At 43.5% G+C, this 71109-nt stretch overlaps 2 protein-coding genes across 3 annotated transcripts in view; one reads left to right on the top strand and one right to left on the bottom strand.

The window, feature by feature from the left end:
* B3GNT9 (UDP-GlcNAc:betaGal beta-1,3-N-acetylglucosaminyltransferase 9) overlaps window positions 1-5417 on the top strand; it is an 8349-nt gene extending 2932 nt beyond the window's left edge. Inside the window, exons 1-2 of one of the 2 annotated variants that reach the window (XM_081920386.1) lie at window positions 569-689; window positions 1204-5417. In XM_081920386.1, coding sequence (XP_081776512.1) covers window positions 1276-2511 — 1236 coding nt within the window. In that variant the 5' untranslated portion in view covers window positions 569-689; window positions 1204-1275 and the 3' untranslated portion in view covers window positions 2512-5417. Of the gene's footprint in view, window positions 1-568; window positions 690-1203 lie in introns of those variants that run through there. The other variant, XM_081920385.1, reaches the window with a different exon arrangement.
* A 1280-nt stretch (window positions 5418-6697) lies between these two features.
* Window positions 6698-53453, bottom strand: PHAF1 (phagophore assembly factor 1). Its single transcript, XM_081920335.1, has 17 exons — window positions 53325-53453; window positions 50734-50861; window positions 41414-41496; window positions 35666-35749; window positions 28210-28253; window positions 26820-26899; window positions 24291-24385; window positions 21096-21193; window positions 19374-19486; window positions 16133-16266; window positions 15335-15418; window positions 14685-14767; window positions 13239-13282; window positions 10924-10967; window positions 10085-10143; window positions 9501-9573; window positions 6698-9054 (listed from the first exon to the last, which is right to left on the bottom strand). The coding sequence occupies exons 2-17, from the start codon at window positions 50795-50797 to the stop codon at window positions 8965-8967; spliced, it is 1272 nt and encodes a 423-aa protein (XP_081776461.1). The 5' UTR covers window positions 50798-50861; window positions 53325-53453; the 3' UTR covers window positions 6698-8964.
* Window positions 53454-71109: the final 17656 nt, after the last annotated feature.

Consider the following 71109-nt stretch of genomic DNA (forward strand, 5'->3'; position numbering starts at 1 on the left):
CAATCAGATTTTATTGACTTTCACAAATTAAGCTGATGGCTGGTCTAAATATTGGCAGGCTTGTATCTGTAAGTCATGGAAACAGCAGATTTCCATCTTGGACCAAGCTTATTCCAAGGCCTGAGCCCATGAAGCTAAACAGAGAAAAGCAGCCAGAAATTCTCTCTAAGGTTGCCATTAGCATGTCAGATCTGAAATAATACTGGGCCAAATTTGCATGAAAACAAGTCAGAACTTAATTGGAGACAGGAGTCAACATTGCTGGGTTCTGGAATCAGGGTCACAAAGTTGCATCATGTTCCAGAAAATGTTTGGATGTAATATCCCGGGCAGGAAAGATCTTTTTGAGCATATACTGAGTTCTTACCGTTCGCCATGATATAGTGTCAACCCCACACCCAATCTCCTCTGTCCCTATACTGACACAACCTATTAAGAGATTTTGTACTGCTACATCTTTTGGGACAAGGTCTAAACAGGAAAACCTGATTTCTTGACATACTGTTTTATTTATTATTTAAAGAATTTGTATTCCACTCTCCAGCTAAAAAAAGAGGCTCCCATAGCAGCTTACTGGTCACTTAAAAAAAGAAAAGTCAATAAAAAAGACACCAAACAAAAGGAAAATGGATTTCTAGGAAGGAGGAAATAAAGAAAACTTGAGAACAAGTTTGAAGCTTTACTAAAATGTATGTATGAAATTGTGAGGAAACTTAAAGTAGGAGCTCCCAGTCCAGACCCCTCATGCCAACTCTGGTTGAGACCACCAATAGCTGGAGGTAGTAAAACTGCACACCAGCAATGGTTTGGGCCTGACTGAGTCCTTTTATACCAGGGCAGACAGTGACACTTACTTTGGCTTTCCCTCCTCAGTGAACTTGTAAAAGAGGATCTTTGTGGTAGAGGGTCCCAATTAATGGGTGCCCTTCTTCCCGAGGTGCATGTGTTTCCCTCATTATTAACAACTGGGTATTTGATGATTCAAATTTTCTCAACAACCTTGAAATTATTCACTGTGCCTTTTTGAACGTTTCCAGAAGTTTTAAAATGTATTAAATGGTCTTAAACAACAACAAAAATCAGTGTTTTGATATTTTGTGGTTTAGCATCCTGGACTCCTTTGCAACAAAATGTAGAAGAGAAATTTAACTAACTAAATGTGCTACAGACTCTACCCTGACCTCCCGTTTCTTTTCTCTGCAGATGGATGTAGTCTATAGACAATTCCCCTAACACAATACTGCATATGTTTCTTAGTGGAGATTTCTGGGAACAATGAGAGTTCAATTCAAGGCTGATGCCATTTGCACACTCGTCCTCGTGGTTGTCCTTTTCACCATGCTCTATTCTCAACTGGGCCACACTTCCCTTAGAGAAGAAAAGGTGAAAGGTCAGAAGCCACCATTAATGGCGACACGTAGGGTCTTCCACGTTCCCATCGCCCTCCAGAAACAGACTGCAGTCGAGAAGGCTAAAATGATTTCTTCAATGAAACCTGGCAAGGGCGGAAGCCAAGATGCCATGGTCACTACTCTGCCCCCCTTGACGCAGCCTGCTTTTGATTTTAAGCGTTACCTGAGGAACAAAGACAACCGGAAGTTTGACCTTCTCATTAACCAGCCAAAGAAATGCAAGAGGAATCCAGGGGGCCCCTTCTTGCTCATCGCCATAAAGTCACTGGTAGAGGACTTTGACCGCCGGGAGATTGTACGGAAAACTTGGGGAAGAGAAGGGCCAGTCAATGGGGCACAGGTGCAAAGGGTTTTCCTCCTGGGGGTCCCAAAGAACAAAACGGCGCTGCCAGCATGGGAGAGTCTTGTTCACCAGGAGAGCCAGATGTATCGCGACATCTTGTTGTGGGACTTCCTTGACACTTTCTTCAATTTGACCTTGAAGGAGATACATTTCCTAAGCTGGGCTCATGAGTTTTGTTTCAGTACTAAGTTCATATTCAAAGGCGATGCCGACGTCTTCGTCAACGTGGAAAACATTGTCAACTTCCTGGAGAGGCGTGATCCATCCGATGACCTATTTGTTGGGGACATCATCTATAATGCGCACCCAATCCGAACCCGCAAGAGCAAATACTACATTCCGGAGACAATGTATGGGCTCAGCATGTATCCAGCCTATGCTGGGGGTGGCGGGTTCTTACTTTCCAGCAGCACCATGAAGAAACTCTCTCAGGCTTGTGGGGAGGTAGAACTCTTTCCTATTGATGATGTCTTCCTAGGCATGTGCTTACAAAGAATCAACCTCAAGCCCACCTTGCACGAAGGGTTCAAAACCTTTGGAATAACCAAGCCCTCTGCTGCTCCAAACTTGCAGACCTTTGATCCTTGTTTTTACAAAGATCTCATGGTAGTCCATAGCCTGAAGGGAGCTGAAATCTGGCTAATGTGGAACCTGCTGCACAACCCACGGCTCTCTTGCACCCAAAAGAAGCATGTAAAGAAGGCTTTCCGGTGGAAAATCAAAACTAAAGAGCCTACCAAAGATTATGCGACCTAAGGATTGATTGCATGAGTGAATGAACATCACACAGGCCTAGCACTGCTGATGCGACTTGCACATTATCCGACATTGCTTGAAACCTTCAGTGTTTTAGGCGGAGATATCAAGTGATGGAAATACTTGTTTAAGCCAACCCTAATTTCTACAGTTGTGTTAGTGGGGAAAGTATATGGAGTGGAATCCAATGTAGTTCCCTTTGCTCACAACGAGTTTGCAATCACAGAAGCAGCCCTTAGGAACATAGGGGCGAAGCAAGCTGCCTTCTACGAAGTCCGACCAGTGGTTCCTCTAGTTCAGTATTGTCTACACTTAACAAGCATAACTCCCAGAGATCCAAACATACGAAATACGCATTCTCAGAATATGCTCAAAGAAAGCCTGCAAAATTCATCCATGTGAATACGTATGTTTAGAAAGGTCTGCAAAAGTTGTAAAGAGTACAGACTTTGCTATACATGAAGTCCCAGATTTGATCCCTCAAGAACCTCAAAAAGGTCTGGGAAAGACCTGTCTGAACCCCTTGTGAGTTGCTGCCAGTCGGTATAGACAATACTGAGTGAGATGGAGCAGAGCTTTGGCTCTGAATGATGCCTGCTCATGCTGCCAGATTTATTTGTTAGGAATAATAGAGCATTGAGAGGAAGGTCCACTGTTGCAGGGCCATTCTGATGTAAATGCCTATAGAAAGAGCTTGTTTATACAGATACCCACTCAACTTTGTTCACATATACCTAAAGCTATAACAAGGACAATCTAAAACACTGCATTTGAATGTCCTATGTTGTGGTTTCACTACAACGCGCAAATCAAATTACTCTGACTCTGTCTTCATTTGTGTACTCTGTTGTTTGCAAAAAAAAGGAAACAAAAATCATTTTACCTCCTAGCTCATCAAAACCTCCATAAATTATGTTCATTCTCAAAGCAAAACACAGAAGGATAATCTTTAAAAGTGCCAAATTTAAAATAGCAGTTTGGGAGATAAAAGACAGTGTGCGTAGACTTTTTGGTGTAATCAAGGTGGATCCAACCCCATTCCAAAATTGTCTGTTGCTTAATTTATTGGACTTTCAAATGTATGTGTTCCCTTCACAGTGTTTACCATTTAAAAGCAGACACAACCAACACAGGACAATATAATCCACAACGAATGCGGCTTCTCTCAGATGAAACATCAGATGGGAGCCTCAGCTTGCAGCGAGTGTCAAAAGATAATGGTGTATTAGATCCTGGATCCTGCACATCACACATGTTCTAAAAACCGATCTTGGCCAGGTTCAGCATATGCATTTCACAGTTGCACTTTCTTAGGGTTTGGGGCAAGAATCTTTCCCAGCCCTATCTGGCTCAGCGGCTTTCCAGGGTTTCAGGCAGGAGACAATTCCCAGTCCTAACTGGAGATGCCAGGTATTGAACCTGCATGAAAAGAAAGTTCTCTACCACCAATCTCTGGTCCTTCCCTGACACTGGGAAACACCCCGACACAGGAAGCTGCCTATTGGTCCAGCTCAGTATTCCCGACACTGACTGGCAGTGGCTCTCCAGGGTTTCAAACACTGAGTCTTCACCAGCCTTCTTTGGATATGCTGGGGATTCAACTCGCGACCTTCTGCATACAAAGCAGATGCCCAGCCTCTAAACTACAGCTTTTTAAAAGCTATGATTTATGGTTTATTGTGATTTGTGAATGAAGTCACTACTTTACTTACCTGTATATAAATATGGGGCAAAATGAAGAGAGATCTCTTGGATTGTACAATTAGTCGGATCCCTTTCTGGTCTTAAAAAGTCACTCAGGGCTAAGGCACAAACTGAGAAGTGTACTGGACTCTAGAAACACAAATCTCATTCGAAACAGCAGAAGGCATTTTCTTTGTCAGATCCGACACCAATGCAGTAGTTCAGGGGAGAGTGGGAACAGAAGAGAGTATCTTCAAAGAGGGTGTGGCTGGTTGGTTGGCACATTCTCTCTCTCTCTCTCTCTCTCTCTCTCTCTCTCTCTCTCTCTCTCTCTCTCTCTGCAGCATTTTGCTGCAGACCCATTTGATCTCTCTCTGGTTTCTATTTGAACTCAGTGAGGAATCCTAATATATTCATTGCCGTAAGCACTTAGCGAAAGAAAAAACCCGCAACCATCTTTCAAATCATTGTTTGAAAGTGATAAATCCCCACCGTGACCCTATCAATACTGAATATAGAACAAAGGTTTTATTCAGGAAGACAGGCTAGCACCAGCAATTGAAAATCTGATCACAGCTTGATTATTTCACTGCAGAGAAAAATCTGTTTCAAATTAGGGGGGGGAAATTGTTCCTGGAAGAAGCGATACTGAGCTAGGCTGATGGTAAGAGCAGGGCAGCAGGGAAGGAAAGAGAACAAACAAGACCAAGGGAACTCGAACAGCTTACCATACTACCCCACAGGACCAGACCAGCTGAAGGGGGGAAGGAAATGGCCTGCATGAGGAAGTAAATAGGATCTGTAGGGGCATCGCTTCTCTCTGCCATTCACGCCACATGCAGTTTTTGTTCATGAGCCTCTGATCCCATCCAACTTGCTAACACATTGAGTGACTGTGCTGAAAGCAACTAAGTTGCTGTTGACGTACACCATTGCACTGTTGCGTATGCATGTCAAAGGCACAGCTCCCTTTACTTTGAAAGATGACTACTTGAATTGTGGAAGACTCCATCCTAGAACATCTGCTTTGCATGCAGAAAGTGCCATTCAATCCTCTGCATCTCCAGGTAGGGTTGGGAATCTCCCCTGCCTGAGACCCTGGAGGGTTACTGCCAATCTCTGTAGACTATACTGAGCCAGGTGGACAGATGGCCTGAATTAGTATATGGCATATTCTCACATTGTTCCTATGTTATTAAAACACTATTATGAAGTATAAGAAAGTGACTGACAACTGCTCTTAACCAGGCTGGGGTTTGTTTTGCATTTTCATTCTTGACTATGTCCACGAGCAGACTTATACCCTTTCCCTGAGAATCTTGCATGTTCTCCATCCAAATATTTATCTTTCACTCCTGCTGAAGTGGCACACCTGAAGAGCCTGCCAAGCAATTGGTAGGGATTAAAAGATTATTACACTAGATTTCTTGAAGAGGTTAGCTTTGTCTGTAAGTAAGATGCTGTGGAAATACTTAAGGGACAATACTGACTGATTAGGGAACTCAGATTAGTTAGGGGGGAAGTCACAGATGAGTGGGAGAGCATCTGCTTTGCATGCAGAAGGTCCTAGGTTCAGTCCCCAGAATATCTAGGTAAAGCTGGGGGAGACCTCTGTCCAAAACCCTAGAGATCCACTGCCAGCCAGTGTATACAGTACTGAGTTAGATGGTCCAATAGTCTGACTCTGTATAAGGCAGATTTCTGTCGTTTACATTTATGGATTGCTATATACCTTTCATATATACAGCATTACACTTTAACCTTTAATCAAAAAATGGGGTTAGTATCCACACCAGGAGCACTTGTCACTGTAGAAATTACACAGAAGTTGACCTATAACCTCTCATCCTGCACAGTAGAAAGCCATGTCCCCATCTTTCAGTCAGATAATACAGTATCTTTCAGCCTTTCGGTGCAGTAATACCACCCCAGTTCACATTTTAGATTTTTTTTGGACAAAAGACCCCCATATTCCAGCCAAAGCCCTGTATTTGGTGTATTTATCTTTTTAACCTCAGCAAATGTAATGTGCTGGGGTAAGAAATGTTCCAATAAAACTGATTCAGGGGAAGATGGGGCTCACCAAAATGAACGCAGCCACCGATAAAATTTTCCAGCGAACACTGGTGGTTCATTGAGCCGCTGGTAGGCTCCATCCAGCAGACCTTTTATACTTTCTCCTTCCTTCAACATGCCCTACAAATATTAAGGTAGATGCCACTCTGCAATACTGCCAGCTCAATTGCAGTGCCCTGCGCCTCCTGGATGCTGTTTAGTGGGGTGTAGTGGTTGCAGTGTTATTTTACAACTGGAGAAACTCAGATTCAAACATCCCACTTATCCACAAAGGGCTTGCAGGGTGACCTTGGGCCTGTCACAATCTTTCAGCAGGCTATTCCAAGGATATATTAAAAAGGAGGAATCATGAGTTTCTTGGATGAGGACACAAAATTCAAATAATAAACATAAGATCAATGGTGGGAAACAAATCAAAGACTCATCATTAATTGCAAAATACAGACACTCAGCAACTGTATTTAAACAACACAGTAACTGAGACTCATTTTATTTGTCCTTTCAATGTACATGCTAGTTATTCATTTCATATAATTTACAAGAGGCTTATGAAAAACAGAATTCATGTTAGAAAGGAAAGAATTGGGGGATTTTCTCAGCAAGCAATGATCATGGGTGGGGAGAAACAGTACATTATGAAGAAGAGCAACATCTAGAAATAAAGGTAAAACAAAAATCTGTTTTCCTGTTATCCATTAAATTCTCAGTGGGGCTTCCTTTATTTCTTTTTAAGTAAAACAGTATAGAATGTCACAGTATACAGGAAGACTAAATGGCGAAAAGGAGATCACCCATACCCACAAATACACGCAACACGCACACACACACTTATCCCTGCTACTGGTCCAGGATCCAAAACGTTTAGTTAAACATCCTAAAATTCCCTATTTCCCATTCGTTGGTAAACTATACAGGATTACACTGTACATGGCGTTAAAATTACAAAAGGTTTCGTATTTACAAAATCTGTACACGCATTTGCAAAACCCACAAAAAATCGTCTATATATCACAAGTTGCTACACCAAAATATTAAAAATGGGATAAAATTATACATTTCTCTTTTCTCTCTCTTTCTCTCTAATTTTAAAAAGGGTCAGTATTTCAAAGATGACCGAGACAGACAGAGACTATCTACTTTCCCCACAATAAGACTGGTAAGCGAGGTGCAAACCCCAGATCCACTTGAGATAATGACTGCAGAGTCTCTAACTGGAAGCCGCTGATCTCCTGTCTGCTGGGGGTGGAGGGGCAGAGTGTGCAGAACTATGTATGTACAGAAATGCTGGATCAAGATTAAGGATCTCTTTGGCTAACATTTTGGCATTAAATTTAAAAAGAAGATGAGAGAGAGATGGGAGGGGTGGAAAGAGAGGCAATTCCTCCCCTCTCCAATGTGCTATGTACGTAATCACCCAGAGCGCAATCTGCCAGGATCGTGTCCCATGGAAGCCTCTTGGGAAACTTCTCTTGCATTAAGGCTGCACAACTTTAATTTCATTTTGATGAGACTTGGGTGGGAGCAGTTCTCAGTGCTGCACCCCAGTTCTTCTCCTACCCCTACTCTACAGGACTAGGAAGAGGAAGTAAGAAATCCTAAATTGATGCTTGTCACACAATTGCAAGACGAGACAACTGTGTTTACTCTTAAAGGACCAAATACCTTCCCTCCTGTTTTATACACAAGCAAAAATGGTATCAAAACCCTTAAGACAGACATAATTCAGAGGAATAATCTACTCGACTCCCCCCCCCCCTTCTGGACACGGTATATATAAAAAACACATTAGTTAACCAGGCATGGCAGAAAATAAGTCGCTTCAGCATGTCAAGTAAATATTAGTGCAGAAAAGGTGGGATTCTTCCCCACTGTATAAATAAGCTTTATGCGTGGCAAACAATTAAATAAACCATCGTACCCCACTCACACCCAGTACACAGATGCTCCTCAGTGAATATTAAAATGTATTATCAAGTAATTAAAGTGTATGTAGTGCAAAAATGTTACAACCAAGTCTTATGCACATGCTGCTTTGCACTTGTTTGAACATCAGACAAACATGTGATGCCTGAAATCATGGACACGTATATACATACTTGTCACATTTGGTACGATGTCTTAGCCACAGAAATACCCATGTACTTTATTTTATATATACACCTATATATAAGGGGTGTGTCTATGTGTGTGTATACACACACCCACACATACATTGTTGTCCTTTAAAAAACATGACTACCATTACAGTTAACACAAACACAGACCGGAAGAAAATATATCCAATACCTGCTTCCAGATGCTCCAAGGCTCAGAAAGTTTGTGCTTCTAAGTCGTGCAGTCATTTGTGTGCCCTCTCGTTTAAAGCTCATCCTTTTTCCAGCTCAGGAAAGAAAGATCAGTCTGTTTACATCCACACGGTAAAGGATGAGGGCAACCGAGAGGAGAAAAATCAACGGCGACAGGCACCTAATTGCTCATTTCCATGCCCTGTGATGAACAGTCAAGAGGATTTCCCATCCTGCTCCATGCACAGGTGGCAAAAGACAGTTTTTGAACACATACACACACACACACACACACACACACAGGCACAACACACACACGTCCATCATACCGTGCTTTTCCATATTATAAGTGGCAGCAAATCAAGGCACGCTGTACTAATTTTGTAGCATTTTGATTAGCTGATGTCGCTCACTGGGGAAGATCTGACATTTTCAACTGGCTGCTGGGTCTTGCTGGGCCATAGAGAGTAACAGAAGCTATGTGATTATTCTGCATCACCTGTACAAAGAAACAAAAAGGAATACTGTCAGACAGCCCTTACCCCCAGAAGGACTACAGAATTCAAATTCCCCCCAAAAGAAGCTGTTTTTATTGGGAAATCAATAAAAATAATTTTTAAAAAAGCAAAAAGAACCCCAAATAGGTTAGCAGTAATATGGAGAACTAACACTGCCCAGTGGACCAGAGACTTGATCTGTACGACCTGGACTCAAACCTCAGACTAGCCATGGATTCGAATAAAAGCCTATTCGAAACTGGTTTTAAACATGAACCCCCCACACAATGGACTTAAGTGTATCCCACACCACATCAGCCAAGAATGCAGAGTACTTCAACAGTACAACATGGGAGAAATGTCCACAGACTTGCAGAACCAGCCACTATTTCAAACCAACTAAATCCAGTGCTCCATCACGTCTTTTAGCTAAGTAAGCTTTCCTAACCTCAAAGATCATTCGCTGCAGTCCAAAGCAAAACGTTGACCCAAATGGATTTGTGTTGTTTGGAGAGGATGATCTAAAGAAAAGAAAATCAGGCTAAGGTAACCAAATAATACCAGTAAGATTAATATTCAATATTTTTGTAACACCCAATATCAGCATAAACAACAAAACCTATCTTTTTAGGGGATCAAATGAAATTTTTCATTACAAAGGTATAATGCTCAACCATGTTTTGCTTTCCTCCACTGCTAGTAAGCATTGCGAGTTTGAAGCAAAGTAGAATGGAACTATTGTGAAAGATTACACATTCAGCAAGGTAACTACAATGAAGGCAGATTCTTTGCTTTTCCAGTCCCTCAACTTGTAAGGTGACAAATGAATCTTTTTTATGTCTTACCAATGTCCCCTTCTAGGGACAGCACTCAGCTCTTCAAGCAAACAGGGGTTTCTAGTTTTATGATTCTATAATCATGGCACATTTAATTCAGTGAAGCTGTTGAGCATTAATTAGGCCTCTCTTTCTCGTAGTCACTTGAAATCCAATCGATTCCTATCCAAGTGACAGAATAAAATAAAATATTTACCTGTGAAGTACCACTGGCTTCTCTACAGGATGTCCAAGAAGGTCCTGAATATTGTCCCACTGTAAGCATATGAAAATTACTTGGAGAATGAAGCATGGATCCTAGTGGTAGAATGCAGCATGCCATGTATATCTATGTTTTTGCCACGTGCACTTAAGAAAAAGCAAACATCAGCTAAAATCCACTCACAGATGGATGGGACTAATACATATGACTTTATTTGCAAACTTTTAAACATTTTTTTTTGTAAAAACCTAAAGGGTCTAGTGTCAGCAGCTGTTGCAGATATACAGACAGCCTGATATATTGGACTTTAGTGGGAATGTTGCTTTGTTATACAGTATATACCAAGCCCAGGGACACCACGAGGTTTTTTTTTTTTTTGGGGGGGGGGGGTGTTTCTCTCATTTTGGTTTAATGTTGTATGTTTCTGTACTTACAATAAAATGCAATTAAAAAAATTAAGGTAGCAAAGGTTGGCTATGTGTATTTCGCCTCTAGAATTCAGGGGCTAACCTGTGGTTTGCTACAACAGTAAATTTAGATTTGAAACCATGGTATTTCAAGCATTGTCTTTTCTCATATCATCCTGCTTGCCCAATTTTATCTCCAGTATCCTGCTTTGAGCTCCATTCCACCTAGCTGGAAAATTAAATCTGCAAATGCCTGGAGTGGGTCCATTTCTGGGATGACTCCCAGCCACTGACCCCACTCACCTCCTGAAAGAGGCCACCTGAGCACAGTGCTCCAGCATACCCTTTCTTAGCCCTGTGCAAATAAGGTGCCACTGCTGAAGTTAAAGGGCTGCTCTAGCAAGCATGACTGGGGGTTCGATTTACCTTGCTATAGGTTGTGCAGGTTTCTGTCTGTGAATCGGTGCTATCTGTTTGGAGAAAGAATAGAGAAAATGACCTGTAAGGCTACATTTCAGCAGAAGATCCCACTCCTCCTCTTCCTAATGCCCTTCTGCACCAATAGCATGTTAGGTACTATTCAGTACATGGAAGCAACATGGATGTGACTCTGAAAGCTAATTCCAAGAGTCTTGGCATATTAGTATTTTCTAAACTTCTATTTCAACAAGACACATGTTTCACTCTTCTACAGCCCCCGCCCCCCACAACACTATTTACTTTTAGGGTTTCTAAGAATAAGAATTACTCATCCCCATTCTGAATGTTTGCATGAAAGAAATACTGGAGAATTCAAGCACACCCAACAGGGCAGAATTAATCACCCCAGCAAAGGAAAAGTTGAAGTGGGCAAGTGTGGCCCTCTTAAGGCCCTTCAGTTTTAAGACCTGATGCTGGAGATGTTACATTTTTATATAGACAAGAATATCAAGAGCTGTGTTGCAATTGGCTGTTCATACGCTTAGATTTCCCACCAACCTTGGGTGTGTGCTCACAGATGTTAACAGGTGACTAAGAGTACAGCTGTCAAAGGCTCCTTTCCTTGCAGTGCCAACTGTATCTGTGATCACCAGTTTCATATTATCCATATGAACACGTTTCCACAGCGTAAACAGACCAAATGCTACACTTAAAAGGTGCCAACTCCATGTTATTGCATCACTCCTGAGATAAATGTTCAGGTTTTTGCTTGGTACCAAAACAGGCTAAGGTTGGCATGCTGGCCACCTGCCAAGTCAGTGTCTACTGACATCTTAATCTTTGTCCGCAGTCAGATATTGTCAAAAGTCCCCCAAAGACATGGCGTTTGAAGAACTTGCCTTGTGTCTACACAGCCAAGTTGCTTCCAAAACCTGACATTTGCTTCTACTTCTTTTAACAGGTGCTGTTAGTTTGATTTAGGTCTTTATTTCCTTTGTTTAAGTGAAGTAACTGGGGGCTGACCTCAGCGCTCCAAAATAAAAGCCAAGGCAAATTGGGACAAGTAACTCATCTAAGGATGTCTCACATGCCAGCCTGATTCTGAACTTGAATGAGGAGATCAAAATGTTGCCAGCCATAGGCAAAACTCTCCCGGCCCTTGTTTCCCCAGAAACTACTGGTCACACATATACACAAATCATGACAAGCACCAAGTACAGAAAAACTGACTGAGATTTGTTATCTTGGAAAGCAACGACAAGGCTCCTCTGCATATCTCCAAGCAGGATTCCACATCAAAACCTGGAGGCAATTAGAGCTATTCTGTCCTCATGATCATGATATATTTAATAATTTCCATGAAAACTCCTTTGAAATAAGAAGCTGATTAATAAATATATCCATGATGAGATAGTTTGAAATAGCATTTGAGAATTTTAGGAAAGGAAAGTTATCAGGCATGAGATCAGCCAACTGTCTTTCCTTCCCAGTGCTAACTAAGGTTGCCTGGGAAATGTTTTGACAACAGGTTCATTTCTTTAAGTTAGGAGCCAAGAGTGAAATTATAGTATTCTAATTTTTATTTATATTTTATTATTATATAATAATCATTATTATTCTTGAAGGGGAAAAAGCCTTGCATTTGCTGGTTTGTGCCACTGATTGCCCCCATGAAAATAAATATGACATCTGTACAAAAGAGCTTCCTGAATCACCCTTACATCATTCTGGTTCCAAGTCCTTTGAATGTTTCCAGATTTTGAACTGAGATTTATTTCACCTACGATACAAATCCCAATTACATCCTGTTCTAAAAACCCCTACATGAATGAGGTTTCCTTCCTGTTCATACGCCCAACAACCTGTCAAGGTAGGTTATCACAAACTCTTGCATGTTAAAGAGCCTCAACAGGGAAAAACTGTGATGTGTCCAAAGCTCAGTCAGGAATCCAACCCAGACCTAGTATTCTTGTCCACTGAGTTGCACTGGCATCCTGTAAGTATGTCACATTAAGAACAGATAAATATTTTCTCTTGTATTACAATAACACTTTGGGGTGTGAACGCTGGGCAGTGCTGACATCTCTCGGAAGTGCTGCTGCTCAGTTTTCCTCTCCCTAAATTGTTTCTTTGTTAACACACCCGCAGTGTGGGAGAACCTGAATCTGCCGTCCTAATTATCTGACATTGTGCAACTTTGGTCCTGTGCTCACTCTGACTGCTTAGCATATTAATTTTTACCACTAGCGTGTGTTTAACACCTTCACCCACTCCTATTAAGTCTTTTAACTTTCAGGTTACTTCAGGCATCTCTTTCTTACCTCGTTTAATGGCTAGTGGAATCTTGAATTCACAACGATGGTAACTGAAATATTTAAATTGCAGAGTTATTGCGAGAAAGGACAAGCATAAATGAGGTTTACTATTTCAAAAGTAGCCCATTCTAAATTAAGCACAATATAATTGCATATAATAGAAGTTGGCAACCTGACCTGGTCACAGATATATTCTCCACTCTTCTACAGTCTAGTACTTGTTTGAATGTTTACCATAGCTTTCTGCCAGCCATACCAGTTTGGCATGAAATTATGCTGCCTAATTGGCGGCAACCAGAGTGATGCCAGATACCACAGCAAATATGCAGAACACTGAAAGCTTCCTGACACCAGGTCTTAACTATTTTTTAATCTATTCTAGTATTGTTTACTCTGACAGCAGCTTTTCAGGATCTTAGGCAGAGAGCCTTCCACATCACTTGTTGCTATGTGATATTTTTTTAAAAAACTGGAGGCACCGGGGACTGAAATCATGACGACCTGCATTCAAAGCATGTACGTTTTCTGAGTTATAGACAACCTCCCACCCAAATGTTAAGCACCCTACCCCAAACAAGTAATTGCTAGTGGTGCACATGACACAGAAGCACAGTTTGCTTCTACCACTAGGAGCCATGCATTCAGTATTGTGGGCCTACTTTTGCAGGACTCCCTCGCAGGTCAGATCAAACAGGTCCCCTCTCTGCGGAACTTCTTGGTGAAGACTTTTGATTTCAGGAGGCATTTTAAGTAAGCTTTTCTGATTCTATGGTTAATTTTAATTGACTTTATCCCTTGCACCTCTTTTGTAATCCCAATGTACACTGCTTAGAAAATACAGTGTTAACTGGCATATAATTTGAATAAATAAATAAATACAATAATATAATTGTTAATTAGGTTTTCACAGATTCCCATGCAGAAATCTTAAAAATCAGGCATGAATTATGGGTGGCTTTTTTTGGGGGGGGGGATGAGTTAAGTTTCCTCTTTGCGGGGCATAAGATGGGAAATCTAGTCTTATGAATGAGAAGAGTGTTACTTCCACACACTACCTTCACTGATCTCCTAAAAAACTGGGTTTTGACAAATTACAGCAACACATCTTGCACAGGGAAAAGAGGTTCTTGATACCCATTAGTTCCAGGCTCTGCAACAGTCAACTACTGTAGTCAAGAAGTGACAACACAGAAACCAAAGAGAAGAATCCAGTATATTGCAGGGAATTTAAAATACAGAGAAATTCACGTTTGTTTTAAAGAAGATTCTAACTAGAAAAAGTTGTGGAAATGTGAGTAACATCTGGTGAAGGCTTAGATACCAGAAAGAGCTTAGGCACTGCTGGTGGGGATTCAGCATGGTACCGTTTTCTTTGCCTTCTCCTTGATGCTCCCCTCCCTTTGCTTTCCAAATTACAACAGCGGTTTGGGCAATACAGCTCTTTCTACTCACATATTGAAGTTGTAATGACCAGGGTAGTTAGTATGTAGAACAAATTTCTTCACTTTGTGAGTATTTGCATCAAAAAGGATATCCTGTGGGTGAAATTGAGAAAGGAAAAACAATGAGCCACACAAAGTTGAAATGTTTAAACAGCTTCCCATAAATGAACAGAAAGTCCTGGGCTCAGAGAGCAATGATTTCAAGATGTCTTCTTATTTGCTAGCAAGAGGATATAATATGCAAAAATCACTGTGAAAGCTAAGACCTCCAAGTTCCCAGGACCTGCCCTTACTAATTGGAAAAAAAAATTCTCTGCCTTCTCCCATTTGTGTTTAAGATGGCAGGCAGTGGCACTGCCCTTTCTCCAGAACATTCTTTGAGTCTGAAGGATTATGTTTTGATTTTGCAAATGCTGAATATCAAATACATAGAATGGGCCCCATGAGATACTAATCGTGTTAATGTGTCACTAATCAAACTGACAAAGATAAGAAGATAATTTTCAAATTTCTCAGCAAAGGAGTTCTGAAGGATTTGGACAACATTGATTCCTGCATTAACTGATTAACATGGTACAGGCATTCTGAAAGTTGTGCACAGATGGAAGCAAAAAAGAAAAAGAAAAAAGAGATCCCTTGTTTTCAATGTTTGCAACTTACCACTCCAAGTGTGAAGTAGTTGAAGAAGTAGTCATTGCACTTTGAAGGAACCTGCTTGTGAGGCGAGGGTGAGTGAATTTTCATCTTTAAAAAACAAACAAAACAAATCTACACTTCAGCTTTTGGAAATAAGGAGACAAGTAGATCGTCTAGTTTCATCAATATGCTCCTCTGGTTTGAATGGACCATGTTACCTCTATGGCAGAAATGAGAAATTTGTTCTGGTGCAACAACCATTATTGCCACTTGATTACTGGGCATTTTGGGCACATTCAGTGAACACTAACTTGCATCACCTGAGTGCATTTGTGGAGATCCCTGTATTCTTTCCCTCCATTCTTATTTTTCCTGCACATTGGTACCTTGGGGAAATTGGATAGGGCCTCAACATGGCTCCTGCATACCAGAACATTGGGAGGGGGGGAAATCCCTGCACAAAAAAGTAGATTGTCAGGGAAACTGCTTCTACTCTAGCCTTTTCCTGACATACTAGTTTTCTGTAGGTGGGAATCTGTTATGATGGAACCTTCCATCATCCTGCATAATTTGAACAGTGCAGTCCAGACATCAATTTACCATCTAATCTACTAAATAAATAAATAAAATACTGTTAGTAAAAACTGGGGTTAGGCAGGATGAGAAGACAAGACTGTCCTAAAACTGAAGCCACAGGGCAGTTAGAAGGTTAACATTTATTAAAGAACTTCCAAGCCTGTAGGGATCTTGAAAAGTGTGAACAGTTAATTTTAGTAGCCTAACACAGAGATAATCTGTGTTAACTTGTTATTGTAGTCCAACCTTATCTTCTGACTTGTAGAAAACTTTGTGAGGAGACCCCAAAGTGCTCAGAACATCTTGGCACGAATCACCAAAATAAACACAGCGCTCAAATACCCGCATCTTGGCATCAGCTAATACACCAGGGCCGCAACCTGAAAAACAAGGGAAAGTGTTAATAGATGGGATACCAAACTTCCAAAATGTTGATATGGCCGGAGGCCTTCATTCAGCTCTCATCCAGCTAACCAAAAGGGTGAAACGAGAACAGAAATTGCACTGTGGCAGAATTTAGAAGTCTCTCAACAAATGAAAATAAAAATGAGCAACTTCAGAGAGGTGTAACCCAGGATGCAAGCGACATTAGCAGAATCCAATTAGAAAAAACTAAAACACTAAATAGAAATGTATAAAACACACTTGCCACATTGGAGCAACTCTCAGAAATAACCTGTGTAAAACAGATTATTCAAATTCATGCGCACTAGTCCTCCTCAATCTGGTGGCTTCCAGATGTCTTGGACTACAAATTCTGAGAGCACCACATTGGGGAAGGCTGGCGCAAATTAGCATGCAGCTGAAGCATCCATTTTGGCCTGTTCTGTTCGAGTCCTACTGAAATGAAGAGGACTTGCAAAAGAGCAGAAGTGCTCTTTCTGTGGGGCTGGGGTTGTGCTCTTTCTTCTTTAGAAATGGCCCAATGAAGTACAATACTATTCATTGCATGAAGTGTGGGTTAAAATTTTAAATAATTTGCAACCAAAGTTATGCACAAGCACCCGTCCATAAAAGATACTCTAGATTAATCCATATTTTATCAGGAATGATTGTTACATTTTTATCCCACCCTTGATCCAAGGGGCTACAGGCAACACACACATCCTTTCCCGTTTAACCTCACAATGAAACTATACTAGAGGGCAAGTTAGATTGAGAGTGCGTGTGGCCGTCTCAAGATCACTCAGTGAACTTTGTGGGTTTGAGTTTCCTGGTCCTAGTCCAATACTCCAGCCATCACAGCAGGTGTGGGTAACTGTGTGACACTCCAGATGCTTCGGGACTATTAACTCTCACCATGCCTGGCTGGAGATGATACGAGTTGGGAGCCCAACAGCAGCTGGAGGGCCAGACTGCCCACTCCTGTCATACGCTTTCATGAACCAGAGTCCATTTCAACAGATGCATTAAATGTAATCCTAAATTGGCACACGGGACTGTGTGGAATGGATAAATTAGGTCCAAGGGAAACAAAATGAAAGGAGGACACAATGAAAATTTGCTAAAATCAACACGGTGACACTTAATAAGGCCACACTGCTGATAACACCAGCACCCGGGCTTCAGTAAGCTTATTACCACACGAAGTGTAATAAAAATCCACAATCTCTTTTCAAGCCATAGGTGAAAGTATTTTAAATGATAGTATACATCTTACATAAATTTAACATGGATCAACATTTTTGTTAATTATGAATCCCCTTTCCATTGTCCTGCTCTCAGACTGGGAGTTCTTTAGATACACTGGCATCCAAATGAAGTACATTCACTTTGAAACTGAGTTTTGATATGCATGAGTTAACCCTTCAGTGCATAAAGCTAATAATGAGTAGCTAATACATCCAACATCTTTTTCTTTAAATTTCAGGCATGTATATATGTTATCTGGACTTCACACTCTACCTTGAAAAACCATTTACAGTTTCTGGATAATAGCTAACTCCTTCCTACTATTACCAGGATATATGATCCCTGTCCTAGGCAGCTCTCCTTTCGCCTCCTCTGTAAAAATAGAAGCAAATTCCACTTAAAATTGGCTACAGTTTTATTCATCTTGTAATCAAGACAACCAAAAATCCTTCATTTTGTGATGCTAATCTTCAAGTGAACAGAAGCAAGACTTGATGAACTTTTCATTCATTACAGTATCCACAAATAAACTAACACCAAACCTTCAACCAAAGGCTGGATTGAAATTGCACTCATTTTACCTATTTCTTAGGTGATTCTGCTGTTCCTCCAAGAAGCTCATGGCAGCCAGTGGCGTTGGGCCAGGATTGGTGTTATATGCTCAGTCTTGCCCTGGTGAGCAGCCTAGCTGCTAAATTCTGCACCAGCCAAAGTTTCCAAACCACCTTCAGAGACCACCCCATGTATAGTGCATTGCAGTGATCTAACTTAAAAGTTACCATAGCATAAAAGTGAGGCTATCCTTGTTCAGGTAGGGGCACAGCTGGGCCACCAACCCAAACTGATGTAAGGGACTCCACGCCACTAGGCCACCTGAGCCTCAAGCAACAGCAAAGGATCCAGGAATACCCCAACGCTGTGTATCCGCTCCTTCAAAAGGGAGTGTAACCCTATCAAGAACAAGCAACTTCCCATCCATACGGTCTAGGGAACCATCCACTAGTTGTGCCTCAGTCTTATCTGGATGGAGCTTCAATTTGTTGGCTCTCATCCAGTCCATTACCAAGGCAAGACAGTGGTCCAGCACTTCCGCTGCCACGCCTGCAGTTGTAAAGGAGAAGTAGAGTTGTGTGTCATCAGCATATTGTATTCCAAAACTCTGGATAACTCCACTCAGGCTTTTGTATTCATATGAGACTTATAAGCAGACTTGCATAGTTAGCCTCCTCCCCTAGAAACCCCAGATGTCTTCCCAAAACAGAATCCTTCAAGGGTGGAGCAACATCCCAAATCAGCTTCAAAATATGGTTTCATATCCTGGTTTGGTGGACTCTTGCAAATGATGGTCAGCCTGTATGGTGTTGGTGTGGCTACGACATGACTTCATAAACCATGGTTTGGGGGTCACATCTGAATTCTAATACACATCTGACTACTGGCTGACTGACTCTTGATCCAGTTTTAGGCTTCTATGTCTCTATGGTGGTAAAGAGCACCTCCTAGTTCCCTTTGCAACCCTGCTAAATCCCAGGGAATCTTTCCACATCTCCCAAAGTTTCTGATTGTGAATCTGGTTCATATATAGTTTTGCAGGAATTCTTGCTTGACAGACAGACTTACTTATTGCTCAAGGAGAACCCACCCCCCTACACGTAAGACAAAGTTTCATTATACCAAGAATGGTGTTGCAATGAACTTGGAATCAACTGAAGCAATATTTCCTGGAATGTACGAGTCATCTCCAACAGAGGAGGTGACAGAGTAATCAGAAGTAAGTACTTGAGAGATTCCGAGATATATAGGTTGCCCATATTCACATTTGTGCCTTTGAAAGGAAACCTCTGCTCACTAATACCTGCAGTGAGTAAGCGAAGCCGTAAACCTGAGGGCCCAGCTCCATCTCTCAGAACATCAACATTCTCTGCATACACATTTCCAAGGAAACAGCTGAGGGGCATCATAGGAGCCCTGAAACAGCAAGATCATGTACAATTAAACAATATGCAGATTAGTGCTAAGCAACACATTGTTTCCAGTTCACTTTTCTATACCAATAGCGAGTGCTATCTGACTAAACAGCCCTAACTCAATAGTGGTGTCGCAAACGAAGAAGCAAAAAGAGAAGAACTGCATTCTTTAAAGGAACCTTACCATTTACTAAATTTATGCTAAACAGCCAGCAACACAACAGAATGCCCATGTTAAAATTTAAATTAAACTACCACACAACAAAGTCCACACTATAAACATTTAAATAACTGGATTTCTAACTGGAAGTAACTCTAGTGAGCTTAAGCAAAAAAAATCCTTCCAGTAGCACCTTAAAGACCAACTAAGTTAGTTCTTGGTATGAGCTTTCGTGTGCATGCACACTTCTTCAGATACCTGAAGAAGTGTGCATGCACACGAAAGCTCATACCAAGAACTAACTTAGTTGGTCTTTAAGGTGCTACTGGAAGGATTTTTTTTTGCTTTGACTATGGCAGACCAACACTGCTACCTATCTGTATCTAGTGAGCTTGTTATGGCTGAATTTGAATTCTAAAGCATGGTTGAGAAAGATTAACTATGGCTAAATTGATATACTGCAAAGGTTGCAATTGACCAGCAAACAAGAATTAGAAACCATAGTTTGCAATAGGTTTGCAAACAATGCTTTGATGAGATGTCTGAATTGATAAACTGGTTATGAACATCATTCTGCCTTCAGAGGCTATTGCATCTTCAGAATAGAGCACTGACCAAATGGAAGCAAATAAACAGCTATAAACCATGGTTTTCGCCTGCCCTTTTGAAGATAAAACTATAGTTTGGGTTCAAAAATTGTCTTTACAGATCCTCATGGTTTGAGAAGATGCTTAAATTACCGTATTTTTCGCACCATAGAACGCACTTTCCCCCCTCCAAAAATGAAGGGGAAATGTGTGTGCGTCCTATGGTGCGAATGCAGGCTTTCGCTGAAGCCTGGAGAGTGAGAGGGGTCGGTGCACACCGACCTCTCACGCTCTCCAAGCTTCGCACACCTCTCCACAAGCAGCGGGAGCCCAGCGCTGGGCTCCCGCTGCTTGCGGAGAGTTGCCAGCATGCCAAAGCCTGCGCGCGCTGAGCTCAGCGCGCCCAGGCTTCGCGGACCTCTCCGCAAGCAGTGGGAGTGCTCCCACGGCTTGCAGAGAGCTGCCTGTTTGGGGTCTGGGGTCTGGGGAAGCTCGAGCTTCCCCCGCCCCAGCCCCGCGCCTGAGGGGAAAATAATTTTTTCCCCTTTATTTCCCCCCCAAAAAACTGGGTGCGCCCTATGGTCCGGTGCGCCCTATGGTGCGAAAAATACAGTAAGTTTGGCTCAATTAACTCTTGAACATGTTAACCAGCAGGGTTGGTTGGTATGTTTTTAAATACCAGAATACTGGTAAGTTATTGTGTGAAGAGGCTCTGTAAACACAAAATGATAGACTATGTAAATAGCCAAGTAAACTTGAGTACTGTAATAAAGCTAAATATAGCCAGCATACATAATTATATGCACATAAAATAACATGAGATTTGACTTGGAGATATTTTCCAAAATATAAGAGCTACTTACTTGGTATCTTGAAGACTGTTTCCACTATAGATGTACATACGTTTCACAGTTGCACCATGGGGAATTTGCAGGGAAGCTAGGCCATGGGCAAAGTTTGGCTGGAAAGGTTAAATTAAAATTATATTTGATTGCACAACACATAGTTTTAAGTCCAATAATACTAAATCTTGTACCACATACAACCAAGTGAGTCAGAATGATCTTCAAAAACCAGCAAAACTTTATCTCTCTACATAGCAAAACTAAGATTAAAACCCCCATGATGTTTCCTGCAGCAGTTAAAACCCCCATGAAAGAACTTGCAGAAGTCACTTGCATGTACATGTATACACACACAAAGTGGATCCCATGGCACACATACCCCACAAACCATTTCTTCTCAGTAGTCTATGAATGTAGCTGATTAACAGACATAGACAGCAGGACCCCCCCCCACTCATCATCCTTTCTACCCCCTCCTATTTTGGATGGGAGATTAATTTCAGCACCTCCTGCTAGGAGGCTAGTAGTTCATTAAACTTCTTCCAACTAGGAATATTACTGTTTTCTTGTCTTGAAGTGCAGTTTGAATTTTAAAAGAAACAATCCATGGTAAAGGATGGACACCAATCTATATTGCAGTGGTCCCAGAATGTTAGCCAATTGCAAGGTCCCTAATTTCAGAGGTGTCAGACACTGCAGTGTAGTTATTGTAAAACGGTAATTTCCATTAAAATTATTCGCAAATCTTGATTTGAAGATTTAGGGAGCCTATTGTAAATCCACATGTACTTTGTTCAATTACCGTATTTTTCTGTTTATTGGATGTCCCCATGTATAGGACGCCCCCTACTTTTGGGGACTCCAAATTAAGAAAATGGGGGGAAATTGCCCTGACTTGTTGAAATTAGGGGGCGGGGAGGATTGCCCAGAGGCTAACAGCCCCACGTGTCTAACAGGCAGCCTATCAGCTGTTCCCCCGCCGGCAATCGCTGAGCTGGACACAGGACTCCAAGTGTGGTCTGACCATGGTGGAATAAAGGTAAAGGGACCCCTGACCATTAGGTCGAGTCGCAGATGACTCTGGGGTTGCGGCGCTCATCTCACTTTACTGGCCAAGGGAGCTGGTGTACAGCTTCTGGGTCATGTGGCCAGCATGACTAAGCTGCTTCTGGTTTACCTTCCCGCCAGAGCGGTACCTATTTATCTACTTCCACTGGGCACTTTCGAACTGCTAGGTTGGCAGGAAGAGAGGGACTATTACTTTTCTTGACCAGGACACTATGCAGCCTAGAAAAAGTATTCACGCCTTTTTTTCCTGCTTTTGTTAACACCGCCAACAGTTTGAAGCAACTCTGATTCCAATCTCTGATTTGAGATTAAACTATGGTTAGTGGTTAACTATGATAATACCAGTTCAGATATCACAGTAAACCTATAGTTATCACTAAGCAGGAAAAGGCAGAGGGGGGAACAAGTGGCACGGAGAGAGGGAGTGTGTGTCAGCCTGCAGGATACTTTTATACAGTGGTGCCTCGCAAGACGAAATTAATTCGTTCCGCAAGTCTCTTCGTCTTGCGGTTTTTTCGTCTTGCGATGCACGGTTTCCCATAGGAATGCATTGAAAATCAATTAATGCGTTCCTAGGGAAACCGCCTTCAGACCAGGTCCGGGGACAGTCTGTCCCCCGACCTCTTCTGAAGGCTGGGGGGGGGGGGGACAAGGGCTTTTCTTCCCACTGCCAGCCTTCAGAAGGCTGTTCTGAAGGCTGGCGGTGGGAAGAAAAGCCCTTCTTCCCACCTCCCGCCCCGCAAGCTCCGGGGACAGGAGGGCTTTGCTGCCGACCGCCAGCATTTTAAAAGCCCCTGCTGTCCCGGGGCGATTTTAAAATGCTGGCGGGCGGGAGCGAAGTCTCCGCTGCCCCGAGGAGATTTTAAAATGCTGGGGGTCGGCAGCGAACGCTTCGCTCCCGCCCGCCAGCATTTTAAGATCGCCCGGGGCAGCGGAGAAGTCTCCGCTGTCCCGGGAAGGCAGGCGGGGGGAGCAAAGACTTTTGCCCCCGCCTGCCTTCAGAAGAGGTCCAGGACCTCGTTCCGATGCCCGGCGGCGGGGTGTGAGGTTCCCGCCCCCCCGCCCCGCTTCGGAGCAGCGTTCTGAAGCGGGGCGGCTGGGGCAGGTGTTCCCGCCCCCCCGCCCCGCTTCGGAGCAGCGTTCCGAAGCGGGGCGGCTGGGGCAGGTGTTCCCGCCCCCCGCCCCGCTTCGGAGCAGCGTTCCGAAGCGGGGCGGCGGGGGCAGGTGTTCCCGCCCCCCCGCCCCGCTTCGGAGCAGCGTTCCGAAGCGGGGCGGCGGGGGCAGGTGTTCCCGCCCCCCCGCCCCGCTTCGGAGCAGCGTTCCGAAGCCGGGCGGTGGGGGCAGGTGTTCCCTCCCCCCCGCCCGGCTTCGGAGCACCGGGAGAAGCGATCTCCCCGCAGCCCCTTGCTTCAAAAGAGGTCCGGGGGCAGCGGGGAAGAAGCGCTGCGCTTCCCGCTGCCCCCGGACCTCTTTTGAAGCAAGGGGCTGCGGGGAGATCGCTTTTCCCCGCAAACCCTTGCTTCAAAAGAGGTCCGGGGGCAGCGCGAAGCGCTTCCCGCTGTCCCCGGACCTCTTTTGAAGCAAGGGGCGGTGGGGAGAAGCGATCTCCCCACAGCCCCTTGCTTCAAAAGAGGTCCGGGGGCAGCGGGGAAGAAGCGCTGCGCTTCCCGCTGCCCCCGGACCTCTTTTGAAGCAAGGGGCTGCGGGGAGATCGCTTTTCCCCGCAAACCCTTGCTTCAAAAGAGGTCCGGGGGCAGCGCGAAGCGCTTCCCGCTGTCCCCGGACCTGGGGCTGCGGGGAGAAGATCGCTTCTCCCCGCTGCCCCTTGCTTCAAAAGAGAAGACCCGCTGTCCCCTGGGCAAGCTTCGTTTTGCGAAGCAAGCCCATAGGGAAATTCGTCTTGCGAGGCAACTCGAAAACGAAAAAACCTTTCGTTTTGCGAGTTTTTCGTCTCGCGAGGCGTTCGTCTTGCGGGGTACCACTGTAGTTTGGAAATCAGTTCCAATGACAGCTGAACTAGGCTTAAAGGGGAAGTAACATATCTCAAAAATCAATAAATTAAGGCACAAAGACAGTTACAAGTCTTTCAAAACACAATGACTGCTTTGTTTAACAATGTATTTATGAACAAAGAAGATTTCAGACCTCATACTTTGGAGTTTCAGTCCATGAGTCCAATTGAAAGGAAAAAGACAGTCCTCTGAAGTTGAGGTGGAAAAGTTGTTCAGCAGAGTTGTACACTGGAAACACACACATACATGCATATAAGAACAGCAATTTATCCCTTTCCAATCTGACAGTACTGTCAAGCAGTTTAGCTCTTCATTAAACTATGCCTCAAGTGCTTATGAAACATCTAGCAGCAGTTGGGGCTTCAACCTGTCTAAAAGCAAAAACCCATGGGGTGAACAACAGGGATAATTAATGAGGCCAGATAGGAGGTTTTCAAATGCTCAAGTGCCAGATATATGAACTAACCTTTTGTTTCTTTAACAGCACAAGATTTTTCTATTCTCATTATCACTATGGAATTTGTAGGATTGAAAAAAGCATAGCAGACCCATCAGGCACAGGCTCCATCCTACTTTTTTCTCCCACTTTCCTCACATGGCTTGATGAAATTGTAGTGTAGCATTATGTGTATATGAAGGACAATGCTAACCATGGGTTGTTCTTAACCAGGGTTTGTTATTGTTTGGCCATTAGTCAGGTCAAGTCTACTCTGAGTAGAACTAACAGTGGATACAATTCATTGCTACTATGAGAGGAAGGAGGGCACACGCCTGATATAACCAGCAATTGTAATGAGGACTGTTGCCTCTGCATGTGGTCTGAAGCAATATCATTATAATCTGATGGTTTTATAATTCTGTAAGCACAGATCTGCTTTTTCGTCTCGTCCCAAACATATTCATATGACACTGATTGCAGACAGATAATACTTGATGACTTGAAGGAGTTTTGAAATAGGCATTGTTTCCTTTGGTGTACTCACAGCTTTAGTCAAACAGGATTTTCAAGTTTCTAAAGCACTATTGCAAGTATAGGGGACCTTTTTCAGCCTAAGAACCTCACTGCCTTCTAGGCAACCTTATAAGAGTCACATGCCAGTGGTGGATGGGGCCACAGGCAAAAGTGGGCCAAGCAATGACTGTACCTTTGGACAGTAGGCTTGTGTCTACACACACTATTGCACTCCTCTCTATCATCCAGCCAGGCAAGCAGGAAGCATTTTCAGAGTTCAAGGCCACATTACAGCCAAGCAAAACCACCCAAGGAGGATGTACAGCAAGGCCACTGACTGGCGTAGCCTAGGAAAAGAGGGAGTATAGAGAGGCTGATAGAGAGGCTGGGGAGTTGGAGTTGCATTTGGTTCCTGGGCCTGAGGTTCCCCACTACAGCTACCTGAAAAACCTGCTTGACTAGAGAATATAACAGAGCCAGAGAAAAAAATTAATGAAACATAAAGCATAAACACCACAAGAGACAGTCAAAATTCTTACCATGAATTTCTACTGGCAGGGGTTATTGGAGGGCAGTCAATAGTCTGGGATGGCTCTTCCCACTGACTGGACAGGCAGGGTCCCAAAATGATGATCCTACCCAGAGAAGGGTCCATCCTACTCACACCAGACCAGCCAGAACAGAAAGAATGACCCATCAAACCACAAGGACTTCATCCACATAGGAGGACACCAGTTCCAACAGGCCCAGGTCCAGAAGACTAACACAGGAAAAAACAGGCCAAGGGACAAACAGGGAACTTTTTCAAGAGCCCTATTGCCTCCCTGAGCCTCCTAGAGATGGTTGAAGATGAGGAAGAAATCTTCTGCCTAGCCCTTAGCCATCGAAGGAAACAAATATGGCCTCAGACTTCAGGAAGGCCAAAGTCCTATCCAAGCAGAAACATCCAGAGTGCCAGGACCATGGTTGACAATGGAGTAGGACAAAATTAAGGCAGAACCACTTTGTGAGCTCTGTGAAAGATGGTCTTAACCTTTAGGACAGGCATGTCCAAAGTCTGCTTAGGGGGCCTAATCCAACCCGCCAGTTGGTTTAATCCGGCCCCTAGAGGCAGTTCCTCCCCGTGGTTCTAAGAAAAAGGTCAACAACTTGAATCCTAAAAAAAAAAGGTCAATAACTTTGTTCGGCACTCATGCATATTCACTTCATCAAACCTGGCCCTCTTTGAAAAAAAGTTTGGACACCCCTGCTTTAGGACAAAGGTCATATCAGGCTGAAGTACCACCTTGTCTGATAAGAGTAGGATGGCCTCTCCCTTGGGCAGGATCATAGTTTGGGACCCTGCCTGTCCAGCCAGTGGGCAGAGCCATCCCAGACCGCCTTCCAGGAACCTCTGGCAACATAAGCAAATCAACCATAAGCACCAATGGTTCTATCATACAATTTTTTCAGCTCTCTGAAAATATATATATTGTCAGTCTCATGCCTCTACTAACTCATTAGCAGCTTTTTTATCACACTTGGCAAGATAGATCATGAAGCACATAGAACGCTAAAACCAAGTTTAAGCCTCCTCATAAACAAATAATCCCTTGTGAATGAGACCCTTTGGTCTATCTGACTTTCAATTCCAGTGATGCATAGAGAACAGCCACAGGCACAACCAACCAAGTATCCACATGTGAACAGTGCCAAGAATTGCCAACTCACCTCCTGGATGTGTTGCTCCAAAAGACTGATCAATTTGTTCTATGGTTGGAGCAATAGCCTGAGAGTTAAAATGGACACCACTGGAAGGAAGGAAAAATCAATATTGCCATGGACGCTTTCAGTCAATGGAGTCAAAGGCAGATGAGAGATCAACAAACACAACACACAGCTTTTGTTGGTGGACAGCTAATGTACTTTTGAATAAGATAATTCAAAACAAATCAGTGAACAATGTGCAAGGTCTCTTGTGAAAGCCTCTATGTGCATTGGGGACATAACCTAACTCTCTTTGACTCATTGTTTTAACTTATCTGAAAGAAGTGTGTATATTTTATGCATGAATACTGTATCAAGAAGCCTTATTGAGTGATAGTTTGAAAGTCATCATGATCACACTTCTTAAAGTTTGAAACAAAAATATTAGATATTCAGACAGTTGGCAATACTCCAGTTGAATAATCAGAAACAAAGTGGCCAAAATTGAAGCCCCTTGAACTGAGTCGATATGGGAAAAAAATTAACATGTCCCTCTCTGGGGCTTTGCCAGGCGTAAGTCTCTGAATCAGATTTGGTTCAAATATTTGTTGTATTCAAAGTCACTTATAAAACAGCTTCATGAGTCTTTCATCTTCACAATTCATTCCGAACTTAACTATTTTTACAGTCACTCAGAGAAGAAGGTGACTATTCCCCTTCTACAGAATGAAATAGTACCTATATGGATGCTCTGTGCAACGCTGCTTCAGTGAGGTTTCCGTGAAGTCTTTTGTGAAATTTATGAATGAAGATATTTTGGAAAGTCACCAAGAAAAACACAGTAGAAATATACTCAATACATTTTTAAACACAGGAAAAGAGGCTTTTGTTTCAATTATGTGCTTCACTGAGCAGAGTAAGATATTCTGAGGGCCTGAAATGAAGCCACTTTTAAAGCCAGTTTCTCTCCCCGCTCCTTGTTTTCAGCAGTTATATCTGCATTGTCACACAAGAGCACACAAAAATTAGCTGAGGGACAATTTGTAGAAGAGCACAGCTTAAGCCTTAAGATCACCTGAGGACAGATCCTTATTAAAGACCATTCCCTTTCCCTAAGAAACTGTAAAGGTGGCTGGAGATCTCCAAAAGAGAAATCTCAGCACCCTCACCAAACCCTTCCAGGATTCTTTCAGGTAAACCATAGTTTTGAGGACTGTAGCATGCGTCTTATGTTAGCTATGAAGATGAGATGAGTGTCTCGTCTCAGTTTCTTAAGCCAAGAAGGGATAAGGCTGAACAGGATATCTTTTAGCTCAGTGACTTTTCAGCTGTTCTTTCTCAATGGCAGACGTCCTGCCAACCCTAAGAGGGGGAAAAGGAATAAGTGGCTACATTTATTTGAATGACCACTTACCAATATTTTAACTTCACTTTAGTCAAGTCATAAACTTCAATCACCTAAGAAAACAGGAAAAATACCATTATTACAAAAGTAAAAGACTGGCATTGAGAGGGGGGAGAGAGATGCATGGATGGATACACACACATGGACACACACGAACAGTAGGACTGTTGAGAAGTATTGAAAAGCTTTTCCCGCACCCCACTGAGCAGTTCAGTAAAGCCCCTCCAGCTCCTGATGCGCCTCCAGCTCATGTGAGCCAGAGCAGTATTGGGGCTTGGTAGGGCTGGGTGGTGGGAGGAAGGTGGGGAGGAAGAAGCAGCCAAGATATATTGCAGACACTGTGGTATATCAACATATCATGGTATTTAGCTGCTGATATATCACGATGTTGAAAACCAAGATATTGCCCAACCCTTGCCACGCAGATGACGGTTATATAATAAAAACATTCTAAAATAAGGGTCTGTCCACTGTGTCTCTTTCTGTTTCAAATGTAGTTGCTTTAGGATTTTATGGGGCAGGTTTTTAAAATATTGTTGTAAGCTTCCCTGAGCAAGGCACAAGTGTTGGAAGGGCGGGTGCAAGTTTTCTAAATAAATAAGTATGTGATGGTTTAGTACTGCAGGTATGAACTCTGGCAAACTCAGGCTTATGGGCTCTGCTTCTTTGCTGTAGCCACAGATAGAAGATCAGAAGCTTCTGCTTCCATTTTCAGCAAGCTCTGGTTTTGTCCAAACCAAGAACTTCAGTTTGAGGAAATAAGTTCGGCTAATTAACCACAGTTTGAAGTCAGTTTGTTTCCTTAAGCAATAGAGTTTGGACACAGCAGGTTTGGACATGGCAAGTAACTGTTAAAAGCTTCCAATATCCTCTTCACAGCTAAAGGAAGTAGAGAAATGGCATGTGAGTCTAGAAGTTCATGAATGTAGTAACCACCATCCTTTAGCATTATCTGCAAACCAGGCCAAAGTCTTAGAAAATAGGAAAGAATATGAGTGTAAGTACCAGAGTGAGGCTGCAGCGAGGTAAATAGGAAGAGGAGGGCAAAAATGAATGCATGGGAGTGAGTGAAAGAAAGGTGAAATAAGAACCAAAATATGGGGCAGAAGCAAGCCATGCTGATTATCTATCCCACTAAGGACACCAGACATTTATTGAGCATATTAATTTAATTAACTAATTAAAATGTCCATTATAGCATCTAAAGGAGAAAAAAAAAACCACAGAATTTAATAGGATTTAATGAAGGTAACAGTTTTCCGTGGGCACAAAAAGTATAGGGGGGAAAAATCTTTGGGGAAAAATCTTAGTTCAAGATGAACAGATCTGTTTGCAGCAATGCTTTCATCTCTAACATATTCCTTATAGTCAAAACAAAAAAAAATCCTTCCAGTAGCACCTTAAAGACCAACTAAGTTAGTTCTTGGTATGAGCTTTGTGTGCATGCACACTTCTAAGATGTCTGTATTCTCAAGAAGTAGCCATTGTTTCAGCCAGCAAAAAGCTGCTGCTTCATAATAAAGTCTTAAGTCCGGCAGGGCGAAGCCCCCTCTATCTTTTGCATCTGTTAAGATTTTGAATTTTATTCTGGGCTTTTTGCCCTGCCAGACAAAATTAGATACATCTTTCTGCCACCTCTTGAAACAGTCCATCTTATCCAAAATTTGCAGTGTCTGGAATAGAAACAACAATCTCGGCAATACGTTCATCTTAATAACAGCAATTCGGCCTAACAAGGAAAGTTTCAACCTAGACCATGTGTCAAAATCTTTCTTAACTTCCAACCAACATTTCTCATAGTTATCTTTAAATAGATTCGCATTTTTAGATGTTAAATTCACCCCCAGATATTTAACTTTTTTTGTTATTTCCAAACCGGTTTCCCTTTGAAAATTCTCTTTTTCCCCCAGCGTCAGATTTTTCCCCAACACCTTTGTCTTTTGCTTATTTAATTTAAAACCTGCCACTTGGCCAAATTCTTCAATAAGTTCTAAAATTCTTTTTGTGCTGGCTTCAGGTTGTTGCAAAGTCAGAACTAGATCATCTGCAAATGCCCTCAACTTATAATGCTTTGTTCCCAATCTTATTCCTTCTACCTGCTGGTCCCTTCTGATCATATTCAACAGTACCTCCAGGGCTGATATAAACAATAGAGGGGACAATGGGCATCCCTGTCGTGTCCCTTTTTCTATTGGGATTTCGTCCATAACCATACCATTCACAATTAGTTTAGCTCTTTGTTCAGAATATACAGCACCTATACCATTTTCAAAGTTTTGGCCTACCCCCATCCCTTGGAGATTCCTCTTCATAAAACTCCAACAAATGTTATCAAAGGCTTTCTCCGCATCCACAAAAATCAAAACTGCTTTTCTGTTAATGTCAGACTCCAACAGTTCCAAAATGTCTATAATATTCCTCACATTGTCTGACATATGTCTCCCAGGGAGAAAGCCTGTTTGGTCTTTATGAATCTCCTCTTGTAACACTTTTTTGAATCTTTTTGCTAAAATGTCTGCAAAGATTTTGTAGTCCACATTTAAAAGTGATATAGGGCGGTAGTTCTTAACTTGATGTTTCTCAGTTTCTGTCTTCGGTATAAGTGAGATGAATGCTTCTTTCCACGATTCGGGAGCCTTTTCCCCCTCCAAAATTTGGTTACAAACTTCTTTCAGTGGTTGTATCAGCCATTCCTTCAGTGCCTTATAATATCTCACAGTCAGCCCATCTGGTCCTGGTGATTTCCCCAATTGCATACTTTGGATGGCACCCTCTATTTCTATCTGAATATAAAAGGTTTGCCACAACCAAGTGCAGACTTTGTAGTGATAGGACCTTGGGCTCCCTCGTCTTTTCTTTCTATATGGATGCCATGTGTTTTTACAAATCTTGAGGTTCCGCCAAACATGCTCTAGAGTGGGGAACCACAGGAAGAAACTGCAGCTTATAAGGCCTGCCTTTGGTACCACTGATCAGCCATGGTGTGGGTATATAGGTTGTGGAGGGGAGGGGAGTTGCTGAGGCCTCATCCATAGTCCAACAGTCCATACGGGTGGGCCCAGAGCTAATGACCCACAGTTAAGAGGAGCACTGCTCAGCTGCGTAGGTGACACAGTGCTGCATGTCTTTCTCAGCTCCACAATTCCCAAGTGGCACTGTGAGCATGTGCTAAAAAATTTGAAAACTGAGTTTTATATTTAAAAAGTGATTTCCTCCCCCCCCCCATCATTGTTAGAAGAAGCTTATGGTCAGTGGCTCAAACATGATTTTAGTGAAAGTGGGTTCACATATTGCTACTGTAGTTAACAAGATGTTACACTAGGCACATATATTTATTTTTATCTTTGCTATGGGAGGGGGAATTTAACTCATCTTCCCTACCATATTTGCAAAACAAAAACCCATTACTTAAAAGCTGCTATTAGCACTGGGAGAAATGCTCCCATTGGTGCCTGTAAAAGTCAAGAGGTTTCATGAGGAAGAACTGGGTGGGAGAACAGATAATCTACTATTAAGATGAAGTAGTATCCAGGACTGCTTTTAGCATATTTAAGAATCTCCATTCCATTTCACAATAAAGTAATCATAAGTACAAACAAATCAAGACATAATACAACAGTCTTGTATTGAACAATTTGCTTGGTTGCTTGGCTTAAGTTTAAGTTTGCCCTTCCAACTTTCAAGTCCTCATTGCCAGTTAAAACCAGCTAAGAGTTTCCACCACCTCTTTGGGATCTCATGAAACTGAGAATAGTCCTAAGTATCATAAGCATTTCCAGATGACTTCACCCAGAGGTTGAACAAAATGCTGAAATGTAGATTTCATTTGGTGAGCAGCTGGCTGTGACAATTTCCTTTGCAGTCTGAACTGCAACCACTTCCATGCCTTCATAACCATTAGACTGGGCAACTGCAACAGACACTGCATGGTCATATCTGACTGTTCTGAAGCTGTTGTTAGTACAGACTGTTGTGGCTGATGTAGACCCATGTACAGTACTTTAGGTGATGTTGTGCAAGTCTACAATAAGTCGGAATAGCTTTTTGGGGCATCTGCTTCTGTTATTTCAGACTTAAAAGGTAAAGGTAAAGGACCCCTGACAGTAAAGTCCAGTCGCAAATAACTCTGGGGTTGCGGTGCTCATCTCGCTTTACATACTGAGGGAGCCGACATTTGTCCACAGACAGTTTTTCCGGGTCATGTGGCCAGCATGACTAAACTGCTTCTGGTGAAACCAGAGCAGTGCACAGAAACACCATTTACCTTCCCACCGGAGTGGTACCTATTTATCTACTTGCAATTTTGGGTGTGCTTTTGAACTGCTAGGTTGGCAGGAGCTGGGACCGAACAACGGGAGCTCACCCGGTTGCGAGGATTCGAACTGCCGACCTTCCAATTGGCAATCCCAAGGCTCAGCGGTTTACACCACAGCGCCACCTGCATGCTTTGTTTCTGACTTATAAGGTGCTAAATGGCCAAGATCCCACCCACCTAAACAACAGCTCCCTTCACATGCCCCACTGTGATTTCTAAGGTTGGCAAAATGGACATAACATTATGTATCACGGAGTGTTGCAGCAAGGGTTAATTATCTATAAAGAATGCCACTAGGTAGCTACTCCATCCAAAATAGGGTTTCTGCATTTAAGAGTTCTGAAACTGAACAGTGTTCCTTCCACAAGCAACATATTACCCTAGAGTCCCTTTTCAAGGAACTGGCCTGCAGTAATTGAGCAGGATTGCTTTTATACGTAGAAATGAACCTCTTTATTGCAAGACATTTCACTTGAAGCGGTTAGCCACTGGATAGCTCACATATTACTTGTTTCAGCTCTTGGAAATGCAAATGTTGGTCAGTCCTAGGACTAAGATCACCTGAGGTTTGCAGTCATCAGTCCAGCACTGAAATGTTTTCCCTCTCCTGGACTTAGCAGAGGGAACACTTACCAAACCAGTATATTTCAGTTCACTAAAGCCCTACCCCAATGCCTAGCAAATCTGATTGACAGGACTTGTAGTTTGGACTTCTGGAGGGTGCCAGGTTGGGAAAGGGTGTTATACACAATGGAGCGGCGTAAGAAATCAATTGTGAATGTTTAACAGCATGGTATTGATTCATGTACAAGTGAATGTTTACCAAAGCACTTTATGTTCTACCAAGTAAGCGGCGAAAAAGCATTATGAGCAATAGAAAGAAAAGCCTCTCATTAAAAAGAGAGGGGAACTAAGCAAATTAATGTGCGGGCAAAACCAGGGAGTGGGGGGAAACCACTGTCAATGAAAAGCATTTCTTGACAGTTTCAATGAAAGAACACTCAGTGACTTTATGTTGCTCTTTAAAAAAAAAAAAGGAAAAGGAAAAGAAATGAAACAGAGGGTAGCACCATGTAATTTCTGTGGCTAGAATTTGGTTTAGGGGGAAGAATAACAATTATTCTTCATATTAATATTTCATTTGTGCAAGAAGAGGCAAACATGTAGTGTGGGCATTGCCACCCCGGTGCCTGCGGCACCCACAATGGCCTTTCCTGGTGCCCATGGGTGTTGGGTTGACAACCCATGGTGTGGGGGGGGGTGGAGGCAGACAGGTGGAATGGTAGAAGAGTGCAGAGCAGTTGCCAAGGGTCCATCCCTTTGCATTCTGGTTGCTTCAAAAGGAAGTGGCATGGATGGCTTCCCTGCTGAGCAGCTGGTCCGGTTTGCTGGCTACATGAAGCTGGTAGTGAGCATTTCCTATGAAAAGGTTGTATGTGATTCAGAGAGATGCACTTAGGCAGAGAGATGGACAGATGTATGTTAGGTTGATCTCTCTCTCTCTCACACACACACCCATGGAGAGAGAGAAAGAGAGAAAGAGAAACAGAACTTGTAGATGGAAAATAGGACTGGTTCTCCAGCTTTTTTTGCAGGGGGGGGAGTATGCCTTTTCCCCCTTTCAACAAGAATTACAGTCATCTACAACTTTCAGCTAACATTTCTTTATAAGCTGATGATTCAATATGGCATAAGGAAAAGAACAAAGAGCTCCAAGATAAGGGCTAAAATAATGAGAGAAAGGGACTGGTATGGTGATCACTTAGCTCATACAAACACTCTATTCCACTGTGTGCTCTCTAAAACTGCTTATTCCTGAGCACGTTCTTGAGCTGTGCTTAGGCCACTAGTCTCTTAACATCCCTAAAGCTATGTATTTTGTGTTTTTATATTGTGATTTTGTCTTGTGAACCACCCTGAGACCTGCAGGTATAGGGTGGTACACACATTTTAATAATGACGACGATGATGATGATGTATTTATAAAACAGTGGTACATAAATATTTAAATAAATAAATAAAAGAGAGACATAGGAATAATAGAACCATCAAAGAAAAGTGTTGGAAGAGACCCCAAGGGTCATCTAGTCCAACCCCCTGCAATGCAATGCAGGAAACACAGCTAAAGAATCCCTGACAAGATGGTCATCCAACCTCTGTTTAAAAACCTCAGGTGGGGTCTGACCAAGGCAGACCAAAGATGAACAGGACTAGGGGTAGGGAGAAGAAAAACGCCCAAGTTGTTGTGCAAATGGGGCAGTGAACATTGACAGGCAGTTCGGGAAAGAGAGAGCGAGAGAGAGGAAATAAAGGGTAGGTAGAGGAGGCTGCAAAAGAAAGCCAGAGCTGGCACACACCCCATTTATACACATTTTAATATTTGGTAGGGACACGGGTGGCGCTGTGGTCTAAACCACAGAGCCTAGGGCTTGCTGATCAGAAGGCTGGAGGTTCGAATCACTGCGATGGGGTGAGCTCCTGTTGTTCGGTCCCTGCTCCTGCCAACCTAGCAAATCAAAAGCACCTCAAAGTGCAAGTAGATAAATAGGTACCACTCCGGCGGGAAGGTAAACGGCGTTTCCGTGCACTGCTCTGGTTCGCCAGAAGCGGCTTAGTCATGCTGGCCACATGACCCGGAAGCTGTACGCTGGCTGCCTCGGTCAGTAAAGCAAGATGAGCACCGCAACCCCAGAGTCGTCCATGACTGGACCTAATGTTCAGGGGTCCCTTTACCTTTACCTAATATTTGGTAGGCCTCTTCCTAACAAAGCAATAATGCTATCCAGGATGTGAAGGATGTCAGGCATTGTATATATTCAAAACTAGTGTTCTGTTCCCTGAGCTATGATCACCTTTCCACTGGCACATTACCTAAATACAATTACATTATTCAGGGCAAAATAAATAGATAAAACAATAATAATAATGTAAGTTTATAATGCCATCATCACACTTCAACAAAAAATCAGTTCACTATATTAGACAATCACACACAAGATCTAAATAAATGACTTAAGCAGTTGCCATGGGGATACAGTCCCACAGTTGTTAGTCAGAACACTGTTGGTATCATTTTGGGAGTGCATGCACATTTAAGCCTCAGGTGGGGGAAGCAGAAGCAGAGCTGCATTTCTCAAATCATATTTTTACCTTGAGTCTTTGATTGAAAGCATCAAACAGCAGTTTGATTCCGTCCTGAGTCAGGTTAAGGATGAGGTCATGGCTAAGAGGAGACTAGAAAACAAAAAAAAAGAGAAATTAGTTGGTGGCAGCTGGGTTATTTGTGAAGTTATGCTCTCCTATGACGGAAAGCCAAGGAAAAAGAACCTTGACACTGCTTTCTCCCAGCTGGCAGAAGGAACAGTTCATTGTTCCATGAACATGGCTGGAATAAAAGCTGCTGCTGCCAAATCCCCTCCCATTTGCCCATTGAAATGAAACTAAAGGGCTCAAGATTCACATGCCACTTGAATTAGAAGCCCAGTGCTTTCATGGAAGGAAGGAATCAAAATATGGCATTTGTGGCTCAGCCTGAATAGCAAAGAGGAAAGAGTGTTTGCCACAGTCTTAGCACAAATGAAAATTAGTGCTTTGAGGGAAAAGAAAGGCAGAGCACCCCTGGTCTGCACCACCAACATATTCTAGCTACAAAGGTACCAAAGGCATCATACACTTCTTAGATTTGAATGGACCTTGTGAGGCAGGATAGGCTGAGAGAAAGTAATTTCCCCAAGGTCACCCAGTTAGCTTCGTGGCCAAATGGGGAATGACCCTGGGATGAGCCATCACAGTTCTGCCACCACCAAGAGAAATGTCACATCACATCAAACCACAATGTGTTTCAAAAGAATAATTTCATGCATGCAGGTGCCAATTATCAAATGAACAAAGCTCAAGCATAAAGCATCCATCCTATTGTTGTATACCGTTAGCAAAGCTGTTAAGGGCTTTATAGGCCAAAACCGAAATATTAAAAGCTGGCCTGGTAGCTAACTGGCAGCCAATGTAGCTCCTTTGCAAGTGGTGTGATCTTCTTGTGATAAGCTACTTCAGTGAATAGCCAAGTCACTGCATGCTATACTAGCTGCAGCTTTCAGGCCAGCCCTAAGAGCAGTCCCCTGCTTTTTCTCTCTCCTAAAAGCAAGAAAACATATACTACCATTTTATGTTATAATTACTGTATCTGTTGAAATAAAGAATAATATTATGGATACATTTTAGATTATAAAATGAAACTAAAAACAAATATGTATTTTTTTCCCTATGGGAGAATACCAAGAGAATGCCCTTTTTCGGGAACTATTCTTGCTTTGCATGTTTATGAGGAAACAGAAGCAATTCTCTCCAAGCAATGAGAACTGTCAACAAGCATCTCAACAGTGCTAGACTAGATGCAGGAAAAATATTAGCAGGCAACAGGGCTAAGTACTGATGACGCAAGCCTTGTTAGAAGGCTCCTGTACAGAATGTTTATGAATTTATGCCAGGTCTGAAAATCTCCTCAAGGATAGCAGAAGAGATCTGAAGGATTCTTTGATCTAAAGCTTTGCCTAAAGCTTATTTTCCTCCTTCAGCAAATATTGCAGTCAGGCAAAAACTGATTCCGAAAAGAAACAAGTATATCTTCTGAAGCATAAACAGAACTTCAAGTGTGTCAATGAAAATGGGGGAATATTCCAAAGGAATGAATGGGAGTTAGATATCGAACTCCTCATGGTATTAAAAATAAAACCTGACAGTGCATTTCTAAGAAAGATATTTCTAGATTTCAAGAAAAACAGATACAGCCTTCCCTGTGTGCTTACCAGAGGTAATTCTTACTAGCCAGAGGCAAGTCAAGGTGCCAGGCCTAAATATTATCAGAGGCCAACAGGACTCCAGGGACAGGAAGCTGAGCCACTGCTGTAGCTACCACTACAAGTGCCGTTGTCTCATCAACTGCACGGCCAAAATGATGCAATCAACACAGCCAGCAGTCTGGAGAGTCACTGTCATGGCAGTGCAGATGTGACTCCCAGCAAGAGTCTGGATATGGTGAAAAAAGCAGGAAGTTGCAAAACCTCCTAGAGTTAAAATGGCCAGGAAGGGTTATACACATAGCAATAGTGAGGTTTAAGCAACACTGACAGTCCACTTCCTCCTCCTCCAAGACAGTAAAGTTTCTTACAAACTGCTACAAGATCAGATTACTAAGGTTACCTTAACTTCAGTGAGCACAGTGTAGGATAAACAACCACTTGAACCTCTACTTGGGGGAAAAAAGTGAAGAGAAACTCATGCTGATTGACTCAGCAGCCCTTGCAAAGTCAAGAGTTTGACACTTTTCTCTTTCACCTGTTTTATCCCTAGTTAAGAGATCATGTAAACAATCACAGGGCTGGCATCTCAGTTTGCTGAAAGTACCAAGTTCCCTCAAAAGCGCTGAGTGATCTCTAAACAGTCAGCAGAAAAGCAGGACCGGAAAACCTTGAGAGTCCTGGTTTCCATTTAAAGTCTTGAGTTGTTTCCTCCCCATCAGTTCCCCTTTTCTTAAAGAAAAATAAATGGGAGGCACCCTATTTAAAACCAGCAGCAACATGGGATCACCCTGCTCTGCTATTTTGCTTGTCCTCACAATGGGACACCTGCTTCCGATCTCTTCTTGAGGGGAAAAATACCATCAGAACCACTCTCAAGTTTTGACTGTATCAACAAGCTCCAAATGATGTTATATCCTTGGTAAAGGTAAAGGTAAAGGTACCCCTGCCCGTACGGGCCAGTCTTGACAGACTCTGGGGTTGTGCGCCCATCTCACTTAAGAGGCCAGGGGCCAGCGCTGTCCGGAGACACTTCCGGGTCACGTGGCCAGTGTGACATCGCTGCTCTGGCGAGCCAGAGCAGCACACGGAAACGCCGTTTACCTTCCCGCTGGTAAGCGGTCCCTATTTATCTACTTGCACCCGGGGGTGCTTTCGAACTGCTAGGTTGGCAGGCGCTGGGACCGAGCAGCGGGAGCGCACCCCGCCGCAGGGATTCGAACCGCCGACCTTTCAATCGGCAAGTCCTAGGCGCTGAGGCTTTAACCCACAGCGCCACCTGCGTCCCCTATATCCTTGGTACTAACACTCTTATTCTTGAAGGTCTGGAATTTCCACCACGTTGGGTATGAGTAACAATACCGGGGGGGGGGGGGATAGTAATATGACGAAATATTTCTATATTTCTTTTTCTCTAGTCCCGCCCCCACACGCAATGCCTCCTTCTCATGGCTGACGATTCGCCAGGCTTGGCTCAGCCAGCCGGGGTGGGGGAAATGCAATGGTGTATTGAGTTTGAATTTGACCAAACTGCGGGAGGCAGTAGAAGACAGGGGTGCCTGGCGTGCTCTGGTCCATGGGGTCACAAAGAGTTGGACACAACTAAATGACTAAACAACAACAACAATTTCCAGCTGAGCCACGGATGGGAAATCATGCCAACATAGCTTGGCTGCACCAAAAACCTCCCAGCAGAGCCAGAGATCCACTTGATTCTTGTCCCAGTCACCCTGGCAGATCTTGCTATAGGACTACTCTCTTAAAGCAGTGTGTTAAAGGAATCACTTATATGTAAGTGAAGGACCAATCGGATAAGAACGTAAGAAGAGCCTGCTGGATAAGGCCAATGGCCCATCGAGTTCAGTGTCTTATTCCCAAAGTGGTCAACCAGATTTGATCTTTCTCAAATGCGAGTATTTATAGATTTGCAGACTTGCAGATTTTAGATCTCCACCACTATTGTATATGAAGTATATGAAGTGGTATCAATGGGAAACTTGATTTAAACGAGCCTTCCCCCCTCCCCCCTTGCTGATTTAAACCAATCCATTCTCATAAGGCATCAGGCAGAAAAGTGGGGATGTCATAGTGAACCAAATTCCTTTGAGATGCAATATAAGCCAGAGCAAGAAGCTGCAATTTAAAGACACATTACATCAGCCTTCCCCAACCTGGTGCCCTCCAGCTGTTTTTGACTACTCCCATTAGCCCCAGGCGGCACAATTGGAGAGCATGAAGTCGGGCAAGGCTGCATAACATGAATGATCACTACACAAAGATCAAAAGTTATAATCATTTTAAAACTCAAAACTACGTTAAATAACATATACGTTATATGTTAAAATTTGAGACATTCAAATTACTTCTACAATTCAAGCAGCCTCTTTACCCAAGACTGGAGTGGCTTTCTTTCCTCCTCCTGCATTGTTATGCACTGTTCTGTGCTTTGTTGTTTTGATATTGGGTGTTTTTGTGGTTTTAATGATTTTAAGTGTACATTGCACTTACTATAATTGTGATATTTTTGTAACCTGCCTTGGGACCATTTGGTGAAGGGTGGGATGTGTAAGGACAAACAATAAATGAAACAAAATAAATAAATAAATAAATAAATATGATCACATGAATAATTGTCAACAGGGTGCTTTTCTCATTTGCAAAATAAATAAAGTCATTATGGAAGCCATAAATCCATGTAACCTGGAGTAAAAGAGAACAGACGTATTTAATTAAGAGAGTATGTACATGGCAGAGAGCCAAAAGGTCAGGATTTACTCACAATTATGCTAGTAATTGTTACACACTGGCCAGACAAATCACTCAGATATTGAGGATTTTAATACAAATTGAAGGATGAGGCTATAATAAGAATATAAACTATTTTCATCTGCTTCTTCATAGAAAGTACAGTACATGTAGCAAGACTTAGCAATGGGCAGTTGTCTGTGTGTGTGTGTGTGTGTGTGTGTACACACACACACACACACACACACACACAAATTCTCGCCATTTCCCCTCCAGACAAAATTCCTGAGATGCAAAAGTGCTACATTTATATGCTTATGAACTATACTGTTCTGATTTTTTGCTGCAGACCAATAAAATAGGAGGAATTAACAGAGCAGATTACTGTAATACTAACTGAACTTTTAATCATGCAACAGCAGCACAATTAAAATATCTATAAACTTTAAATTACAGCACCCGCTTTTATTTTGAGTTATTACTTAGAATCATTCATTAAAAATATGGCAGTGTACAACAAAAGCATTAAAACATCATAAAATTATTAGATCATAAAATACAGAACACATAACCAACATCAAATCATATTAATTTTTTGATGCTGCTTGGCTGAGCAGAAGTTTTCAGCAGGTGACAAAATATCACAATTGCAGGTGCATATCTGATTTCAATAGCAACAGTGCTACTATAATAATAGCCTGAATTTTCTAGAGCACACTGGAGAGAAAGGGTAGAATTTCAGATGCACTCCTCCTTATTATAGCAAGACTTCACTTACCTATTTCAACATTAGGACTAAACTTGCTTTTGACTAGTTTCAAATACTGTTGGCTATCCAGTCAGATACAGGGACAGAAACCAGCAACCAAAACAATCACAACAACCACTCATGGTGCTTTCAACAGTTCAATTTCTAGAACAGCATGAGTATCTTTAATCTTTTCCCATCTCTTTCTGATTAAGAGGGAGACTTTGCAACCTTTCTTTCCCAACACATCAACTTTGTTAACTCCCTCTCTTACAGCAGAATACAGCTTTTGTGAAAAGCTGTATTTTGATCGGTCACTTAAAACCGCAAGCTGCAATAACATCAAGTCACAAATGAAAATGTCTAGACAAGAAACAAATACTGTCAATTATTTTTTAAATGTATACGTGTGTGTGTGTCTCTGAAAAAGCATGCTATTTTTAGAAAGCCACGTCCTCCAGGATGTGGCAACCGTAAAGGATGACTGGGTGGCATGTGGCTAGGCAACAAACACAATGCCATTACACAATATTTACATATCTCCCCATCCTTTCTGTGCAATTAAACGTACAGAATACTTTGAAGCAAGCACGCTAGGTCACAACTTACCTGTTCACTGTAGAGAACCTGGACATTTTTTATGATACGACAGTGTTTCTGAAGAATTGCTACAGCCTGAGCCAATGGCATTCCTGCAAAGAGGAAAACAACAAGAGTTAGAGACGTTGCTCCCACTTAGCCATGTTGGCAAAAATGTGTTTGCTCAACAGGGTCAACATGTGGCAGTACTGGCTCAGTGGCCAAGAACAACAAGTTGAACACCACAAGCATTTCCAGCCAGTGACTAAACTTAGTCTCTTGTCAAATTAGAAGAAACCTGTGTTTCCAGAACAGAAACAGCCATGTTAAGCCACTATGCCAGACTGTTTTCTAAGAAGCTAGACATGAGACAGCATTGCTAACACAGGAGCATGAAATCACACATTAAATCAAATACAGTTTTACATTCCTTCACTGTATTCAGTACATGCAAGGATGGTAATCCTGTTTATATCCATACATTTATTCTGTTTCATTTTGCCCAGAATCCTTCCTTGCTAACTCTAATCCCTCATTTCTTAAACTTATAAGCATGTCTGAACTACACATTCACAGCTTTCTTCTTCCTCGAACAAAAAGTTCACTGGGACCATTTCATACCTTACTAGCAAGTATACCCTCACCAGTTCTCTGAAAGTTGCACTGGGTACATGAGTTTTCAAACATTTGCTTAAAGCATTCATACTTTGCAATTTTTGGTATACACTTAAGCCAAAACACATATACTTAAATGCAGAGTGCTATCTAACTAATTCGTACTCACACAGAACCAATGAAATCAACAGACTTGAGTTTCTTAAGGCCACTGATTTTAGTGGATTTATTCTTGTGTATGACTCATGTTGGATATCACCCATAACATGCACAGAGGCTAGAAGCTACTATGATGCACCAGAGTCATCCCAGATCTTCAGTACTTATAACGAGTTTGTTGAAAGGAGGAGAGTAAGGAAAAGGAAGAATTTCTAGAGTTATTATTATGTGACCAATGTACAATTGTATTTACCTGCTCTGAGTTATTTTATAAGGTATCCTGTGAATCTGAAAACAAACCCTCTTCTTAACGTTCAAACATCTGAATTGCTCAAAAGTCTATGGCAGTCTACTCTAACCTGGGGCCCTCTAGATATTTTGGACTATGTTTCCAATTGGCTCCAACCACCATAGTCAATGGTCAGGGATTATGGGAATTATAGTCCAAAATATCCAGAGAGCACCTGGTCGGAGAGGGCTGATCTTTGAGGTAAAAAACACAATATAAAAAACAGAAATATTTGATGCAACATTGATCCTTCAATTACTTCTCGGTGGGCAAATAAATATCTTGATAAATTCGGGACTCCATGACACCCAAACTTGTGCATGTTTTTCTTCTTTTTCAGCTGTGTGCGAATTGTCAATAAGCTCATGCCAGCTGATCTAGCAACAGAATTCTAACAGTGCTAGGTAACCTATCCACATTCAGCTCAATATCTCTTGCTTATCAAGTGACTGTGTAATAATCCAAGGAATGGAACCATTTTTTCAAACCATAATACGAAAAGAGGCATGAAGGTGTTTAGACTGAGAGCCAAGTGAAGTGTGTGTGGTTGGGATTTCCATCCCTGAGGGCCAAAGGGGGAAGGTGAGGTTTTGCCTTCACATCACTCCTCCTAAGTGCAGTGATGAGTCCTTTCCTCATAGTAAGGAATGGCCATTCATTTATGCAGGAGAAACTAAAGCAGAAACTGTTGCTCAGGCAACATCTGAGTGTGTTTGCAGGGGACGGGGGGACGGGACCCCAGTCACCCTACCCCCAAGAACCAAGACCTTTCTACATTATCCTGGGTTCAGATTCCTAGTCAGACCAAAGGTAACACTGCTGGGAACTGGCTGTTGAGAATTCCATTCCTCCCGTGCTACAGATGTGTGTGGGATTATCACCCAACACTGGCTTTTTAAACAAATCATTCAAAAAGATGTATTGGGAGACCTTCATTAATTTTTGGCATACTACAGTGGATTCTTCAAAAAATATTTATTTATATTTATTTGAAAAGCATGTATAACTGTATAATTTTTATATTCAGAATATAAAGAAAAGTTGTTAAATGCTTCTTTATTTGTAATCATATATAAGAATATATATATATATATATATATTTGCTTTCGTAGATTTTCACGGGTACAGGAATGCAGGTTTTGGTGTCCTCGGGTGTCTTCCCGTGTAAAAGTTGGGGTGTCTAGGCGACGTTTCGACGAGGTCTCACTCGTCATCTTCAGGCTGGTGCTTTCGGCTTCTTGTTACTGGAACAGAGCAGGATCTCAGTGTTTGAGTTCCTATAAATACTGTTGAGGGGGTGTGGTGTATAGCCTCCAATGTTCTGGGCAGAGAGGAAGTTCCCAGGCTGGTGTGCCTTTTCTTCTTTTGTTCCTTAATTACTTGAGGGATATCTTGAGTGATTTCTTGAGTGATATCCTGAGTACCACTTAGGTGGGTCATTAGGTGTGGATTAGTTGCTAAAGTCTTTGTGTCTTGACCTCTTGAACTTTGTGAAGAGTTTTTCTGAGAAGATGGCTGTACTGCACTTAGTTGTGCTCTGGCTTGGCTTCGTGTATAGGGGCGAGCTGTGGTTTTGTGGCCTGTGTCAGCCAGATCTGTGTAGGGATTGCAGGGGGTACTCAGGATATCACTCAAGAAATCACTCAAGATATCCCTCAAGTAATTAAGGAACAAAAGAAGAAAAGGCACACCAGCCTGGGAACTTCCTCTCTGCCCAGAACATTGGAGGCTATACACCACACCCCCTCAACAGTATTTATAGGAACTCAAACACTGAGATCCTGCTCTGTTCCAGTAACAAGAAGCCGAAAGCACCAGCCTGAAGATGACGAGTGAGACCTCGTCGAAACGTCGCCTAGACACCCCAACTTTTACACGGGAAGACACCCGAGGACACCAAAACCTGCATATATATATATATATATATATATATATATATATATATATATATGAATAACATGTGCTAGTATCTTATCCTTTCAATAGCTCTCCCCAGGCTCTGGGTTTAAATTTTCTCCTGCGTTATTTATCTAGGAGCCTTTAGTAGCTGGCATGGGGTTCTTAAGCAGACTGCCATTCATTCGCTGTCCAGAGTCAAACACCCTTAGCTTCAGAAAAAGAATGGTAGATGTCTTCTAGGCCACCAATTGGTCTAAATTTGAGTCCTCTTATTATTTAGCGTTCATTCTACAGTTTTGTAAAGGACAGTGAGGGAGTAGGAACACAAATAAAGTGAGAAGGAGTGCTGAATAACAAGGCACAAGTGATGAAATTAATTCAAGAGTTACAAATGGAAAGCTTATTGGAAATTTAAAGCACCATGGACTCTCCAAAAGAAAAAGCAACTATATTTCCCTATTTACAGGAGGCATAGTTTTAGGAAAGTTTGATCTTACAGAAACTGCAACACTGGTATATTTAACCCTAAGATGAATGTTCAGGCACAGATCTAGCTACATCTTGGTTACACAACAAGCCAGAGATCAAAACCAGTGGAGTATCAGCTACTCCAGAGGAATTCAGGAAGAATTACTAATGGATCAGTCCCACTAGCTACTAGGGGAATCCCAAAGGAGATTCATTGCCAGCATTTAGAATGCCACAGAACAACATCGCTCTGCAGAAAGGATTTATCATCATCACTACATTACTAAAATGTTTGAGGTGGACAGCAATGTATTGGCAGTTGTCTGCCAAGGTAGCAACATGATAAAATAGTCCACTGCAGATGCTGCAACAACAGAAAGATTTCACATGTGGCTGCAACTGGTTTAGAACTAAAGTGATCCATCAACAATGACAATAATTAAATGAAACAAAACCCAAAAACAGGTTGATACACTAAAACCGCTTGTGAGCAAACATACTAAGTAATGAGATGAAAGGCTGAAGAATTCATATTCTTTCAGCCAACATTACCTAAAGAGCAAAGGCAGTCATATTGGCTCATAAGACAATAATCCAAAATCCACACTAGGGCAATACCTAATTATGGCATGCAAAGCTTGCACACTACTATTATGTGATATGTTAGTACAGTGGTACCTCTGGATGCGAGCGGGATCCGTTCCAGAGCCCCATTCGCATCCAGAAGCGAACGCAACCCACGTCCGCGGGTCGCAATTCGCCACTTCTGTGCATGTGCATGACGTCATTTTCGACCGTCTGCGCATGTGTAAGCAGCGAAACCCGGAAGTAACACGCTCTGTTACTTCCGGGTTGCTGCAGCGCGCAACCCGAAAATACTTATCCCGAGGCTACTTCAACCCGAGGTATGACTGTATTGCCCTAATGTGGATTTTGGAACATTATCTAAAAGGATAATGACAACTAAGAGAATGATGCACCTGAATAACAGACAAGTGCCAATCATCTTTCATTTATTTATTTGCTTTTAGGAAAAGCAAACAAGGATAAACAAGCTGGGACTGGTAGCTATGTACATACAGAAATAGATATATCTTACATACATACATATAAATAATTATTCACTTCAAATAACAAAACTACGTGATGACCTGCAAAGGTCATAAAGAGTTGAAGTAGGAAAGGAACGAGCTGTACCAAATACACACTTCAACAACATAATGGATGCCACTAAAAAAAAGTTGCCCAGCAAGTAAAGCTGGTCCAGAAAGACCATTTCACATTAAGATCTAAGCACAAATGCATAACCTCTGCATACGGTGTACGTTTGACAACATGCATCTCTGAACACCCAAAGCAGCCTTAGACCATGAATGTTTTGTAACTAGAATAAGAATCTAGATAATGGGCTACAGCCAATATTAGTTCTACTACGGGTAGACCAACTGAAATTAATGGGCATGATTAATTTAGGTCCCGTAATTTTAACGGGAGTACTCTTTTTTTTTTTTATATAAATATTTTTATTGTTTTTCTCAAGTACAAAAATCAAGTCAGGTACATAACATTAAAAGAAGAAAGAAAAAAGAAAAAAGAAAAAGAATTCATCTTTTCAAAACATTTTTTCATCACCTACCGGACTTCCCCACATCCCCCTCACCCTGCGTTCTTTATAATAAAAAAATGTCAGCAAATTATTATCTTGTTTCATGTATTGCTTTGTACTTTCAAATAGTTATGTTTTGGGTTTAAAATACTTATTGACAGTTTACTTTTATCTTAATATAAATGTAATATCATTTTAAACCTTAGTCCCTTCCTAATTATAACTTAATTTCCCATAACACCAAATCTTGTTGCTGAAGCTAGATTTTTCAAATCATGCAAATTTTTAGCATTCATATAACTTATAATATTTTTGTAAATAGTCCTTAAACTTTTTCCAATCCTCCTCCATTGTTTCTTCTCCCAGATCTCGGATTCTGCCGGTCATTTCAGCCAATTCCATGTAGTCCAACAACTGCGTCTGCCACTCTTCCAGTGTGGGCAAATCTTGTGTCTTCCAGTATTTTGCAATGAGGATTCTTGCTGCTGTTGTTGCGTACATAAAAAAAGTTTTGTCCTTCTTTAACACCTTCTGGCCAACAATGCCCAGGAGGAAGGCCTCTGGTTTCTTAGGAAAGGTGTACTTAAACACCTTTTTTAACTCATTATAAATCATTTCCCAGAAGGCCTTCACTTTTGGGCAAGTCCACCAGAGGTGAAAGAATGTCCCTTCAGCCTCCTTACATTTCCAACATTTATTATCAGACAAATGATATATCTTAGCAAGCTTGACTGGGGTCATGTACCACCTGTATATCATTTTCATAATATTCTCTTTCAGGGCATTACATGCTGTGAATTTCATACCGGTGGTCCATAACCTTTCCCAGTCTTCAAACATAATGTTGTACCCAATATCCTGAGCCCATTTTATCATTGCTGATTTGACTGTCTCATCTTGAGTGTTCCATTTAAGCAGCAAGTTATACATTCTCGAAAGTACCTTGGTCTTTGGTTCTAACAGTTCTGTCTCTAGTTTCGATTTTTCCACCTGGAAACCTATTTTTTTGTCCAACTTAAAAACCTCTTGAATTTGAGCATAGTGAAACCAATTTTGCACCTTATTTTTTAGTTTTTCAAAACTCTGCAGCCTCCAAGTTTCTCCAACTTTTTCTATGATTTCCCCATATTTTGGCCAGCCAGCCTCCATATTGGGTTTTTTCCAGGCCTTGGCCTCTGCTGGTGATAGCCACCTCGGAGTCTTACCTTCTAATAAGTCCTTGTATTTTGTCCAGACCATAAATATTGATTTTCTGACAATGTTAACAATAGTTTGTTTGAAACAAGTTATCTTGAAACTTTCGTTTCATAGTGAAGATTATGTGGGATTGGCCTATTTGTACAGGAATAGTGTATCCAGAGCTGAGTAGATGGGTGGGGGGAGTATTTTTAAGATCTATAGGGTTGTAGCAAATGTTAGTTCCACTCAGAGTACTCCCTGCCAGACTTGAGATTGTACTATGAAGCTGCAGCCTTCAGTTGGATGAAAGATTGGTTACTTCTTGAGAACACTGATGTCCTAGATCTGGAAGGGTTTGACAATGCTTTTGGTTGGCATGCATATTTGTGGTACGACAAGGCAAAGGTTCATAAAATGTTCAAAAATCACATTATCTACAGTTTGATTATTTGAATGAAACAGCAAGGTGTAGGTAAGCAAAAGCGGAAGCAAGAAGTTCCCAACTACTCACAGCTGCTCTAGGAGGTAGAAAATGGGGTGGGAGCATATGAGCCCAAGGCTCACCCAAGCTCATTCATGCCATGCTTTAAGCTGTGGTCTAGTGTGATGTCTGAACAGGGACAATGTGAAGATATGGAGCCTTTTTTCTCTGATGGTACTGCTGGTATACAAATCCTCCTCTTCTTACCCGAACCATTTGCTGCTATCTCTCAAAAATCCCTCTAAGCATCAGGATGTGGAGCAAACAATGCACTGGCTTTGAAACACAAAGGCTTTGTCCAATAAATCATAGTTCATTGGACCAAGAATAAGCGTAGTTCCTACATGCTGTCTACTCTCCTCCCTCCCTGGTACTGCACACTGTAATGGAAAATTTCCTTACTTTTATTAAATCTCCTGCTGGAGATTAAACCACACTTTCTCTGTCCTGATGTAATAGGCAACTGTGGTTTAAGAAACCCTGGAAGTTTTCCATTACACTGCATCAGAAAAAGGAGGAGAATGTGGGCACCCTGCTCATTCTTAGTCTATAAACCATGGTTTATTGGACCAAGACCATTATTCCTGATCTGGAATAATGACCTGCAGAGATCTCAGCGAAACCAGAGCAGCGCACGGAAACACCATTTACCTTCCCACTGGAGTGATACCTATTTATCTACTTGCACTTTGACGTGCTTTCAAACTGCTAAGTTGGCAGGAGCTGGGACCGAGCAACGGGAGCTCACCCCATTGCTGAGTTCGATTCGAACCACCGACCTTCCAATCGGCAAGCCCTAGTACTGAGGTGTAATTTGGCCCCCACCCAGTCTTAAAATTGTGTATAAACGATAACTAAACACAAGTAACATGCAGAGACTGGTTTCCCCATGTAGTACAACTGGGTTGGGTGTGAGTGAGTGGGTGACAGTGGGTGAGTGTGTAAAAGTCTGCTGTCTGGAGAAGAAGAAACTATACACAGTAACCTGCCTCACATACGCATAATGTATATGCCAGCTTCCATTTATACACTTATGTGTGGGCCCAACAACATACAGCCATCCTTCAGCATATCAACTTTGTTTGCTCAAAGTTCTAAATTCCTAGTAAAACCCTATTAATCTGAAGCAACACAAGGAGCTAAAAACACACAAAGGGTTATTGGCATTTCACATTAGTTCTGAAACAAATTTTTACAGAGCTCAGTAAAACAACACCATGCCTTCATTTAAGGCTTTCATTACCACTATCACCAGATGTTGGACGCAGTACACTGTTGGAAAACATCCTGTATAATATGAAAGTCTGGTAATGCAAATCTACTACAGAAACCAAGACAATAGTATCAAGGATTCTTCAGTTAGCTATAGATTGTTCTATTGATTATATTTGCTTCTGCCTTTCCTCCAAATAGCTTAGGGTGGTGTACACAGGATTATTCCATGTTATCCTTAAAACAGACAGTGTTTCTTTTCTGGGGGGATGCATGGTATACACATACCCCTAAACATTTTGTGAATCTTTGTACTTTTGTCCATTTACTGTATTTATTTTCCCTGACTGAACTATAAAATGGTGATTTTCTTGAGTCAAAATGAGAGTGCCCCTAAACATTTTTTTAGAAAGAAAAAAAAAGCACTGAAAACAGCCATCCTGTAAGGCTAGATGTACCAGTCATTATTTTCCAAGCTAAGATCACCCAGGACATGGGGAAATTTGAACTCAGTTCTCCTGCACCCAAATCCAACACTCTGTCCACTATGCAGCATAGACTAATGCCGAGTAAGTGATCCGAGAAAATAAATCAATTCAAAACATTTGATTATTGCTTTCCATACAGGTTTCTAAGGCAGGTCACGACAAATAATTAAAAGATCACATCAATTAATCCTCTCTCTCACTGGAGGCAACTCCAGATTCAACTACCTGCTCTCAAATCACTTTAAAAACTTGTTTAAATTATTCTTCTAAATAGCATCACAGCATTTAAAACCATCATTCAAATTAGTATTGTGGGCAAAAATCTTTGTCTGGAAAAATACTCTGCACCTTTCACGCACCCAGCTTCCAGCACGGCTAAATGCTGTTCTGAGCAATAACCATGTGACTCCTGATGGCTGTTGCTAAACATGCTAGAATTACTTGAGGAGGAAGTGCCAAAGCAAAGCATAAACAAAACATGAACCCGTTTAAGGGCAGCCACAGAAGCACCTGTGGGTAAACTCATTTGACAAATAATGTGAAAGGTAATTCTAGACACAATCTCTTTCGAAAAGTTCAGGTGTGAAGCCCTATTTTAAATACTCAGTAAAAATCCTTACATGTAGTAAGTAGCATTAGCACCTCAGTGAAGGGAAATTTACCATAGTGTTCTCTCTTGGGGTGCTAACTTACCACATTCAGAGCTGTCTATATGATGAAGAAGGTGTACAGCCCAGAATATTACCCTCCCTGTCATTCATTGTAATGTTCAGAATGTCTCTCAAAATAATTCCTTCCTTGAAATTATCATCATATGCTTCCAACATGTTAGAGGTTTATCCTAGCCTAAATATAACTCTCAGAACAACACTGGAGGGAATGTCCCTTTGTCCCAATATACCCATCACTTCTCATTATAAACAAGATGCTGACAAAGGCAACAAAGTTACTTACCCAAGGTGAATTCCCATTGTTCATTCCCAAGAGATCGCTCGGGAACCACTTCCAGATCTAGCATTGGCCCAGGCAGAGGAACGGCCCAGTAATCACACAGCAGAGTCACAACGTTACTGCAGTTTGACCTGAACAAGGAGAGAGAACACACACCCAGGCTTATGTGTCATCCTTCTAATCTAAGGTCATAACCCAAAGCAACATGTAAACACTCCTTGTTGCTCAAACTCTTTATGAGGAAACCGCTGATCCTCAAGGCTGGCCTTTTGTTATTGTTAAATAATGTTATTATTAATTAGTAGCAATACACAATCTAATCTCCCTTCTGCCTATGCTGTGCAAGAGGTTTTGAAGGATTTCCCACTCCCGTAAACATCCAAAGCTTTAAGAACACACACTAATTATATTACTCCAAGACTGATTGATCAGGCTACTTTGGCCCCATCATAGACCGTGTATCTCTCACTTGCTCACTTTCAGGCTATATCCATATTCAACAACAGATATATACAGGATAAGTGCTTTGAGAACTGAAAGGCTTGCAATCTGGCCTGTTTTTACCTCGACTTGTCCTTCTGCCAGGAACAAGTGAGCTATAATGATTTCCTCACAACCAATTCTTAGGATAACCCTCTTGACTCTCCCCAACCCCACAGTGAGTGCCTTATGCAGGTGGAAATGGAGAAGGCTTTCTGAATACTCCTACTGTTCCTAAGATACTCAGTGTGCAAAAGCCAAAAGGCCTTGCCACTCTCCTTAAGGTCAATCTCCCTTCTCACGCTTGAGGCCAACTGATTGGAGTTGCGGTCTAAAACAGGCATAGGCAAACTCCGGCCCTCCAGATGTTTGGGACTACAACTCATCAGTAACCACTGGTCCTGTTAGCTAGGGATGATGGGAATTGTAGTTCCAAACATCTGGAGGGCTGGAGTTTGCCTATGCCTGGTCTAAAACATCTTGAGGGCACCAGAGTGGCAAAGGCTAACTTAAGAGGCTTCAGGCTCTCTCCCTTATAGCAGGAAACCCTGGGACAACCACCCACCTCTCCCCACAGCCAAAGAATCCTCATAGTGGAGTCAACAGCCAAGAGGACTCAGCAATGGGGACTCCCTCCCCTTCAGCACACACACAGGGAGAGAGAGAGAGTCATCCAGAGTAGGCAATGTGGGAGACAATTACCCCTCCATGAAATACTGGTTCAAGCCAAAAGCCCATCATACTCCAGCATCCTGTTCTTGCAGCTGCCAACCATATGAACTAATGGGAAGCTAGCAAGCAGAGCCAGAAAACAAACGTGCTCTCCCAAAGGCCTGAGGACACCTGGCTCTGGTCCACTCCTCACAAATTTTCATAGGCATCAGGTCTCCTCTTTCTCAGCAAAAACTATTTACCTAGGAGAGGGGAGGAGAGATCAGAGGGTCCAAAAAATCCCCCTCCCCACCAGCACATGTAAGAATGTCAACCTGGCAATAGAAACTCTGCAACAAAAAATGTACATACGCACAGACAAGCCAGGAAGACCCCACCAAATAGAGAGAACTCAGCCACTGTGGGCTGTTACCTTCCTCAAAACAGCCACATACAAACACACAGGTAAATAACCTGCCTGCCCATGAGATACAAGAAAGACACCCCAAAATGTTCCCCAACTCACTTCCAGACACACACCTTCAGAGCCCACCCATTCCCCCTCTATGCAAAATAAACAAACTCCCCCACCCTACCAAATAATACTCCATAGGGCTCAGCGTCCCATGAATGCATATTATAGCTCACTACCCTTAGGCACTATTAAAACTCTCTCAATTATGAAACCAACTACCTGCCCTTGGGGCTGAACTCCTGTCACCCACCCCCACCCCGTCCAGAAAACCCCCCAACTTGTTGTTGTTGTTATCATTATCATCTATTAATTTGTATACCTCCCTACATGCTGTGGGGAAAGCAAAATCCTTGACCCTACGGCCCCCAGATTCAGAGCTTGGAGAGAGGGGGCACCCAACCTCTCTTCAGCAACAGAATTTCTTAAGCAAACACCCCCCCCCAAATCCCTTAAAACAAAACAAAAAAATCCTCACTCAACCCCAGCTACTATGGGGTTTTTTTTCCATAGTGTTGGTGGAGAGACTCTCAAACCTATTTCCCCCCACTCCGTGGGGAGGGCCAGAGGGTTGACCATCTTCTCTCTCCCCCCCTTTAAGAAACAGTGTTATCTAGGGCGGCTGTGGGGCGGGAGGGTCTCTTTCGATTCCTCTACATGCCCCTTCCCTTCATAATAAAGCCCAGGAATAAAAAGGAGGCTGTTGATAAATGGGGGGGGGGAGCAACCCCCTTTTCTCTTTGCAACCCCCACCCCACTCTGAGGTGGGGGGGAAAGGATGGCTCACAAAGGAGGCGCCCCCCTCCCTGCCCCAGACTGAAGGCAGCCTCCCCCCGCCGCTCTCCTCGCGCCCCCTCGTGCCGGCGCCCCACCGACACCCCCGGGGGGGGGAAGAGGCGGCCGAGGGGGGCCGGCTGGTTTCCCCCGGGGAGGCGGGAGGGGGGCGCCGGAGGGGCCCGCGGGGGAGGGGGCTGGAGGGGCTGCGACTCACCTCACTTGCGGCTGCTGAAAAAATAAAAAAAGGGAAATGCCTTTTGCAGCCGCCGCGGCCGTCAGGCGAGAGGGAGGAGGAGAAGGAGGCCGGCGCTGGCGGAGGGAAGGCCCGGGAGAGGAGGAGGAGGAGCCGCGCAGCGCCCGCCCCTTCGCCCCGCGGGTCGGGGAAGGTGCTGGGATTCCAGGCTGCTCGCTGCTCTCGCCCCTTCTCCCCGCTTCTATCCAGGGGCGCAGGCAGGAACTCAGCACGCGCCCAGAAGCATCTCCGCATACCCCTTGCTTATTTGAATTTCGGACACAGCCCCGCTCCTTTCTTGCTCCCTGGCCTCCTCTGCCCCTCCAAGTATCAAAGGGGAGAGCGCTCTGCATGCGCTCAAAGGAAACCTCCCGCATTGTCCTTGTTATAATATTGGGGGGGGGGCGGTGTCAGTGTCATGGAAACTCTGCTAGGCCCCCTTCCCAATTACGATCCTGCGCCTGAGGGTAGGATATGTGCCAGGAAGTTCGCCTAAGCCAGTGTTTCCCAACCAGTGTTCCGCGGCACACTAGTGTGCCGCGAGACGTTGCCTGGTGTGCCGTGGGAGGAAGGCGGTCGGGGGGGAGGGGGCGCCGCACGCACCCGCGTCAGGAGCCAGCACTTACCTCCCACGGTGCAGGGAAAGACTGGAAGAGCGTCGCAGCAACGCGCACGCGCAGAGCAGCCGTAAAGGGAGGTGTGTGGGTGGAGAAAAGGAGGGAGGGAGAGAGCGAGAGCGGGAAGGGGAGGGGGGAATCCCCCTAGGCGTGAAGGGAGCGCACGCCAAAGGAGGGAGGGAGAGAGAGAGCGCGGGAAGGGGAGGGGGGAATGCCCCTAGGCGTGAAGGGAGCGCGCACCTTACGTTCCAAATTTAAAGGAGGGAGGAAGAAAATCCCCATGTGACGGCTTTTGCCTCCAGGACGGCATCTGCCTGCGCCAACTCGCGGCTGAGCCAGGACTTTTCGTACACGTGTGGGCGCTTCGTAGCATGTGCTCGGCTTTGCCCGGAAGCGCTAAGGAAAGCGGCTTGGATCAGAAAGCCTGGGCTCTTGCCGCGCGCGGCATTGTGTTGAAGCGTGCTGGTAGTTAGTGGGTTGGGAGAGCCGCAGCACCCCATTTTTTTTTCATACAAACATGGTTAAGAAGCTTTGTGGAGTGTCAGTAGGTTGGCACAAACCATGACGTTTGGGGACATTAATCTAGCTCAGGGTTCTTAATACCCTGAGACGTTGCCTGGTGTCCTCTTTGAATAAGCGGGGCCTGAGCGTTCCACCAATTTAGGCCTCCTGCCCGGATGTGATATGGCTCCACCTTCCTCAAGGTGGTTCTGCTTTTAAATATTTTCCACCCTGTCACCATGAGGACTAGCGACTTCTTTTTGTAAAATATAAAATCGCTCTCCTTGCTCTCGTGAGACTGTGTGTTTTAATTCGAAAAGGGTGTTCCGTGTACATTTGTGCGAGCTGTGCTGTAAAAAAAAGGGGTCTGTATCCGTTTGTCAGTGGCAATTGGATGGCCGGATACTGCAGTGATGGAAAAGTTTTTGAAAAGAAAAGAACTGGACTCTGAACAAAATTTGGAGCCAGATGAGAGCCCAAGTATGAGTGGGCATGAAAAGAAAGCAAAGATGGTTAGCTCAAGCAAATTCTCCGGCACAAGGCAATATAGCGAAAGCTATATTTCATTTGGATTTACTTTCACCGGAGATGCAAACCAACCAACTCCACTGTGCGTGGTGTGTGGTGAAAAGCTAGCTAACAGTGCTATGGTCCCAAGCAAACTTAAACGCCATCTCCAAACGAAACACCCTTCGCTTCAAAACAAGAATGCGGACTATTTTGTTCGCCTGCATGAAAACACGGAGAAACAGGCAACTTTCATGAGACAAACCTCAAAGGTAAATGAATAAAGTATTTTATAATTTTTCATATTTCTGTTTACTTACTATTTCATAATAAAGTAATTATAAAATACTTTCTTTGTGTTTATTTGATTCCTATTAAAGAGAGTTACTTTATATATAGTCAATATAGGCACAGAGTTAATTTTTTAAACATTTTCTAATGGTGGTGTGCCTCGAGATTTTTTTCATGAAACAAGTGTGCCTTTGCCCAAAAAAGGTTGGGAAACACTGGCCTAAGCTTTGCCAAGGAGCTGGCTGCATGCTTAGGGTTGCCATAAGTAAAATTGATTGCCTTTTTTGGGGGGGGGGGCGGATAAGTCCAAGTTGTTGAGCTTTTCTTTTCTTTTTTCTTTTTTTTTTTTTGGTCTGGGGGGAACCTAACCCCCAAATACTGCTTTTAAGCTTTTTGAGCTGTTTTTCACTCCTTTTTCCACCGTGTTGCCATCCATCTGGGTTTTCCATGGCATTTTCCCAGTTCAACAAAAAACGCCCCATTTTAACCCCCCTAAATCATGACATGTAAGGAATTTCCCTTACGTATGGCAAGCCTATGCATGCCCAAAGGATTACTCTGTGCCGATGGTTGAGCCTTTCCCCGCACCCACCCCTCAACAAAGTGACCTTCAAGGCGCTAGCCTAGCCAGTGTGTATGAAGGTCCTAGGCTGCCCAGACAACAAGACCTCCCTATTGACCTCGCTGATGTGGTCCAAAAAAAGAGCAATATGTTTGGCACCAGCTTGGCTGCAGGAGTTGCTAGAAGGAGGCGTACAAAGTGTCATCCAGCTGTCTTAACGACTCCATTCTGGATGATGATGATGATGATGATGATGATGATGATGATAATAATAATAATAATATGATCATGGGGTCTGATCTAGCAGAGACTGAGCTGAAACAAGACCTTGCGGTTGTACTGGGTAGTGATGGCAGTCAACTTGCATGGCTTTAAAAGAGGATTGGACAAATTCACGGAAGTGACTGTTAGTGACAATAGTTATGCTCTGCCTGCAGGGTGAGAGACAAGGGCTGGAGGCCAGTTTGGAAGCCTTAGGGGAGCAGATTTGGCCCCAGGGCTGCTAGTTGCTGATCCCTAATCTAATTGGTGCCTTTTTGTGTGTTTGAAGAAGAGTAGGCAGCTGTCTTCAGCTGCTTATGGCTGCCATGAATTAGTCTCGGTGGAGCTTTGGCACTTTTATCTTTTTGCTGCTGCAATGTAAACCGGCTTTTGGAACTTCAATTCCACATAGGCCCATTAAAACACACATGCACAGCCGAATGACTAGATTTTTTATTTGGTGGTTCTGCCACATGGGCAGCTTTGCATCAGATCTGGAGGTTCCCCCACATACAAGGTGAAGTAAGCCTTAACTGCGGCACCTGAGCCCTGCAATTCTTTACATAATCAAATTGTGCTGGATTGAGAGGGGACTCACTTAGCAGCATTCTAGGTATTTTACCTGCTTCTGGATTGAGCACGAATAGCAGTAAAATCACTGTCGTGGCACGTTTGTCCTCCTCCCTTTGGTGATCCAAGCATCTCTGGCATGAGCTGACACATCTTCTGCTCAGTCTTGAGGAGGACTCTGTTTTTGAATGGGCTATTTAGCCCAGGTCACTGCCCACAGCATTTTGCATTGGACTAAGTAAGACCTTGCGTTGGGACTTAGCCCTCTGAAGCAGCTGGGGCTAGTACTATGCCCTCCCTTTGAGCGAAAGAGAAATATTTCACCCAAACAGAGGTGAAAAGCTATTGACCTCACCATGCTGCCAGGCCTGACTGACATCTGTTTGAGACTTTCGTTGGTTCCAAATTAAATTATATAGAGGGATTATATTTTTGTTGATTAATTGTGTGTACAGTGGTATCTCGGGTTAAGTACTTAATTCGTTCCGGAGGTCCGTTCTTAACCTGAAACTGTTCTTAACCTGAAGCACCACTTTAGCTAATGGGGCCTCCTGCCTCTGCTGCGCCGCCAGAGCCCGATTTCTGCTCTCATCCTGAAGCAAAGTTCTTAACCTGAAGCACTATTTCTGGGTTAGCGGAGTATGTAACCTGAAGTGTATGTAACCTAAAGGTATGTAAAGTGTATGTAACCCGAGGTACCACTGTATATATTTGGTTTTAGGCATGGCGGGAGGAATTTGATTCCTTTCATGTTTAAAGGCAAAACTACCCAATTTACACTTCTCTGAAACAATCCGCAAACCAATACATACTTCTCCAAATTTTGCAATGCAGTTCTGCAGGAAAGTAATATTTCTGAAAATATGTATACTAAGGTAAAGTGTGCATAGAAAAGCATATATTAGTGAAAATAAAATATAAAAATGCGTTATATTAGGGGAGATGTAAATATTCAGGGAAATGTGCTTTGAAAAAAATATTTATAATAGGGGAAAATGTGTACATTAGGAGAAATTCACACTAAAACAAGGCCAAATTTTCACAAGGACTTCTAAAAAAGAAAATCTGCAAACTGACACCTACCCACCTATCCTGGCACCAAGAGGCATAATCAGAGTTCAAAGACACATTCAGATCAAGCAAAATCATTCTAGGAGGGTGCAAAGCAGGGCCAAGGAAGGTTCTGGCCTGGAGATAATTTTGAGGGCCAGATAGAAAGCTCTGGAGGGCCACATTCTGGCCCCATGCCTTCGATTCTCCACCCTTGTTCTATACAGACTGGCAGCAGCTCTCTAGAATTTTAGAAAAGTATCTCTCCCGGTCCTGCCTGTGAATAATAACAAGAATAGCAGTAATAGGTGATGTTTCAGAACTATGTCATATGAAACGACATTGTGTGAGAATACACTGCCTGTGAAAAGTGAATTTGGTGTAATTCATATGCAATACCCCCCCTGCAATAACTGGGGGAGGTGGATGAATGTGAAACCAAGAATCATTTCAAAGGAATTTGTCCTAAATGTCACAGGCACAAGGGAGTGAGGGGAAGACCCCGCAAACAGCCCAATGAGAGCTGAGCATCCTCAGCAGCAGGACCGGCCCTCCCTTGAGGCAGGCTGAGGCAGCTGCCTCGGGTGGCAGAAGCCAAAGAGGTGGGAGCCCCCGTGGGAGCCCTGCCCACCTCACCACACAGAGAAGTGGTGCTGGCACTTGTTTCTAGTGAGATCCCATGAGATCTTGTGTGCTCTGCAAGATCTTGTGAGCGCTGCATGAGATCTCATTTCTTTGTGGGCAGTGCTGTGCTACCCAGGTAAGAGGGGCTTTGGCAGAGGGCGGTGTGATGGCATTAGGGCAGGGCAGCGGCTTCCCATTTCACCTCGGGCAGCAAAACGGGATGCACCGCCATGGGAGCCAACTCGGAGGTCCCTTTGCACCCCAAATACAATATTGGGGGGGCTGCACCCCCAAGTTGATGGGCTTGCCATTTAAATGGTGTGTGAACACCGTGTCATGTGATGTGATTAATTATGTGGGGCAGGGCTTACTTGGGTCCCCCCAATATTTTATTCAAGTCAGCACACCCTTACTCAGCAGCTGTGAAACCCTGCCTGTTGAAAGAGGGGGAGGAAAACGCATGGGAGGGGGCAAAGAATGGGGCACTCCACACACTGCAACATTTTGTTGCCGTCCCCACTTGTAAAATTACTCTCGTGTTTTGCTGCTAGATAGGCTGCTGCTACAACTGCTTTTTAAGAATTTTGCCATAGATCAGGTTTGGGAGGAATATGGCAACACAGAAAACACTGAAAGGTATCAGGTTGGCAGCTAGGGTGACTATGGGCGGCATCTAATGCTAGTCCTTCTCAGAGTAGACCCATCAAAGTTAATGAGCCTGACTAACTTAGATTCATTAATTCCAGTGGGTGTGCTCGACAAGCCTGTGTGTTATACTTCACTGAGGGCAGTCCATTATCTGAAGGCCTGTCAATGGGCAGCCATCTATTTCCTTTCCCTTGGAAGGGCTCTTTTGTCCAAGTCTAGTTTAAAAATAAAGAGCCCTGATAAGGGAGAGCAGTACAAGTTTCTTTTTTTTGAAGTGGTTGCCCAGCAACAGTGAACATCGGGTGTCAGACTGAGCAGGTCAGAGTCTTCCTCTCTGGGGCAAGGTGTACTGTGTGCCTGCTTAAATGAAAGCAAGTATTTCTCCATCTTCATCTAAACATATAAATTATCACATTTGCATTAAGACTTTGGCCTAGAGCTTGCACAGCTTCTCCTGATTCAGAAGATATGGAGAAGATTTGTGTATCCTGAGCATATTGATAATACCATGCTCCTAAACTTTTAATGGCTACTTCCAGTGCCTCCATTTAGATGTTAAACAGCAGTGGAGACAAAACAGTGCCCCATGGAACCCTATGGCGCAGCGGCCAGAGAGTCAAAGAACACTCCTCCAATGCTGATCTTTGGAGACAGCCATGTAAGAAGGGAGGAATGGAACCAGTATAGTACAGTGCCTCCAATATCCACCCCACGCCTCCAGTTAAAACCAGTAGCGCCTCTGTAACACAGAGGATACCCATCAGCGCTCCACCAGAGGATCTCAGTGGTTGGGCTGGAACATCCAAGCCATTTAAAAAGGAAAGATACAGAACCCCATAATTAAAAACAAAAGATAAAAATTAATAAAACATTTAAAACAAATGCAACTAAATCAAGTGTCTAGATAGGCTTTGCTGAAGGAGAAATGCTTCCAGCAGGCATCTAAAACAGTATTGTGGAGGCACTTGCCTGATGTCAAGAGGCAGGGAGTTCCACAGCACTGGTTCTGCCACCCAAAATCACCCATTGCAATGGCAGAACGGATGGTGTGGGTTCCCCAGATTGATGCAGTCAAACAGGAGAGGCTTTGAAGGTAAGGAGAGTTTACGTCCAGTAAGAATGTTTGGGAAAAGCCATCAGGAGGAATAGAGTTGCCCCCAAGTTCTGTGAAACTAATCTGCCCTTTTCTTCTCTTGCGCTGCAAATATCTGAAAAGTCGTCTTCTTCTTCTTCTTCTTCTTCTTCTTCTTCTTCTTCTTCTTCTTCTTCTTCTTCTTCTTCTTCTTCTTCTTCTTCTTCTTCTTCTTCTTCTTCTTCTCCTATCACCCTAGCAGAGTAAGATTGTCTTTCATAAAGAAAAGTAGAAGAAGGCTGGCACCTAGTGGCCATGGGGAGTAACGGCATCTTTGTGTAAATTTGAATTATTGCTCACTGGTTTCTTCTAGCAGGCATGCGGTGGTGGGGAGGTCAACATAGTGCAAACACACTGGCGGAGCCCTTCCTGCCATGGTTCTTGCACCATACCAACCTCTCCATTGCCTCTCTCCTCCACTTCTTGGTAAGCAGCAGTGACCTACCTGCCAGGAAGTGAGCATAGCAGCTCTGCCCCCACAAGGTGAGCTTTTGCAGCCAGCACAGGTTGGCCAAAACTGGAGTTGTATGTCCTGACTGGCTAGGGCTGGTCAATACTCTGGCCATTGCATTTTGCACCAGCTGTAGCTTCCAAACCTTCAAAGACAGGCCAATTGAAACCTTAAAATCAATGCAATGCATATTGTACATTTTGTAGAGGCAATGGGTGACAGTGAGCCTTGCGGTGAGACAATGGATGTTTCAACATACATGTGTCCCTTTCCTTCTTCCTCCCACTTGCCATCAGTAAAATGCTGGTGGGTGTTTGAATAGGGAGGTGGCCTCCATCCATCCTATATGATCAGCTCCTGGCAAGGCAGACAGAGGGAGGGTGCAGAGGCGACTGGAGCCATTTGTCTTTGGTTATCCACAATATTAGAATTGAATTGTCACATGAGTAGACTGTTGAAGCGTTTGGTGGGTGTCATGCCTTACCCTTGCCTGCTTCTTCTCTGGGTCTTTTCCACAGCTTGTCTCTGTTTAGAGCTGGGTGGCTGAGAGCACAGCTTTAACGTCTTGAGTATAAGGGAAATACAATATATACTGTTGCAGGGAGGGAAGCCTCGTTTTTTTCTTGCTTCCACTGCAAGGGAAGAGATATTGCAATTGGTTTAGAGAGCCACCTTGTGGACAAGGCCAGCCATTTACTTAGCAAACAAGTTTTCACATACAGAGGTACCTCAGGTTACAGACGCTTCAGGTTACAGACGCTTCAGGTTACAGACTCTGCTAACCCAGAAATAGTACTTCAGGTTAAGAACTTTGCTTCAGAATGAGAACAGAAATCGTGGGGCGGCGCCGGGGCGGCAGCAGGAGGCCCCATTAGCTAAAGTGGTACCTCAGGTTAAAAACAGTTTCAGGTTAAGAACAGACCTTCGGAACAAATTAAGTTCTTAACCCGAGGTACCACTGTACTGTATACAGTACTGTGCTGTTGGTCTTCAACTAGCTGGTTATAGGGTGGATTCCATTTGAAGAGTTTTCTGGATCAAATCCAGTTTAATTACCAAGAGCCAACAGAAGAAAGAGGAGGAGGGACCTTAGTGTCACCTATTCACAGTTAACACCCAGATCGCAGGCTGAGCAGGCAACCTGGTCACCTAATCAGTTTTCTCTACCAGATGGAATATATTGTATATTTCTATTTGAATTACAGTAATTATTTCTAAATTTGTAGCTACATGTATAAATTAGCACAGGCAAATTTTATGCAAATTGGTGCCCTATTTTGTTCTTTTTTTAAAAAAAAAAAAAGAACAAAACTTGCTGGTGCATTTTCTTTATTTTAGTAATGTGTGAGTGGCCGTCCACTTCAAGTCGGTCATAACAGCAACAGTAACCACTATAAAAAGTATGCAGATCTTCAAGTGGATTATGTGGGGTGGACTAGATGACCCTAGGGGTCCCTTCCAACTCTACTATTCTCTGATTCTAAGTGCACATTGGGGTGTTGGTGGGTCCCAGGTATGAAAGGGCTGGTGAGTCTTGCTCTAGGAGCATAAATCATTCTGGGGGTAAGTTTCTCTGTTGCAATGAGACCTTTCTCCCCCTTATGCAAATTGCAGTCAAGATGCCCTCAGTCCAGATCAGGACCACAGCTGGGGGCAAAGGCTTAAAGTTCCCCTACCCACCTGCCAGGGGCCCAGTAAGGAGCACACCAATTTCAGAATCTGATATTCTCAGATATTTCTTCACTAAGGCTCCATTTCTGAATGCACTTACCATGATTTGTGCTCATGATATCTAGCCGAATGAAGCTGAATGTTGGAAGGTGCAAGACAGACAAAGGAAAGTCCTTCACACAGCGCATAGTTAACCTATGGAACTCCCTCCCACTGGAGGCAGTGATAGCCACCAACATGGAGGGCTTGAAAAGAGGATTAGACAAACTCATGGAGGAGGGGGCTGTCTGTGGCTACTAGCCATGAAGACTAGGCTCTGCCTGGGCGGCAGTCGGGCTTATGAATACCAGTTGCAGGAAACCACAGGAAGGGAGAGTGCTCTTGTGCGCGGGCCCTGGATTTCAAAGGCACATGCTTCTGGGTGAACATGCGGAGTGTGGTGGGCCGCATTTTCAGAGGCTCTGGGGCCTCGTGTGGAGCACATCTGCTTTGAATCGTGAATTTCCACAACAGCTGGGTGCTCCCCCTTCCCTCTGTGTTTGCAAGAAAGGTGATGAAAAGTACAGGAGCCGGGCTGAGCCAAAGTGAGTGGGGGAGCTCTCACTCCTGGCTTCCCACAGAGCTCTGATAAGGGGCAAGAAGGGGGAAGGGGGAGAAGGAGAAAGGGCAGCTCTCAGCAAACACACATGCAAGTGACTCCAGGGAGGGCAAAAAGTGGGGGGTGCCGCAAATAGATGACAGGGACATGGAGAGCAATGTGGAGGAAATGCCGGCATTCCTTTCAACCCTAGACCTTTGTCCACCACCTACCCCATCTTTGCTCTGGGGTCTCAGGCAGAGGTTCCCCCCGGGGACCTGTTTCGACAGGGATCAATCCTCAGATCACTGGTGTGCGAACCATTGCTTCACCACTGATCTATGATCTCTCCCCAAAGTCCTTTACCAGTCTGTCTGCAAATGGGAAAGTGTGGGCGATGGGCCATTTTATCAGGCCTGCCTGACTCTCCCGTCACCTCACCAGCTCTGTGTTTCCTGTGCCTGCTCCAAGCCAGAGGTGAGAAGCCATTTTTGTAACCCAAAGGCTACATTCCCTTCGGGGCAACCTGTAGGGTTTTTTTATTACAGTCATACCTCGGGTTACAGATGCTTTGGGTTGCACATTTTTGGGTTACGCACCGCAACGAACCCAGAAGTACCGGAACGGGTTACTTCCGGGTTTTGGCGCTTGCGCATGTGCAGAAGTGCTAAATTGCGCTTTACGCATAAGCACTGAATCGTGACCCACGTGTGCGCAGACGCGTGGGTTGCAAACGCTGCGGGTTGCGAACGTGCCTCCCGCACGGATCACATTCGCAACCCGAGCGTCTGCTGTATTATTATTGGTGCCTTTTTTTGTTTCTATTGCTGTTTTACATTGGTTTCAGTTACTTTTGTAAGAAAAGTCACAAACAACAACCACCCCCCTGGAATTTGTTTAATCAAGTGGGAAGTGCAACTAAATGTTGCAGTGTGAAGAAAGGAAGATGCCAGACAATGGGGAGACCCTTGAATTTACAGAATTCAGGAGAGTGAGATGGGTGGAAAGATGATGATGAGAACTAGCTGTGGGGGAGCAGGGGAAGGATATGCTACCCCAGAGCAACACTTCGGAGGGGGGAGTAGTATTCTTATTGTATTCACATGCCTGTGTGAAGCCCAAAGCAGGACCGGGTACAAAGCCACCCTGCAGTTCCCAGCAACTGGTATTCAGAAGCATTGTGGCCTCCCCTGGTGGAGGCAGAGCCTAGCCATTGTGGCTAGTAGCCATTGATAGCCTTCTCCTCCATGAACTTGTTGAACCCTCTTTTAAAGCCATCCAAGTTGGTGGCCGTCCCTGCTTCCTGTGGGAGTGAGTTCCATAGTTTAACCATGGGCTGCATGAAGGAGGACTCCCTTTTATCTGTCCTGGATATTCCAACATTCAGCTTCACTGCATGTCCAGAAGTTTTAGTGCAATGGGCGAGGGAGAAAAACACTTTTCTCTATCCACTTTCTCCATGCCTTGCTAAATTTCACATACGTCTGTCCTGCCTTTTCTTTCTTACCTTTTCTCTAAACTAAAAAGCCCTACATGTTGCCATCTTTCCTCATAGGGGAGTTGCTCATTTTACTTTGCCCTTTCACTGAACTTTCCCCAACTCTACAGTATCCCTTTTGAGGCTATGGCATCTAAAACGGCAGCATGAAAAGGACGTCCCTTATGTTTCTCCAAAGCGAGCATTATCTTGTCAAGGAAGCCTCAAAATCTGCTCTCCCCCCACCCCCGCCAAATGCCTCTACAAAATTCTCTACTTCAAAAGTTATCAAGAGCAAGCCAAAAGCTTTCAGGTCCTCTTTCATGCCTTCTGAATGAAGAAAGAATAAAAATAATACTAAAATCTGCTTTTATTAGATTATCTTTTGATGAAGATCCCAGTGGGGCGGAATGCCGGCAGTGGGGTTGGGGGGAGGCGGGGGAGAAGAAAGCCCTGGGAGGGAAACTGACTGGCAAGAGCAGCAGCCTCTCCACGCCACACCCCTGGCAATCTGGTTTTGATTTCTGCAGAATTCATCCCACCCATTAAGTGGTAGGAAGAGCGAGACGCCTCCTGCTGCTGTGCTGTGCTGATGATCGGTAGCTTTGACATGATGCTGGTGGAACTTTGCTGATCCATCATCCCCCACCCAGGGACAAGGTTAGCCTTCAAGGCTCTGGACCAGCTGTGGGCCTGGAAGGGAGGGAGGGAGAGGGGGGGCGGCCTGCTTCTGTCAGTGGAAGGATCCTGAGGTCATCAAATAGCTCTGGGCAGGGCTGTCAACCACAGCGGCTCCTGCAAACTGCTCCCTGGCACACCCCGTTTCTTATTTAAAGCCGCGATCCAGAAACTCCCCGTTTCTTCCGCAGCACTTCCCCATTCATGCTCATTACAACAGCATGAATGTAGCAAAAAGTTGGCCTCGGCAGATATATTTAAAGCTGTGATTCATGCAGAGTTAGATCTAAATTTGTACCCTTCATTAGAAACAGATGCCCGGGTTTCTCCTGATTTTTCAAAGGGGGTTTACTTTACAGATAATATATACTGCATGTTGCGTCGGAGACGATGCTCGCTGTGCCGTACATTAAAGGGAAAATTTGGCTGGCCACATTTCATCTTCAATTTTAAGTCTCGTAAAGGAACACAGAGGCTCGAGTTTCTGTGCAAGAGCGGAGAGGACGGGGCTTGGGTAAGACACACACAGATATCAGATGTGGCACATTGTGAAAATAGACCGGGTGTTGCTGCATTACTCAGCGAACACCCACTGGGAGATCTGCAGCTGATAGGATGTATTTCCCCCCCTACTAAATTAATAAGGCATTTACTCCATACAGTAGCTGCTGACATGTTTCTCTGCTTATACTTTTGGCCACTTGGAGGAAAGGAAATCCTCTCCTCAATGGCTAGCTCTGGGTTAACTAGGTTAAAAGCTGATACATAATAGTAACCCAGTATCCTGCTTCCAACTGTGGATGGCTCAAGAGGGCATGGGGCTGGCAAAAAATATGTTGTGCCCCATTCCCTTTAATTCATTTCCGGTTTTTGACAACCTGGTTGTTTCTTAGGACAGGGACAGGGAACCTGTGGTCCTTCAGATGTGGCTAGACCCCTGCTTCCATCAAGCCCCAGCCAGCATGATCAATGGTCAGGGATGATGGGAGCTCAAATCCTCGTTCCTGTGCCAGGAAGTTCAGCGTTACTGTCCTTATCCAGGCATAGCTGCAGGCAAATGCCAACGACCATTTAGGAAGGCAGAAGATTTTTAGAATTTCTGCTTTTATTTTGGCCAGTGTGCAACATCATTGCCAAGCCCAAGGAAATGCCTTCTGTTCAGAGAAGGTACTTTCCAGTGACTGGTGCTGATATTAAATTTCAATTTGATTTTCGGCCACCATTTTTATTTATTTATTTATTTATAAAAAATATGTATATAGTGCTGTATTATCCAAATATATCACAGCAGTTTACAATAGCATAAATAAAGGTAAAGGTAAAGGTACCCCTGCCCGTACGGGCCAGTCTTGACAGACTCTGGGGTTGTGCGCCCATCTCACTTAAGAGGCCAGGGACCAGCGCTGTCCGGAGACACTTCCGGGTCATGTGGCCAGCGTGACATCGCAGCTCTGGCGAGCCAGAGCCGCACACGGAAACGCCGTTTACCTTCCCGCTGGTAAGCGGTCCCTATTTATCTACTTGCACCCGGAGGTGCTTTCGAACTGCTAGGTTGGCAGGCGCTGGGACCGAGCAGCGGGAGCGCACCCCGCCGCAGGGATTCGAACCGCCGACCTTTCGATCGGCAAGTCCTAGGCGCTGAGGCTTTAACCCACAGCGCCATCTGCGTCCCATAGCATAAATAAAAACAGGTTAAAAGCAAAAGAATTAAAAACCATGAGCCCCCTGTCCTATTTTAAATATATTCTGGGGCATCCCTGGCTGAGAGAGACAAAGGATAGGGTGACAAAGGCATACTATGCCCAGCCCATCTGAGCAGGAAGAAAAACAAATTCTCTCTCAAAAGCAACTTTTGTCTGATATGCAAAGCAGGAAGTTGCAAATCAGGAATCCCTTTTCTCTTTCCTCCTTTGTTTGCTCACTTGGACAGGTACAGTTGAGAAATTAAACATTGTCAAGACACCCGAGAAGGGCATTTTAAGAGGCCTGCAAGCAGATCCTGTGACTTGCGGCCCGTTTAAGGTGGAGCAACTTACAAACCCAGGGGGATCTACACACAACCTCGACAAACCTGTGTTCCCAAACATGTGTTTGCTATAGTTGTCTTGGATTACAGGATTTGTTGGGGACATTGTGGGCTGTCTAGTCCAACCTGATGCTGGAAACCCAGAGCTAGAATGCCAACAAATGGCTGCACAGCTTCTGCTTGAAGATCTCCCATGAGGGAGAAAGCCCACCAGTAGCAGTCAGTGTGGTATGACAGAACTACAGAGCTACTTCTGACACTAGAATTCGGGCACATCTAATGAAGCTGAATGTTGGAAGCAATATGCTTCTGAAAATACCAGTTTCTGGAAACAGCAGAAGTGAAGAGTGCTTTGCGCTTAAGTCCTGCATGTGAGCTTCCAGGCATCGGGTTGGCCACTATAAGAACAAAAAGCTAGGTTAGATGGACCATTGGCTTGTTTCAGCAGGCTCTTCTTATTGGTGCATGTTTATGATCTTGTGGTACCTCAGATTAAGTACTTAATTCGTTCCGGAGGTCCGTACTTAACCTGAAGCACCACTTTAACTAATGGGGCCTCCTACTGCTGTCGTGCCGCCGGAGCACGATTTCTGTTCTCATCCTGAAGCAAAGTTCTTAACCTGAAGCACTATTTCTGGGTTAGCGGAGTCTGTAACCTGAAGCGTATGTAACCTAAGGTACCACTGTATCTGCAAGGGGATTGTAACTGGACTATCGTGCAGGGTTAACATATGTAATATTGTGTTCTATGGCAATTGATGGTGGTTGGACAGTGTTTTTGAAGCTACCAGCATGAGTTTGACCAAACTGCGGGAGACAGTGGAAGACAGGAGTGCCTGGCGTGCTCTGGTCCATGGGGTCACAAAGAGTCGGACAGACTAAACAACAACATGGCAATTGATCTGCCATGGTCATGCATGAACAACAGCCAATGAGCTTACAGTACTTTTTACAAGTGGATATCCAGCACAATAAAGCAGTGAGTGTTGGACCAGAATGGCCTGTGTTCAAATCCCCAATTCAGCTGTGAAGCTTGCTGTGTTCCCTTGGTGCAGCCACTATTTCTGTCACCTACACTGTTGACCTGTAGCCATACACAGACTCTGAGGTCCTTCAAGGAAGAGATACAGCTTAATGGGGTGTTATAATATAAAGGCAGAGCTGAGGAAGAATCAGGTCTACATATTCCCTGTTTGCACGTTGTTTTACAGTAATCATTCAGTCCTTGGAACTAGTTGCTTTGGTAAAACCTTGAATTTGTTGAATAGAGCTAATATACACTATCAGCATTATTATTAAATCATGAGCCTCCTTCTGTGTGGAAACTATTTTACAAGACTTTTCCCACGCTTGATTCTTTCAGCTTATAGTGTACAGGAGTGGGGTGGGAGAATGGCACAGTATTGTAGCATCCCTTGGTTTGGAAAGCACATGACTCACTTCCTAAAGCTCTTGTGTGTGTCCCCGACAGGCAGCCACTGTTTAAGAGAACTGCTCCAAGTTTTGATCTTATTTAGCATGTGGGCTTTGGTCACAAAAATAGTTTTCTGTGGTTAATATAAGGAGAACCGCTTGTAATCTCCACTGTCACATTTCTAATGTGGCTGAATATGTTTAAGAATCTAAAATTCCACAATAAGAGATTCACTGTGGAGAAAGAGAAAGGTGAATTTGGAATTTTAAGAGAAAAATGTCCTGAGACTGGCCAGGAAGAAACACAAGAAAGTGCTTTTTACAAAAATGAAATGACAAATGTAGAACAGTGTATGTGTGGGTGTGGGTGTTATAAATAAGCAGCTGGTGTATTCTCTTCATATCTTTTGCATTTTGGTTACACTGCACTTTTAAACATTACAAATCAAATACAAATTTGATGTTAATATTTAACACCAAAAGAAACATTTCACTCTCCTCTTCCATTTTATCACCATTCAGTGAAGCAGTGGCACATGAAAGAAAGAACAGACTAAGTAGATTGCACTGTCAAAATGTGTATTTAAGTGCAGATGCTAACTGACTTTTGTTCTACAGTATGCGCAAACCACTGGGAATGTACCGTATTCAAATATACACCCCACTGAAAGTGTAAAAATATGGAAGATGCCTTTTACTGAGCCAGACCAGTGGTCCATCTAGCTCAATTTGGTTTATACCAGGGGTTGGTAACCAGAGGCCCACAGGGGTCATTTAACTGGCCCACGAACCAAGCTGCCTACTTGGCGAGTCCCCGTGTGCTGCGCTAAGCCGGCACAGTGGGGGGACTCACTTCCGTGGCACTGGAAATCACAGCTGCGTAGCTGCCGGAAAACGCAGGCGCACGTGCTCTCTCACACACAATCCAGCCCATGGGGGGATCTCCGCTGGAGTGAACCAGCCCAGGCAGGGTAAACCTTGCTGACCCCTGGTTTACACTGACTGGCAGTGACTCTCCAGAATTTCAGACAGGACCGGCTCCTCCTCCTTGCTTACAATTGTATGTACAGTGGTACCTTGGCTTACATACGCTTCAGGTTACATATGCTTCCGCTTCAGGTTACATATGCTTCAGGTTACATATGCTTCAGGTTACAGACTCCGCTAACCCAGAAATAGTACCTTGGATTAAGAACTTTGCTTCAGTATGAGAAATTGTGCTCCGGTGGCGTGGCGGCAGGAGGCCGGATTAGCTAAAGTGGTGCTTCAGGTTAAGAACAGTTTCAGGTTAAGAATGGACCTCCGGAACAAATTAAGTACTTAACCTGAGGTACCACTTGTACTGTTTTCTGTTGACAGTTGAAGACCCAAGGGCAGTGTGTACAAGCACCGCCCTTGGCACCTCTCCCACATAAAGACTTTAAAAAAGCTCTCATCAACAAAAAATCCTCTCTGCTTCCATGAATTTCCTGTTACAGTCTTCATGACAGCTATTTCCCTGTAATATGCAAAGTTAAAGAAATGTGTAGTACTTAGAAGCTGCTAAATGTTCTTTTCAGTATGCACCTGTGTCCCCTCTGGCTATTTTTGACACCTGCTATCCAAGAAAGCTATGTATACAGTTATATTATTTTACTAATAGAACAGCAGGTGAACTCATTGGCATGTGGCTTCATTGACTCTAAACATAAAAACAGCCCCCACCACCACCAGTGTTTTGAACAGCAGGGCTATATTATATTATGAAAAAAAACAAAAGGCGGGCAGCAGTGTTCAAATCTGAGACAGTGAGCATTTTCAATAAGCATTTGTGGAAACAGGTTAAAAAACACTTGCACCAGGGTCTTCCTTGAAATATATTTTTACCTCTAAGTTGTGCTAAAGGTATTGTTCTAACTCAATACCTTATGCATCCACCTATCCAAAGTCTTTATATTGAATGTATTTTCTCCACCGCAGTAAAAAGGCTAGAGAGTTTAAATTTGAGAAGCAGATTTGCCGACTGTTCAGTGAGAATCAGATCAATTCTGCCATTAAATTCTTAATGAAGTGTCATCCCATGCCCTTATATAGTGTATTGAAAAGCAGGATGCAGTATAAAAGTGACATTGAGCACCTCAGTCAAAACAAATGCAAAATAAAAGCATGCCCTGACATGGGATAGTAAAGCAGCTGGAGGAGGAGGAGGAGAGAACAGCGCATAAAGAAAGAACTGTGAGTGGAGAGGAGCCCTTTCCGCATCCTCTGGACTCCCTGGGGAACTCAACAAATCTGCTGTACCTGGAGCTGGGTATGGAGAGTGCAGCTGGATGGGACACAGCTGTGGGCAGCCTGAGGAAGTACCATGCACCTTGGGTCTGCCCATAAAAAGCAAGTGTAGAGTGAGAGAATGTAATCCGTTTCGGAAGGACGTTCGACTTCCGAAACATTTGCATTCCGAGGCATGGCTTCTGATTGGCACTTACTTCTGGGTTTTCAACGTCCATGAGCTAAAACATTCAGGAATGGAACAATTTGAGAACCGAGGTTCCACTCTCTCTCTCTGTGTAATGTATTTGTAATATTTTGTTTAAGTTGTCAGTTGCTGCTTTAGATTTTTGTACACTGCTTAGATATATTTTTAATATATTAAGAAGTATAAAAATTAAATAATCAAAAATCAAAATAGGCATTCTGCAACTGTAATGGATGGAGGGGAGGTCTGGGGTTCT

Source organism: Podarcis melisellensis, assembly GCF_964234715.1.
Source record: "Podarcis melisellensis genome assembly, chromosome: 8".
Classification (NCBI taxonomy): Eukaryota; Metazoa; Chordata; class Lepidosauria; order Squamata; family Lacertidae; genus Podarcis; species Podarcis melisellensis.

Excerpts from the sequence above, each read along its gene's own strand:
- PHAF1 (XM_081920335.1), bottom strand. The coding sequence starts at position 50,797 with ATGCTAGATCTGGAAGTGGTTCCCGAGCGATCTCTTGGGAATGAACAA. Across the intron at positions 10,968-13,238 it reads TCCACTAGCCATTAAACGAG|ATAGCACCGATTCACAGACA; the intron begins GTAAGAAAGAGA and ends TTCTCCAAACAG. Across the intron at positions 9,055-9,500 it reads TGCAGCGAATGATCTTTGAG|GTGATGCAGAATAATCACAT; the intron begins GTTAGGAAAGCT and ends TTCTTTGTACAG.